The sequence below is a fragment of the Elaeis guineensis genome, chromosome 8 (assembly GCF_000442705.2).
Source record: "Elaeis guineensis isolate ETL-2024a chromosome 8, EG11, whole genome shotgun sequence".
NCBI classification, from domain to species: Eukaryota; Viridiplantae; Streptophyta; class Magnoliopsida; order Arecales; family Arecaceae; genus Elaeis; species Elaeis guineensis.
Genome location: NC_026000.2, coordinates 127,695,589 through 127,767,677, shown reverse-complemented (window position 1 = coordinate 127,767,677; position 72,089 = coordinate 127,695,589). Strand labels below are relative to the sequence as shown.

Below are 72,089 nucleotides of genomic sequence, written 5' to 3'. Positions count from 1 at the left end.
TCCAATTTAATTAAAAAAGTTACTTTGATTTGGAAATGATTTAATTCTGGAGTACATATACTTGTTAAATGGAAATAAACCCATGTTTCGAAGATAATATTTTGAGGGTAAAAGAAGGAGGCTCTGCCTTGTGGTGCAACTATCAACCCTTTAATCCATGTAAAATAAAATTAAAATGTCTCTGTCTTGACCAATGAGCCCGCAATTACCCATAGAAGTATACAGCATGTACGTAATTACTCATGCAAATCAATTTGCATGGTCAAATCCATCATCTTGACTTTTTTTTTTTTTCAAAGGAGGAATATGGATTTGGATCAACTTCTAGCAATCTCAAGCCTACCCATCTTACTTGCATTCCTAATCTAGAAGAAAACATAAATGAGCTAAGACTTAGCTAGCATTTTTTAGCATATTTTAGAATTTATCGTGTAAAAGGTCTAGACCTTAGAGCAGTCATATTTTGACCCTATTAGGGTGCATTAAGACTATTGCCAACATATAAGACCTATCTTGCTAACATTTTCATAGAAACTTTTCAAATTGATACCCAAATAATTATCTACCTCGCTGTTATTGTATTTATCTAGCTTGATCGATAAGCATCTTTTTCCGTTACACCATGCATGGTTGGACCATGTGAATGGAGATCAAACATCCATGTAGAAATTTCCATGCATGCATTAGAAGAGAGCCTCTTTCCATACACATCTCATCTATACGTAATGCTGATTGCTGAATCAAAACCAAAATAGCCTATTGCACTGTCAAAACTTACTCCGAGTCACCATTAGATCTTAATTAAATTGGTCAGATAATCGGAACACCCACCATATTCCATCTAATGTGAATACATCCAGTCATGCCAGAAATAAAATATCTCGAAACCAAGATGACGTCGATAAAGTGGTCTTATCTTTAACCAAAGTCTCATGCATGCATAATCTAATCAACAAACTAGAGGAAGAAAATCAAGATTCCAAGCTAAAGGTCCTTATCAAAGACCACCACCAAAGCCTTCAATAGATTAACTCATGACGCAAGAAAAGATATCATACTTTGTATGAGTTGCATTCATACACTGTATAAAATTCTTCTAATGATGTATGGATCTTAATTATCTTCTACATCATTTGCTTCACAGAATGATGCCAATGGGTACCATACTTTGTGAATGGAGCTCCCATGATGCTAATTGGTAAGATAAATTGGTTCCTTATCACTACCAACCCTTCGATACAACTTGTTTAATCTAACTTCTATCTAGAGTTGTTTTTATTATTTCTAGAGCAATAACTTATGGTTGATTGTTATGGTTTCCATTATATATACTTTTGAATATCCTCTTATTGTATTGGATGAATAATTAATTTTGATACTTGGATGGTTCATCCTTAAAAATCCAGGTCCAAAATAATTATAGTATAGGGCAGCTTTCTCTCCATTTCTCTCAACCTTTTTTATTATGTCCTTTCCAAACAATTGGGTTTACACTTGTCTGTAATTTAGTATTGAGATCTAAATTACATATTTAAGATCCAACAGTTCCTTTCATGCTATGGTTATAGAAATTGGACTTTGTACATTTAAGTGGCCTCTAGCCACATGCCCTTTATTTAGAGTGGTCCAAATGAGATGTTGGTTACCTTTCACTCTATGACCACCTGTTTTTAAATCAACGAAGGACAAGATATACACACCAAGAGCTGGGGAGTTGTTAGGTGGTCCTCTCTCTTTTTAACCAATCCAAATTCCATCCATGTACATCTCCAAGAGCTCACAATCTGTGAAGACCCGCATTCTATCCAATATACATTGCACAACGGTGTCCACCAACATAAGTGTGCACTTTATATCATAAGGTTAAGTTTGCAGCTGATTTGCGGTTCGAATTGAAATTAAAATCAGGACCAGAATAGTGGTATCTTCTGACATAATTAATTTATATCTAAAATTAAAATTAAAATCAAAATAAAATTTAAATATTAAAAAAATAAAGATTGAATTTTTAAAGATTGGAGACATATTTTTATTTCTTCCTATGATCATAACAAAAATGAAATTCTTTTTATCCAAATAGCTGGGACGAGAGTCACACATTCTCATTCCTACTTTAAAATCCAACTCTCACCATGCAAACATGCCCTAAATTCAATTGTCTCAATTCTCTGATTTTTCATTATGACTCCTAAAAAACTTTAGATTAAGAATGATCCCCTTCCCAATTAGTTTTCTTGATTGTTCTTTTGGAATCTATATAATACTAGTAAAATGATATACATGTATTAGGAATGGCATTCTATATCCCCAACACCATGTGTCAAGTTTTTTTTTAATTTTTTATTTTTTTTATCATCCATCATGTGTCTACTTTATATGTAGCACCCTTCTTTCTTCGTTCTTCTAGCAAGAAGAGAAGGAAGCTATATTTGCCGTCCCTTTAGTCCCTATCATCACGTCGGTCTTCCCCTCTATTTTCGCTAGCGCTGCCCCAACCACCATTGCGATCATCGACGGAGTTGGCGCTCCATCTGAATCTGTCAGTGTCATTTTTGGGTGGATCCAGCTTCGAAGTTAAATCCAACGTCGCCTTGAGGCACAAAGCTGAAGCCCTAGTAATAGTCATGCCACCCTCCTCCTCACCACTATCCGACGGTGAATGACACAATACATCAAATCGATGATGGAGGATACTAGCGATGTTCGATTGGATGGTGGCGAAAAGCCCTAACAGCTTGGGAGTGTGCAGTCGGGGTCGGAGAAGAATGGAGTCAGGGAAGAGTGGCGTCAGCGAAGTGGCCTCGGTTAGTCCTCATCTCAACTGCTAAGAGCCAAAGAAAAGGAGGAAAGGGAGGAGATGTCGGTGATGCGACGGTGGGGGCGGCCTTTGGAATCGTGGCACCAACGGTGTGATTCATTTTGAATTTGAATTTATTTGATCTGATAGGATACGATTCCTCATCAGAACGGTTTTGAGACGGCGTCGAATTCTATTAAATTGGAACCTTTCTTTCTCTTCCTCGATCTCCCACCGTGTATCCCACCACCACAAACAATTTCCATCGGAGTTTGATATGGGTGATATTGGAGAGAAGCTCAAAGAGTATACCATCATTAAAGAAGGGGAGGTCGAGATCCTCTTGCCTTCCGACAATAGAGTCTTCTATAACAAAACCCGGGTGCCAGTTTTTCATCCCTCACCTTTTTTTTGATTTTTTTTATATTGGTTTTCTAGCTATTTTTCTGTTGTTTGGGATATTTCTTTGGTTGGTGTTGGTAAAGATCAGTCCTTTTTACTTGGCTTTATCATATTGTTAAAAAAATTATTTCTTTTTTTTGGTAGAATAGTCCTTTTTCATTGATACCATTATAAATCTGTGGTTAGATGTTAAACTAATTCTATTGTTCATAGCTTAGAAAACGATGTTCTTTGAAATTTTCTTATTTGATAACTATTGAAATAATCTTATCAGTATTTTTTCTAATAGTGAGCTCCATGTCAAATGTAAAACAAATGAAAGTGAATTAGTGTTTACACCCAAATTTTAATTTAGGTGGACATCAACTAAGATTTTAGAAACAATAGTGTTTCTCTCCCTCCTCTCTTTATCTCTTTTAGAATAATGCTCAACAAAGCATGGGGCGAGTTCTCCCTTCTTTGACGGCCAAAGAAGATAAACTTGGAGGATGGCTTGGATTTTGTGTTGGATACTTATCATGTGTTTTCCCTCAAATTTTCTATTGTTTTTTCCAATTTTCAGCCCTTTCAATCAGATGGGAGGCTTGGATTTAAATTGTATCCTGTGCATCATGCAGGTTATATACTAGTATATTGAAGTAATCTAATTTTTATCATTTTTTTAAAAATCAAATGTTAAGAAATATGTCTCAAGATTTAGTCCACATTGAGCCCACAATGAGGTCCAGGACGACGAACAGAGTCCAACGAGCCCAAGAACAACCCAAACGGAGAAGATATGTGTGAAAGAAGGTTCGGAGCGGCGACACGGTGCAGGAGACTGCGGTAGTCGGCTGCGGGCTGGCGGTGGCGCGGTCGGGCCCGACGAAGATGCATGCACGCACAGGCGCATGCGGCTCAGCGTGCTTACAGACCCAGTGCACACTGGCCGGCCCAGCACGTGCAGGCATGCTCGCAGGCCGGCCCAGCAGGCGCGGGCGCCCAGGCCCAGTGTCCTTGTGCGGTCCACTATGGACCGTAAGGCGCTGGGCGGTCCATGGGACCGGCGTGGATCGAACACGAGGTCCACATGCGGTTCAGGCTATTTTTTGTGCAATCCGACGGTCCGGATCGCAACCGATCATGATCAGACGGTTGAGGTTGATTCTTGAGTTTAATTAGGTAATCAGTAGCCCTGATCTGCATGATCGGACGGCTTTGGTGCAAGCCGGTTATGATCGGACGGCCACAGGTGATTCCAAGCTTGATTGGGATTCTGTTTCCTAGTGTAACAGTATTTTGGAGTTTTTGAAGTTTATATAACTCCGATTGACGAGCCGTCAGCTGCATTAGGAAGCAGGTGACATCTTGGAGGTGCAAAAAAGCTTTAACAGAGGTTTCAAAGAGCTTTTGTGAGGATTTTGAAACTTTTTCTTGAGAGATTCTTGTACAATGATTGAGTGGTGAGTTCCTCTTGTATTGATTTTATTTTATTCTCTCATAGTAAAGCTTGCATGCCCCATAAAATTAGACTTGAGATTGATTCACGTATTTATATTATATTTTTTATTTTATTTCTTCTTTCTTCTTACTGCACCATGTGGTATCGGATTCTGGTGCAACAATTGATATCAGAGCAAGGTGGTACCAGAGCATAGATTGTAGCGATGGTGATCGAGATAGAAGATGGAAAAGATAAACACAATCAAGGTGGAGATCGACAGATTTGATGGAAAGAACAATTTCTCTTTATGGAAGACGAGGATGAAAAATATGCTCATCCAGCAAAGGTTGATAGATGCTCTCTTGTGCGACGAGAAGCCGACTACCATGGAGGTGCAAAATTAGAAGCGACTCCAGATGCAGGTAGTGAGTATGATCTGCTTGTATCTAATAGATGAGGTAGTGATCTATGTGCTTAGTGAAACTTTTCTAACGATGCTGTGGTCAAAGCTCGAGGAGTTGTACATGGTGAAGTCTCTCACCAACACTCTCTTCCTCTAGAGGTAATTCTACCAGCTGCGGATGACTGAGGGACAGAGTGTGCAGGAGCATCTCAACCACTTTTAGAAGATCCTCACCGACCTCTTTAGCGTTGGCGAGAAAGTTAAGGAGAAGTCTAGGATGTTGGTCTTGCTAGCATCGCTTCTCCCTTCATATGAGTCCTTGGTGACTGCTCTTCTAATGGAGAAGAGTACCATCAAGATGGACGAGGTCACTGCGGTGATTCTCTAGAATGAGATTCTCAAGAGAGAGAATCCAGCTTCGAGCTTAGGTGGTAGCTCAGCTTTGGTGGTTTCTGGAGGAACTGGAGGCGGCAGACAGGACGACAGGAGATCGCAGTGAGGGCGGTCCAAGTCCAGGATGAGAGATCTAAGCAAGATCAGATGTTAACGGTGTGACGAGTTGGGACATTTAGTCAAAGATTGCTCTCAACTCAGAGATCGTATGAGGGTTACTGCAGCGACTCAGAGGGTGATGCCCTAAAGATATCTGACGAGGTATCTACTTCTTTCCAGCAGTGGATTTTAGATTCTGTATGCACCTATCATGTATGTTGCAGATAGGAGCAGTTTGACTTTCTAGAGAGCAGTGAGGGCACTATTTATCTGTCAGATGGATTGAGCTATGCGATCGAGGCATCAGTACGGTCAGTTGGAGAACATATGATAGTACAGTGAGGAGATTAGGAGATGTTCAATACATATCTGATTTCAGATGGAATCTTATCTCACTGAGTAGACTGGATTCGAGAGGCTACAGGATGGTAGCTAGTAGAGGAATCCTGAAGGTGTTGTGCGGCAATAGGATTATTTGGAGGAGAAGAAGAAGATGAGAGGATATTACTACCTGATGGGGAGCCCAGTGCGAGATGGAGCTTCAGGAGCCAGGAGGAATCCAAAGCGAGATGGAGCTCCAGGTGGAGGTGGATCGGACATTAGATAGGAGAATCGGGAGAACAAGAGACGACGTTACAGGGTGCGATTTCTATTACCGCAGAATGATACCTCGAGCAGATTTTTGATCAGAGTGAACACAGCCCATGATGAAGGTGGGATCGAATGGTCTGGCTTGACCTCCATATTTGCCCATCCATAAGATAGCAGGCATGCCCCAGGGCATGGGGGTGAGACGGATCACAGGCTCTTAGAGATAGATGGAGATCAAATATCAAGTCGAGGTGAAGATTGTTAGAAGATACACTTCAAGATTCGATCTATATTAAGCCTACAGCGAGGTCCAGGATGATGAACGAAGTCCAACGAGCCAAAGAACGGTCCAAATGGAGTCCAAACGGAGAAGATATGCGCGAAAAAAGATTCGAAGCGATGGTATGGTGCACGAGGTGGTGGTGGCTAGTGGTGGTGCAGCCGGGCCCAATGGAGGCACATGCGTGCCAGTGCATGGGCTGGCCCAACGCGGGCGTGCACGTGGGCCGGCCTAGTGCATGCGGGCACCCAAACCCAGTGTTCCTGTCCGGTCCACCATGGACTGCGGGGCGCTAGGCGGTCCATGGGACCGGCGTAGACCGAACACGCGGTCCACGCATGGTTCAGACTGTTTTTTACATGATCCGACGGTCCAAATCACAGTCGGTCATGATTGAATGGTTGAGATTGATTTCGAATTTGATCAAATGATCAGTGGCCTTGATGTGCGCGATCGGACGGCTCTGATGCAAGCCGATCATGATCGGACAGCCACGGATAATTCTAGATTTGATTGGGACTCTATTTCCTAGTGAAACAATATTTTAAAGTTTTTGGAGTCTATATAACTCCGATTGACGAGCCGTCAGTTGCGTTGGGAAGCTGGTGACGTTCTGAAGGTGCAGAAAGATGTCAACAGAGATTTTAGAGAGCTTTTGTGAGGGTTTTGAATTTTTTTTTAAAAAATTCTTGTACAAGGGTTGAGTGGTGAGTTCCTCTTGTATTAATTTTATTTTATTCTCTCGTAGTAAAACTTGCATGCTCCATAAAAATAGGCTTGAGGCTGATCCATATATTTATATTATATTATATATTATTTTTTTTTTTCTGCTACACCGTGTGGTGCCACATCTTTGTGCAACACCAAATGCCAATCCAAATAATAGTCTATTCTCAATAGCATTATTTACATGCAATTTCTTAATAAGAGTCTTTGTAAGACTTGAAAGCCAGATGACTGGCAAAACAAAGTGACTGCTTCTCAGATTGAGATTTCGCTCGACTTATTAGATGCTAAGGTATTGCTTGGTTAGGTTTTGTTGGAATATTTTACTTTGTATTTTTTTTTCTCTTGATTAACTAACTAATAGTTTTACTGGTTTTAATTTATTATCTAATCCTTCTAATAGAAAAATAGAGTTAATCTTCTATTAATTAGTTCTGAGTTCAACAAGGTACCTGCATAAAGCTCTCCATCTTGCTTTGTAATACTATTAAAATGTTAGTTCTGGCTATAAGTTTGGATTAGGTCATATGATAGCAAAGATTGATCTAGATCTTATCAAAACTTGACAACCAGTGTAATCTAGGTGTAAATCCTGTAATAGAGACAATTTGCATTGAGATTTTTCTTTAAAAAGGGTCTCAAGATTAATTCACGCCTTACATGAACATCAACACAACTATTTAAAGAACTCATATTTCATTAATGGTTCTTCATATCCTGTGCAAAGAAAAAATTGGTTGCGAGTAAATATAGAAAGATAAGAACTATGAACTACTAGAATTTTTTGTGGTCTCTTGAACGCCATTTGCTTTGTACCTAAAAGAAACATCATTGTGTCTGGGAATCACTCCTTCCTCACGCCAAATGCTGTACATGAGTCGATAAAGTGGCCTCACAACTGGGGCAATGAAAATTTGGAGGGAGTATTTGGTTCGTAATCGAAATCAGAATGAAAATAAAAATTAAAATAGCTTGAAATCGAAATCGGAACGGTCAAATTTTCTGAAGCATTTGATTCATAATCGAAATCAAAATCGGAATCGAAATTGAAATGAAAAATTGAATCTACAGAAGAGAGTAGGGATTGAGTTCTATATAGATTAACCCATTCCTATTCTATCCTGAAATTGAAATCGAAATGGGACTTCTTCCAATCAAATGGTTGGAATAGGAGTCATCCATTCCGATTCTCATTTCAGACTCCTACTCTCTCCAACCAAACACTCTCGAAGTGGCATAAAAAATAAAAAAAATAGATATAAGTGCAAAAGATCCTTTCTCCCTCGAGAAGCGTCTTTTAGATTTAAGTGTTAAAGATAAAATCATAAGGTCCGACAATCGGCTTATCGCTGTGAGGCCGGTCCTTTGACCACAACAGTGATTATGTAACATGAGGTAGTATGTATACGTAAGTAGTTACCAAAATAGTATGCTATAAATATAGAAATATAATTCTCAATGAGAATCTTTTTGTTAAATTAAACATCTATTGTTTACTTTATTTTATTTTTATCTTTAATTTATTATTATTATTATTTTTAATTTCTTATTTTATTTATCTAACTCTACCATAATTTATCTATAGTCATTAATCTAGAACCGTAGCTACAACTGTAACTTACCTTCTCCTCTTTCGAGTAGATGGTGCCGTGGTAAAAATTCTTAAATTTCAAAACATCAAGATCCATACTACCGTTCTTTCCCTGCGGAGCATCCGGTGCCAGCATTAATCCATCCAAGACAGTTGTCGTGCATCTCAAGATACGTCAACATCTTCTTGGTCAATAAAGCCAATTATATGCATCCAAAGCGCCACCTGACTAGAGATCGGCAGTTGGAGTTTTCTACAGTGTTTTATTGTAAATATATAAGAAAGTAGGTACATAAAGTTCTTAAAAAAAATTAAGTTTTTTTAATAAATATCTGGGTTTGGAAAGGAAAAAAGACAGAGCTTGCAAAATAAATTGCCTCACTTTCATATTTGAGATTTGGATCATTATTGCTGGACCTTTTTCCCCTCAAAGAAGGGGCAAAGGAGGTCCAACCTACAATGAGAGGTGGTTAGGAATGCATTACGGCCAGAGACATGGCAAGGCTCAAAAGTTCCAGGTTATAGAAAAGTCGGCAGTCGGTTGAGCATTTCCCTCACTAGGCTACAAGTGTTCAAATAAGCATCCAATGTTTGCACAAAGCATTGAAGTCGATCTTACATGCACCATCACACGGCAAGAACCAGTGTACCCAAATGCATTTCTACAGTGTTGTCGTACTCCTCCATTGCGTCTTTTTTTCAGACAGCACTGAAACACTTTAGGTAAGATGTATTGTGGACTAATACTGAAAAAATTATTACATGGCTTGCATGGCCATATCCGTGCATGCCACCGGTCATTGTGGTGTATTATGGTTAGAGATGAAAATGACATGGATAATATATATTTGGATCTGTATTTAAATATTTAAATTTATCAATAAATTTATATAATTTTAAATTATATTTATTAATTTTTTAAAAAAATATACAATCATATAAATATATTGTTAGTTTAATTTATCATCTATTTAATTATATCTTTAATTTTATAATTCATAAAATTAAATTATCTAATTTATATTTATAATTATATTCATATTTTGGATATTTCAATTGTATACGTATCTATTTAACACAAATATAGATATAAATTTTTATATTTAAATAATATCTATATTCATATTTATATTCATCAGACAAAATAAGTATGAAATGAATATATTGATATCCAATCTATATCTAATTTCAACCTAAATAGCTGTGGGCCATCATTGAGACAAGTGTACGATGCATGCAACCCACACTCATACATCTTAATGATCATTGCTCATGCATGTAATAATTTCTCCAACTACTGGTCCACGACTAATCCTTCCAAAAACTAATTGATTGATGATGTTATTGTTGTCCTCACAAAAAAAAAAAAAAAAAAAAAAGTAAACTTTTAGATTTTTGTTGGATCATCATATTTTTTATCCTTGAATGAATGCACATATAAAAATATTGTCATTAGAGAATATTGGTGTAATAGTTTAGCAAAGTTTAAAATAAACTATTTTTATTAAAAAGTTATAAATACGAGAGTAAAGTAAAAAAAAAAAAATAAAATTTCTAAAACAAAAAAATAACTTTTTTTTTTTTTTTTTAACAGAAAGTGAAGAATCCAAGCTACAGGGATAAATACAGAACTACATGCGATAACCAACGGTGGGGGTAGCCGAGTAGAGTACGCATCGCTGTGGAAAGCAGGGTCAAACATGACCGGCGGCGTCGGTCAATGCTTCTTCTCCTCTTCTTCTCTTCATCGCCTTTCTCTCCCTTTTCGGTTTATTATTATTCCTCTGATCCTCCTCGCCCTTCTCTTTCTTCTCTCCAAGGGTATCTTAGCAGCCCGCTCCGAGACCAAGAATCCCTCATCTTTTCGAGCAATTCCACTTCCCGGATCGGGAAAGGAGGGGCCGGAAGTCGCTTTTGTTGCCCTTTTGAGGAATCTATCCTCTTTTTGGATCTGCAAGCATCCACATGGCGGTGAGTTTTTTGGGCTTCTAATGGGTATCTCTGTATGTGGGATTGTTTCGTTTCGTTGCTAAAATCTGTGCGAAATGAGAAAGGTGCGATCTTTGAGTGTTTTTTTCTGAGAATTAATTGTCTGTTTTGCTATTCTAAGTAAGATGTGGGCTGCTCTTGTTGGTGTTTTCATGTGGATTTTTTAAGAAGTTGGTTAGTTGATGGCTTTTGTATCGTATAGTGATAATTTCTCCAGGATTTTGTGGAGATTTTAGGTCTCTGTGGCGTGAAGTGAAGGTTTTGATGTGGGCTTATGATGTCTCGTTATTTGAAGGTGTGGAAAACAGGAATTTTGAGGGGTCTGACAGCTTCTTTTTGTTCTTTTCTCTTTGTTTTTTTGGTTTGTTTGTTTATAGTAATTTTCTCTAGAGGGCTTTGTGGTGATTTCAGCTTTTGTTTTCATGAACGAAGGTTTTCCTGGTTGAATTGGATACAAGCGATCTTTCTTCATCTTTCCTTTTTTGCACCGGAACAGATGAGGGAATCTGGATTAGTGTGTTCTTGGTTGGTTCGGGGTTTTATTTGGTAAAGGTGGTGTTTTTGGATGGTGAGATAGTTATTATGACCAGTTGGTTCCTGTGCACCTGGTTATATTAGCTTCTCAGTGCTTAGAACTGCTTTTAGCTTTCACTTGTTGGGATGAAGATTGAGGGGAAAAAAAGAAAATTTAGGGTTTTTGGTTTGATCTCAGGGCCGTGTGTTGATAAGTGGGAACAATCTCTAGATGTAAACATTTTGGATTTTGTTTTTGGAAGATGGACATGAGTTTGGGCACATGGTTTTGCTCCTGTTGACAATCTCTGCTTATTTTTGATCTTTCACCTGTCTTGTTTCAGTTTTAGCCTGCATTTAGTGATTTCTTGATTACAAATTTTTGGTTTTCATATATGAGGCACTAGGAATTTGGAGTTTTAACATTTTTGATACCCTGTTCTCCTTTTATCTGGATTTTGCAAGCTCGATTTTGTTCAAAATGCTTTCTTGAAGAGAGGAGAATCGAGATTATTGAGTTTGAGATGGATCACGACTGAGAACTTTGGGAATTATGGATATCTGGAATGCGGCATAATGATCTATCTTGTGTGAGACGAGGAACTTATATTCTGTGATGTAAACACTAAAGATACTTTTTGAAAAGAGAAAAAAAAGGAAGGTCAGCTGCAATATGAAAAAGAATAATAGGGGAAAAAAATTGGTTGCCCAAATCATGTGTAGATATGGCTTCACCCCAGTATGACATTCAGGATAAACGAAGAATTTAGGCTGTTTTTAAGATGAAGATGTGCCAGCGAATGAATCAACTGTTTTCTGGTCTTATCAATTTATGCAATTTAATGTGCAAAGATCATACTCTACATCACAAGTTCACAACCTTCTGAATATCTAGTTCATTTAAGAGCAGTGTAGGAAATTGTAGTGTGCCAACTCTTGGTAGGAGCCCAACTTAAATCATGATTCACTTCCCAACCACTATTGTTGCTTATCACTTTTAATAATTTTGATGTACCCTTAGTATACATCTTTTTTCCTTCATGCCTAGCAATTGCTAGAACTCCTTTTATAAATTAACTGAGCAAGAAAATAACCTTCATCTTTGATTTGTTCATTTGCATATTCAAATATGTTCTCCATCATTGCTGTTATTTTTTTGAAAGATCTCTTTGCTACATAAGGTTTATATCATGTTAGTTAATGCAAGTTTATACATTTCTTCATGAAAGTATTGGTTTTAGTGGGATTTTCTTCTTTTTTTGTGGCATCATCTTAGAGCTTGAGTGTCGACATTTTTAGAAGTTAAATGGTTAGGATTTTAATCATTCTGTCCATGTCATATAAGATCAATCAATCAAAGTGACTTAGCTATGGTTACCCATATGTGACAGTCACCTTTTTATTCAGGTTAGACTTGTTAAACTTCTGCATTAAGGGGTTTCATTCGTTTTAAGCTTTTTCTTTTCTGAACCATGTTTTAAAATACTGTGCATGATGCCACACATGCAGCAGCACATGTGGATGTAGTCCCTTGACTGCACCACATGGTTACGGTATACCGTTACACTGCTAAGGGCCGAAAAGTTGGTCTAATTAGCAATATGGAACTGTATATGTGGTTCAATGAGCATTGTACGTCTGCATATGTTGTCCACTTAGCATTTTGAGGCCAATTATATGGCCTGCTCTTACAGGGGCATGTGCAAATGGAGCATTTTCAAACAGATAGCTAGGTTAGATTGGTTTCAGTTATGTTGTAAATAATTATTATTTGCATTAAGCACTAAGTAATAAACACTAATTATTAGCTATTATTGTTTTACTAATGTTGGTATTTTTTAAAAAAATATTATATTATTTTTTAACTGTGCTTAATGTATTTTATTTATTTTTATACAGTTAAAAAAAAATACTAAACGCATGTGCTTTTGTGTATGCAGCATGCATACCGTATATTCACTATGGGGTCCCTTAGCCTCTTCAATATTGCAACTGTTTTCCAAAACACTATTTTTTAGTGAAGTTTGTCATTCATGAATCATTCATGCAGTAATCTTTGTAACGTCACCTGTAATAAAGACCACTATCACTCTTAGACTGGATCAAAATTGAGCCATTGCCTTCTAAAGTTGAAAGGAGATAGACCGACATTAATTGTGTCAGGATGCACAAGGACATGACCATAGTTGGCTCAGTGAACCATCCATGGCAACAATCTTTCCTAGCTCTTTGGACCAAGTATTTATTGGTCTCAAACAAAAGGGAAGCTTCCCACTCCAAGTGAACCCTTGGCTTGAAATTTCTAATTATGTCCACTTGCTAAACATAATGCTTTCTATTATAAAAAGAAATGGTAAATCATAAAACCAAGTAGCTACGAAGATCTTAAAAGAAACTGAACCTGAATAACCAATCTAAAAATTTGCTGATGAGATATTGTGGGCAATAAAGTAGTGGTGCTCTTGTTTCCCTTTGTTGTTCTTTTTTCTTTAGGGGAGGTGGAGCTCACCAAGTTCATTCTGCTCCACATTCCTTGGCCCTTCCAAGTGTCTGAGATAAATGTAAACTTCAGCATCCCCCAACCCCCGCTATGCTTACTGTCTGTTTTTGCAGTCACCATGAATGTTTCCTTTTAAGCCATCCTACCCCATGCCTATTTCTCTTAAAACCCAGACATCTCACATCTTTTAAATTTCTTTTTTCTTTTTTTTTTGGCTTACATATCTCCTTTTGTTTCGATCATCTTTTCCGAAGTTTTAAGTGTAGGCTGAAATTTATCCATTTCAGCCAATTTTGACTAAGACCAATCCATTTCATCCAAAATGGTTTGGTTTCACCTGGAATCACTCCAAAATTAACTAAAACTTTTGATCGCGGTCATTTTTGGTTAGTTTCAGTAGGTCTCAACTGTAGCAAATTTGATTATTTTGGCTGATTACATAAGTTTTGGCAGTTTGGAGTGAAACAAACTGTTCTTTTTTTCTCCTGGAGAAATAGATATGCTTATGCTTTATTTTATTTTCTTGTTTTTTGAATTTCGTTTCTGCATTTTTTTTGCTAATTAAAAACATATTGGTTTATGTGGTTTTTTTTCTTGGTGCATAGATTTTTCTTTTCCTGAAAATTAAACATTAAAAGAAAATGATAAAATAAAATGTTTCTTACATGGAAGGGTTTTTTTTTTTTGCTTAGATAGGTGCTTAAATAAAATAGAATGGAACATGTTTAGGTGAGTTCTTTCTTGCTTAGATATGTTACCAAAATATTCACTCTTATGGTACTAAATAGGCATGTCTAATTACATTTGTAGACTTATCTTGTTAATTTATGCTTGACTGAGTGATATTTGGTCTTTGCACTTAATAGATTAGTAAACTATTCTAGATACTTAATGTCTTACACTTAATATAGCTAAATTTCAACCTAAAACTACCCAGCCAAGTAATTTATGATCGAGATAATAGAAAATGCAATGAGATGGTGTGAAATAACTTGCCTTGATTTCCTTTTTCTGTTTTTGGAATTTTTTTCTTGACTTTTTTGGCCGAAATTTCAAAACGAGGAGTGAAACTATGGAACCAGGAAAATTGCCGAAATCAGAACTGTACGTGGGGAATCCAAACTGAAACCAAAATTAAGTTTTAAAACTTTGATCATCCAAATCTTTGACTTGCTTGATGTACTATTTTTTTTTTCTCTTGTTGGAATTTGGCAAGATACAAAGGATAGCAAGGTTCGTTGTACTAGTCAGTACCATACCATACCAGGCATACTGTACCATAATGGTACCAAACTGGTATATAGTCTTGTACTGTATGGGGACCGACATTCGATATGCCTCGTTGTTTCGTACCATACCACACAATGATACTGTAATAAGATGGTATCTGTATAGGGTCAGGTATTGAGACGTCGAACATATAAGAATGGCATTTCATTTGGACCTTTTAAATTCCAATGATGACTCTTAAATCATGCAAATTCACTTCTAGAAGCCATAGGATAATAATATTATATTAATTTTTAGTTTTAGATAACAATATTGTATTGAGTTTTATTTAAATCTAATCATATTAGAAGACCTTGACCACCATTAGTTGATGAGATCCACCAAAATTCTCTCCCTCTCTCAGGCATACATATGTGTTGGGTATAAAATACCCCCAGCCGAAGTTCGTAAAAGGCTGACCCTCCCGAGGCTCTTTCGGCTTCCGACCTTGTGCGGCATTTTTCTGAACTCCCTCGACTGTCTGAGCTTCCATAATACATCTGGACTTCTCCAATAATGAGCTCCTCCATTCATCTATGGACTGCTCCAAACGCTTTCTGAGCTTCACTATCAGCCGATTTTCTACAGTGATCGACTATTCTCCGAATCTCTTCCAGACTTCTTCCAGCCACGATCGACTCTACTCCGAACTTCTATTGCAAGTGGACTTCATCCGAGCTCCTACAAGAGTCGGACTCCGTCCGAACTTCTATAGTGGATGGATCCAGACGAACTTCTACAACGGACGGGCTCCACTAGCCGGATCTCTACTCCGAACTTCTTCCGGACTTCGTCAATGACCGAGCTTCTCCAACAGCGGGACTTCTAAAATAAGAAGTCTCCATTCAAGCTTCCACGGTAGTCAGTTTTTGTCCGAGCTTCTACAATAAGAAGTCTCCATCCGAGCTTCCACGACAACTGGTCTTCGTCCGAGCTTCTACAATAAGCGGACTTCATCCAGACTCCTACAAGAGCCGGACTTCGTCCGAACTTCTACAACAGAATTGAATCCCGGACTCCTCCAACGTTCGACCTTCCACAGTGTCCTCAAGACTCCAGCGGACGAACCTCCACAACGCCATCCGAACTTCACTGTCGGTCGACCCTCTGCCGGATTCCTCATGAAATCGGACCTCTCCGGCGGAAAGTCTCCGTCCGAGCTTCTACAGCAGATGACTTCCACCTGCAGCATCAGCGTCCAAGGCATCTGACAACAATGGACTCGTCAGCAACCTCGAAAACATCCGAGCCTCTCTTAGATTGCTGAGACAGAGAGCCAGTCCGCTCCATTAGACATCCCAGCCGAGCTTCAGCCGTCCAGCCCGAACTCTCCGGCAAGTCACGACAACGGACACCACTCCACTCTCTGTAACAGATTCCACGTGGCCTCATCACTCTCTGGCAAGTCGCGACAACGGACACCACTCCACTCTCCATAACAAATTCCACGTGGCCTTGAACGGTCCACTAACGCCACTACTCTCCGTAACAAATCCCGCATGGCCCCGAACGGCCCACTACCAGGCAGTTACGGACATCGCTGTCAATCAGTTACGCTCTTCCGTCTATAAAAGGGACCCCAGATACGTTCTTCTTTAATCTCTAAACTCTATCTCGAAACTCTGCTAAAATTCCATTCGAGTGCTCCATTTCTGTTGAGGCAGAGACTGACTTGAGCGTCGGAGGGTTTTACCGGAGCACCTCCAACTCCGGTTTAGACTTTCTTTGCAGGTCTTAGCGGCGGCCGCGATCCCCTCGACTCCAGCTTTTCCGGTGTCGGCGAAATTCTGCACCAACAGAATTGGCGCTAGAGGAAGGGTTTGTGTCTTCGCAGGACCCTTGTTCTTAAAGGAGTACTCAATGGGACTGTCTCCGGTCATCTTCTTCGACATCTTCCTCCTCTTCTCTTGCCAGATCCCCACCCGATGCCTCTCCGAAAGGCATCCATCAGGCGATCTATGACCTTCGTGGCCAGATCTAAGAGAGATCTGCAAGCTCCGACCTCGTCTCCAGTTTTTCAGGCTCCTCCTCCGACAACGGCAGTCGGCATGGAGCAGTTCGACCTGCTGGTTCAGCAGATCAGGGGCCTCACCGAAGCAGTGCAGGTCATGCAGCAGCAGTCGCAGGCATCTGTGCGTTTAGAAAGAGCATCATCAGAGTTCTAGAATCCGACGATCGAGTGGGCCACTTGGGCCAGTCGCTCTGTCTTTCCCGGAAAAAGGAAGCAGAAGGCGGAGAGCCCTCCGTCTGATCACGATTCCACCCTCAGAGGGTCCCTACCTCCGTTCTATCAGAAGATCCTCGAGACTCGCAGTCGAGAGGATCTCCTGGATCAAAAATTTCAGGAGATGAATCGGCGGATCGAAGAGCTTCGCCATGCTCCCCCTGCTTACGGTGAGGATATCTGTACTGACCCTCCTTTCTCTTAAATGATTATGCAGGAACCGATCCTGTCGAACTTCAAGCTCCCTCAATTCGAGAGCTACGACGGGACCTCCGATTCGATTGATCACCTGGAGGCCTTCCGGACAATGATGCTGCTCCATGGCGCGCCAGACGCCATCCTGTGCTGAGCTTTTTCGTCTACCTTGAAGGAAGCAGCAAGAAATTGGTACTCGGCACTGAAGTCGGGTACTATCTTCTCCTTTGATCAAATGAGCCATCAGTTTGCGGCTCATTTCGTCAGCAGTCGGCGTCCTCGGAGAGGTTCGGAGTCCCTCATCAACATCAAGCAAAAGAGGGAGAATTTATCCGAACTTACGTCAACCGTTTTAACGCCGCCGCATTGGAGGTCCGGAACTTGGATCAATCAGTTGCAATGGCCGTCCTGAAGAGCGGTCTTCAAAAGAATGATCTTCTGTTTTTCCTGGAAAAGAAGTATCCCAGGGACTTCGCTGATTTGCTGGCTCGGGCCGAAGGATATGCCCGAGCAGAGGAAGCCTTCAAGATGAAGGAGGAGGAGGCCACGAAGGAGCGGCAGACAGGTGACTCCAGCAAGTCCGCAGCTGAAAAAGGGCCGAGTGAAGCTCGGCCACGTTTTCGAACTCCCCCCGGACACAAGCGTGTTCGAACTCCTCTCCGAGCTCGTAGGCCGAGGAGCCCGGACCGCAGAGTTCGACGGAGCTCTCCCTTCGGAAGATTCTACAGCTACGCCCCTCTCAATGCTCCAAAAGCCCAAGTACTGATGGAGGTCAGGGAGCAGCTGCCAAGGCCGGAAAGGATGCGCACACACCCCGGAAAGTGCAACCCTAACAAGTTCTGCCTCTATCATCGTGACCACGACCACGACACGGAGGAGTGTATTCAACTCCGAGACGAGATCGAGGAGCTCATCAGACGAGGTCGGTTCGACAGATTCATCCGGCGCCGATCTGAAGGTAGGGAGGATCGGCCGAGGGCCCTACCACAGCCAGAGCCGCCAAGGAGGGAAGAACAGCCTGAAGACCGGCCTCCAATCGGGATCATCAACACCATCTCTGGAGGATCCTGGCGGGGAGCAGTCAGTGGATCGGTTGGACCGCCCAAGCGGCAGAGGACTGAAGAATCCATAACCTTTACTGAAGAAGATGTCTAGGAGATTCAATTCCCCCATAATGATGCGGTTGTAGTTTCTTTAAATATTGCTGACTATGATGTACGCCGCATTCTTGTTGATAGTGGAAGCTCGGTCGATATTTTGTTTTACGATGCATTCTCGAAAATGTCCATTTCGAATGGTCGATTAGGGCCGATAAGCTCTCCGTTGGTAGGATTCACTGGCGATGCTGTGCCAGTGGAAGGGGTAATAATTTTAACCGTAGTTGCAGGCCGGTATCCGAAGCAATCAAGAGCGCAAGTGGATTTTCTGGTAGTAAGGGCGCCGTTTGCCTACAACGCAATACTCGGCTGACCTGGCCTCAACGCCCTCTGAGCTGTGGTATCGACCTACCATTTGAAGTTGAAATTTTCTATTAGCCAAGGGGTCGGAGAGGTCAGAGGAGATCAAGTCCTGGCAAGACACTGCTATAACATAGCCCTACAAAGAAATGGTCAGTCTGACCCCTGTCCGGTTGATGGATTGGACACCCGTGACGACCTTGCTGAAGAACGGGATGAGCCGATTGAAGATCTTGTCTCAATTCCTTTGAACGATGGGAACGAGGAGCATGTGGTGAAGATCGGCTCCAACTTGGGAGGAGAGGTACGGACACGGCTCATCAATTTTCTACAAAAGAATGCGGATATTTTTGCTTGGGTTCCGACGGACATGCCAGGGATTGATGCTGAAGTCATGGAACACTGTCTAGCTGTTGATCCCAAATATCGGCCGACGAAGGAAAAAATCCGAAGTCATGCACCGAAAAGGCAGATGGCAATAGCTGAAGAAGTTGATAAACTCCTGAAAGCCAGGTTCATCAGAGAAGTCAACTACCCGAATTGGATCTCCAATGTGGTTCTCGTCAAGAAGGCAAACGGCAAGTAGAGGATGTGTATAGATTTCAAAAAGCTGAACAAAGCCTGTCCGAAGGACAGTTACCCTCTGTCCAGAATTGACCAATTAGTGGATGCGACCTCGGGCCACGAGCTTCTCACTTTCATGGATGCATTTTCTGACTACAATCAAATCAGGATGGCACCAGAGGACGAAGAAAAAACTGCTTTTATTACTAACCGTGGTCTTTATTGTTACAGGGCCATGCCTTTTGGCCTAAAAAATGCAGGGACGACCTATCAACGGTTGGTGAACAAGATCTTCAAAGAGCAGATCGGCCACAATGAACCACGTCGCCGACCTTGAGGAGACCTTCAGCGCCCTCCGAAAATATAAGATGAAGCTGAACCCGATTAAGTGCGCTTTTGGAGTAACCTTAGGGAAATCTTGAGCTTCATGGTATCGGGGCGCGGGATCGAAGCAAATTCGAAAAAGATTCGTGCCATCCGGAAAATGACCGCCCCGAAGTCAATAAAGGAAGTTCAACGCCTTACTGGGAGAGTAGCAGCTCTGAATCGCTTCGTCTCAAGATCGGCCGAACGATGCCTGCTTTTCTTTCAGACTCTCAAGCAGCTGAAGAACTTCTGTTGGATCATTGAATGTCAGCAAGCATTCGAAGAATTAAAGAGCTACCTCGGCTCACCTCTGCTATTGGCAAAGCCCGAACCCGGAGAGGAGTTGTTCCTGTACCTAGCGGTCTCTCCTGTGGCCTCGCAGCAGTTCTGGTTAAGGAAGAAGCAAAAATTCAACGGCGATCTACTACATTAGCCGAATATTGAGAGACGTTGAAATCAGGTATACTAAGTTAGAGAAACTAACTTACGCCTTGTTGATTGCAGCTCGAAGGCTTCGACCTTACTTTTAAGGGCACACCATAACACCGCTCACCGACCAGCCGATTAAGGCGGTTCTGCATCGAGCGGATGCTTCCGGAAGGATAGCGAAATGGGCAGTCGAACTCACGGAATTCGACATCAACTATTGATCTCGACTGGCGATTAAAGTCCAGATATTAGCAGACTTCATAGTGGAGTGCACTATTCCAGAAGAGGTCGAACTTGAACGAGGTGAAGCTGATAACTCAGGGCTTCAGTCGAACTCCCCTGAAGAAAGAACAGATCTCCCTGATGGTTTTTGGGTCCTCTACGTGGATGGTTCCTCCAACATGTTAGACGCAGGTGCGGGCCTGATCTTAGTCAATCTAGAAGAAATTATTGCGGAGTACGCGCTGCGCTTCGAATTTTCTGCGACAAATAACGGAGCAGAATATGAAGCTCTGATTGCAGGACTGAGGATCGCCAAAGAGTTAGAAGTAGATCGGCTCCAAGTCTACAGTGACTCTCAATTGGTGATGGGACAAGTCAGCGGAAACTATGAAGCTCAGGAGGACAGTATGATCAAGTATCTCGAAAAGGTAAAAGAGATCATCCCTGCCTTCGGCAGCTTTGACATCAAGCAGATTCCAAGAGCAGAAAATACCAGGGCCGACCTTCTCTCCAAGTTGGCTACACTGGCTCCGGCTGAACTGCCCAAGGAAGTCTTCTTCGAAGTTCTGAAGTGCTCAAGTACGGAAGAACCGCAGTTTGTGATGGAGATCAGCCATGAACCCAGCTGGATTGATCCACTGGTTGCATACCTCAAGGACGGGGTTCTTCCTCATATTGCAAAAGAAGCTCGGAAGCTTAGGAACCAGGCCTCTCGATATATTCTTTATAAAGGCAAGCTGTACAAGAGGTCGTACTCTTTGCCCCTCCTAAAATGTCTCCGGCCTTCTGAAGCCGACTTCGCCTTGTGGGAGGTACATGAGAGAGTCTGCGGAAGTCACCTGGGGGCCAGATCTTTATCCCACAAACTACTCCGACAAGGCTATTACTGGCCTATCATGTACCACGACTCCATCGAATATGTCAGAAGGTGTGATCGGTGTCAGAGATATGCAAATATCCAAAGGCAACCCGCCTCCGAACTTACACCCTTGAGTGCCCCATGGCCGTTTGCACAATGGGGGATGGATATCCTCGGACCTTTTTCCATGGAATCCGGGCAGCGGAAGTTCCTCCTGGTGGCAATTGACTACTTCACCAAGTGGGTCGAAGCTGAACCTTTGGCGAAAATCACAGAAGCTAAGGTGCAGGACTTCGTCTGGAAGTCAATTGTCTGTAGGTTCGGTTTATTCAGAACTCTCATTACTGATAATGGGCGACAATTTGCTGGAGCAAGGTTTGCTGAATTTTGTGAGGACTTAAACATCTCCTATAACTTCACGTCAGTAGCCCATCCGCAAGTAAACGGCGAAGCCGAGGTTACTAACAGGACTCTGTTGGAAGGAATCAAGGCGAGACTTGAAAAAGCAAGGGGAACTTGGGCATATGAGTTTTATCATGTATTGTGGGCATACCGAACTACCCAAAGACTGCCCGCAAGGGAGACCCCCTTTGCCTTAGCCTTCGGAACAGAAGTCGTGATCCCGATCGAACTCAAGCTTCCGTCGGTGCGAGTTGTGGCATTCGACGAGCAGCACAACTCACAGGATCTCAAGGCCAATCTCGACTCGTTAGAAGAAAAGCGGGAGACAGCTCAAGTTCGGATGGCCGCCTACAAGTAGAAAGTGGCCCGCTACTACAACTCCCGGATCAAGAGCAAGGCCTTCAGAGCGGGGGACTTAGTACTTTGGCGAGCCGCTGTTTCACAAGCTTAGAATCAAGGGAAATTTGCCCCTAACTGGGAAGGCCCGTATGAAGTCAGGGAGGTGGTTCGGCCCGGAACATACTATCTAAAAGAACTCGGAGGAGCAGACCTTCCGCGACCATGGAATTCAAAAAATCTACGAATGTACTACCGATAACTTTGCCTTAAATAAAAATTTCATATTCGTATATCTTTTCTTTTGGTACGAGCTTATAACGACAGGGAGTAGCTCCTTCAAACAATCGAAATTAAGCATGTCAAGAACAAGAGGAAAACCTCGTCTTGACACAAATGAAGGCCCGGTTATTTAGAGACCGGATGGGGGGAGAGGCTCTTGCAATGACTCTAATGCACCCCTACAGTCATGTTAGGAACAAGAGGAGAACCTCGTCTTAACATTAGCAAAGTCAAAGGCCCGGTTATTTAAAGACCGGATGGGGGGAGAGGTCCTTGCAACGGTCCTAATGCGCCCCCACAGCCATGTTAGGAACAGGAGGAGAACCTCGTCCTAACATGAGCAAAGTCGAAGGTCCGGTTATTTAGAGACCGGATGGAGGGAGAGGCCCTTGTAACGGTCCTAATGTGCCCCCACAGCCATGTTAGGAACAGGAGGAGAACCTCGTCCTAACATGAGCAAAGTCGAAGGTCCGATTATTTAGAGATCAGATGAGGGGAGAGGTCCTTGCAACGGCCCTTATGCGCCCCCACAGCCATGTTAGGAACAGGAGGAGAACCTCGTCCTAACATGAGCAAGGTCGAAGGCTCGGTTATTCAAAAATCGGATGGGGGGAGAGGCCCTTGCAATGGTCTTTATGTGCCCCTGCAGTCCTGTTAGGAACAGGAGGAAGACCTCGTCCTAACATGAGCTGAAATTGATTGTGTCGGAAACAGGAGGAGAACCTCGTCCTGACACAAACGAAAATCTGGCCGTTTGAGATCGGATGAGGGGAAAAGTCCTTCAGCAACTCCTCTACACCCCTACAATCCCGTTAGGAGCAGAAGGAAAACCCTCACCCTAACATAAAGAAAAAAAAAAGAAAAAGCGACGAGCTACACTAGAGATAAGGAAAAAAAAATGAACTACATCCAAGACTCAAGGGACTTCGTCTCAACGAGGAAGAAAATCCTTGTCGAAAATCTTCAATCCCTAAGGGCGAATCAACACAACGATAATCAGGAATCTTCAAACAACGTCGACATCGAATAAGACAGAAGACAAAAGAAGCTCGGTAAACGATAACTTAATGCAAGAATGGACAAGGTAATGAAAAAATTCTTTTTCATTTCATTAGTAAAGTGTGCGTTACAAAGGCCAAAAAAAAAATAATAATACCGACAGGGTTGAGAGGGCTTAGGCCAACGTTAAATAAGAGTTGTTCCTTCAGGAGGTTGGAGAGAAGAGGAGCTGGATAAGCCTCGAGTTTATTGGAGGCTTCAAGATCGTCCCGTCCCAGGCTAGAAGCCTGACAGACGGAATCCCTCAGGGAGCCCCAGGGGGGCAACCCCAGCTCCAAGGTCGGACATCGGACGTAGAAGTACCTCTCCTAGTTGTGGATAGAAGAGGGGGCACCTTTCAGCAATCCCTTTCTACCGAATTGGGGGGAGAAGTATTACCAGTCCTTTGCCGAGGGATGACGCTTGAAGGTATAGAAATTTTTAAACAAAGAAAGGGTTGGCCGAACTTCAGCTGAACTATAGAGGAAAAGAAATCCTATCAGAAATCTAAAGGAGTTCGGTGCTACAGAAACTAAAGAAATATTTAAGAAGCGAAAAAGAGCAATAACAAAAGGTGGAAGCCGAAATCGAAGCCCGGTGCGGAAAGCTTCTTGGTATAAACAGAAGCAGTCGGGGGAAGGGGCGCTAGTCCGGCCAGTCGGCCTGGAAAGCTCCAGCTCGTACTCCGGAGAAACTCCGTACTGAATCTTAATCAGTGAGAGTTCCTCCGGAGTCAGAGAACTGGAGATGGTGTCTGGTACAAAGATCGGACGAGATTCATCTACAGAACTAAGATTTTGGGGAGCTGGAACGGACGAACTCCTAGAATTGCTAGAGGAGGAAGTGTTGGAGGATATTTTGAATCAAGAAAAAACCCAAAAAATCTCAAAAAAATCGAAAAAAATAAGAAACAGGGTGCTCGCGGAAAACCGAACGGGCGGAATGCGAAGGATAAAAAACGGAAGAAGAACAAAAAAAAGAGGGGTACCAAAACTAACCTAAACTGGTCCGAAAGATGCAGAAAGGCAGCAAGAGTGATGGGGATCGATCCGAAGAGCGCCTAAAATTGAGAAGGACACGCTGGAGAAGAACGAAACTCTCGAGAAGGAAGGACTGAAGAAAACCTCAGGCAAAGTGAAACCCTTGAAGGAGGGGAGCGGGTTTAAATATGCGACGGGGTCCGGCGCAATAATGATTGCAGATCTCCTCTGGCCGATCTACAACCGTCGCATATCCCACTCATCATGACAGGCGGCTGAAGGCGGCTGACAACTGACAGAATCATTATTGTGCCGTACCTAGAGCAACGCTCCAGTGAAAATTTTGAAAAAATCTTTTCGGGTCGCTTCGATTTGAAAAGGCTCTAGCACCAGCGCGCCAAACGTCAAAATATCTGGAAACAACCGAGTACGGAAATCGAGGGAGGCAACTTCGATCGTGAAAATTTCTTTGTACTTCCTTCATTCGAAACCCGAACTTGGAAGTAGGGGGACTAGTGTTGGGTATAAAATACCCCCGACCGAAGTTCGTAAAAGGCCGACCCTCCCGGGGCTCTTTCGGCTTCCGATCTTGTGCGGCGTCTTTCTGAACTCCCCCGACTGTCCGAGCTTCCATAATACCATCTGGACTTCTCCAATAATGAGCTCCTCCATTCATCTACCGGACTGCTCCAAACGCTCTCTGAGCTTCACTATCAGTCGATTTTCTACAGTGATCGACTATTCTTCGAATCTCTTCCAGACTTCTTCCAGTCATGATCGACTCTACTCTGAACTTCTATTGCAAGCGGACTTCATCCGAGCTCCTACAAGAGCCGGACTCCGTTCGAACTTCTATAGTGGATGGATTCCAGACGAATTTCTACAACGGACAGGCTCCACCAGCCGGATCTCTACTCCGAACTTCTTTCGGACTTCATCAATGATCGAGCTTCTCCAGCAGCGGGACTTCTACAATAAGAAGTTTCCATCTGAGCTTCCACGGCAGCCGGTCTTTGTCCGAGCTTCTACAATAAGAAGTCTCCATCCAAGCTTCCACGACAACTGGTCTTCGTCCGAGCTTCTACAATAAGCGGACTTCATCCAGACTCCTACAAAAGTTGGACTCCGTCCGAACTTCTACAACAAAATTGAATCCTGGACTCCTCCAACGTTCGACCTTCCACAGTGTCTTCAAGACTCCTCCAGCGGACGAACCTCCACAACGCCATCCGAACTCCACTGTCGGTCAACCCTCTACCGGATTCCTCATGAAACCGGATCTCTCCGACGGAAAATCTCCGTCCGAGCTTCTACAGCAGATGATTTCCGCCTGCAGCATCAGCATCCAAGGCACCCGACAACAGTGGACTCGTCAGCAACCTCGAAAACATCCGAGCCTCTCTTAAATTGCTGAGACAGAGAGCCAGTCCACTCCATCAGACGTCCCAGCCGAGCTTCAGCCGTCCGGCCCGAACTCTCCGGCAAGTCGCGACAACGGACACCACTCCATTCTCTGTAACAGATTCCTTGTGGCTCCACCACTCTCGGACAAGTCGCGACAACAGATACCACTCCACTCTTCATAACAAACTCCACGTGGCCTTGAACGGTCCACTGACGCCACTACTCTCCGTAACAAATCCCGCGTGGCCCCGAACGGCCCACTACCAAGCAGTTACGGACGTCGCTGTCAATCAGTTACGTTCTTCCGTCTATAAAAGGGATCCCCAGATACGTTCTTCTCTAAGCTCTAAACTCTATCTCAAAACTCTGTTAAAATCCCATTCGAGTGCTCCATTTCTGTTAAGGCAGAGTACTGACTTGAGCGTCGGAGGGTCTTGCCGGAGCACCCCCAACTTCGGTTTAGACTTTCCTTGCAGGTTCCAGCGGCGGCCGCGATCCCCTCGACTCCAGCTTCTTCGGTGTCGGCAGAATTCTGTACCAACAATATGCTTGCACAAATTGAGATTTCATGATTGAAAAATCGGTTGTTATTTGATTGAATATGGTTGTCTATCATATTGTTATAGTGGGAACTGTCCCATTTCAACTTCATTCTAGTTTTGAATCCACGATATTTATTTTTCCCAATACATAGGTCCATCACCTGTGCTTTGTTTTACTTCATCGTTTCGGACTCTTTCCAAGTCACATGCATTGCATGTGCACGATGCTAGTTTAAAACATAATGAACTTGTTTACAGGAGACCAAGTCTTTCTGGGAGGCTGGGAGTACCTTCGTTAAGAAGGTAGTGTGGGGAGTTCAGAATTTTGAATGGGTTTACAAAGCAATGATGGGTAGAGGTAGTGTTTAGGTTGGTTGCATAGAATATGTATAAAGAAGGGACTATTGAAAGTTTGCTTAATATAGTAGCCATGAGAGCATTCATGATGTTTGGAGAAGTTATGAGGCACGGTCGATTGCCCAGACAGTAAAACCGTCAGAAATAAATGACTTTATAAAGTAGAGAAAAAATATGGCCTGCCGCTGTTTGAAGTGTGGCAACTTCATTATTATTCCTTTTATCCCTTTTTCATTGGGAGGATGTGGGGAGACATCGGTGCTTGACTGCTTGTTTTACTCAAACTATAAGAGTCTTTGAGCTTTTCCTGAATAGTTATGCCCCTTCATATCAACCCTTAGAATGGTTAATTCACTTTCATTAACTTTCTAAAACTGAAATCTGCATTACTTTTGTCTCCCCTAGTTGGTTTAATTATTCCCAGCAAAATTCTAATTGATCTATAGGGCCTCCATTATATAACACTTCCATTTAGTTCAGCAATTGCCCTCTTGCAGTATGAGAATACTGGTTTTGAAGATGAGAAATTGTGACATCTATTCCCTAATTGATGTACCACAGTCAAGGGTCATTCCAGTTCCTTAGCCAATTAAGACCTTAAAAATTGAGATGAGAATTTAGATTAGATAATGGTTAGAAATTTTAGGAATGAAAAGGAAACAATATTTTACAATTGGATAAACTTAAGAAGTTTCTTTGCCTAGGATCCAAATTTGTGACGGAAGAAATATTCCTGGCATTTTGAGCAGGCGTTCTTCAAGTCAAGCTGTTTAAATTTAGGGAAATCAAGGACATGCAATTCCCTATCTCAGACTCACACTCACATTCAGAAGTATAAATTGGAAATTTTTAACATAGATAGTGTAAGCACAGAGCCGAACAAGTGAAGCCTGTAAGAAGCATTGTGCAAGGTATCTACCAGGATGTGTGAAACATCCAAAATAATACCACTGAATGTCTAGAAGTCCTTCAACTAATAGTCAAGATAAATCGGTGCCAGTATATGATATTAATATCTAAAATTTCCAATTAATTTAGTCCTTGCCATTTGCTTTGGCAACTTTCATCCATATTATTTGAGGCCCTTATTTCTCCAACAGTTAGAACATTCTCAAGCCCATCTTCTCAAAGGTCTAGTGTACCAGTCAGATTGCCATCCCTTTTTTGATGTCTGGGGAAAGAATGGGTGGTGAAAACTAGCCGCCTATGGAGGAAACTAGACATATGAGAAATTAGAATGTGTATTATCATTAAAGTAAAATGAGGTCAAAGATAAAGGAATTTTTAGAGATGTTTTCTCGGTTGAAGAAACCTAAATTATTTTGTCTACTTTAAAGGTAAAATCAGAAAGTGCCTTTCTTTTATATTTGGCCTACTTTAAAGGTTAATTGATAAAAATTCACCGAGAGAAATAAGAAGCTATTTATGTCATTAAGGATTCTCTTTTTGTGGATGATATAGATGGATGATGTATACTTTACTACCTAGGCACTTGATAATCCCAAAGAAATCACAGCATTTTATGCATCAGTAAATTGTCAATCTGAATATATTTCAAGTTCTCAACTCTGCTTTCTGTTCTGCCTTAGATTGTCTATTCTCTTTGTTATCTTTTGTTTCTGTGTGAGTGGTACAAATTGCAATATGGAACCCAATGGCCATTTAAGGATGAAAATTTTAACCCATGTCTTGATGCCAAAGTTTTCTCTTCAGAAGAACAAGAAGGTGTCCATTATGTTTGATTTCTCAGTGGGCATAACAAGCTGCTGTTTGATTTGAATGCAGCAAGGTGCCCATGTTCCAAAATTTGGCAATTGGGAAAATGATGGAAATGCCCCTTACACTAAACATTTTGACAATGCACGCAAGAGCAAAGCTGGAGGGACATTAATCAATCCGAACGATCCTCAAGAAAACCCAGAAGCATTTTCTGAAGAGATTCCTCCGGTTCAGGCCCCACCATTTGGTACTGGGTCTGATTCTGAGGCTCCTAAGCCCAAGGATGAGCAACGCAAGAGCAGAGAAGATGATCGTCGTCGACATACTGACTCTCCTTTACATCATGATGTTGTACCTCAGAAACCCACCACAGGCTCACCATATCACCGTTATGGGGATCGACCGAATTCGGGTGATCCACAAAGGAGGGCAGGCAGAACAAGTGCTGGATCAGATCACAGCCACAGTGTCGAACATTCTCCCCTTCACCCCCATTATCAGGTGAAAGCTACAAATAGAGGTGGAGTATCTTCTCCTACTTGGGAAAGAAAGGGTTCATCAGAAGGTGGCCATGGGCATTCTTCCAACTCTGCAGGAAGATCGAGATTAAAGGCTGGTGGTCGAGGCGATGAAACAGTAAACTTATTTCTCCTTCCAATCGTTAGTTTCAAAATAGCATAACTTTCTGATGTATTCACATAAAAAAAATATGATATTGTTTTCTGAATTGACAGCCTGAAAAAGGGTCAACTGTGCCCAAGTTTGGTGACTGGGATGAAAATAATCCTTCCTCTGCTGATGGTTACACGCACATATTCAACAAAGTAAGGGAGGAAAAGCAGACTGGATCAGCAAAAGTTCCCACCATTTCCAATGATATAATATATCCCAATGGTCACAAGCAAGACAGTAGTTATGAGTCATCAGTGAGTGCTTTCTTCTATCCCTTGTTCACGTAAAAGCAAAGGCAGCAGTAAAATCTTACTAAGAAGAGTCTTTGGTGTTTCTTTGTGATGATTTTTAAATTTTAATGTTTGTTTTTGTTGGGTTTTGCTATTATGTAAGGTTGTACTTGCGTCTAGTCCAAGGTTCAAGTAAAACAGATATAGTCCAGTTGTTCTTGGTACAAATAGGGTTAGCCCGCATTATGTTAGATACGCAAGCAATGCACTAAAAGTTTCTAATATTCATAGGGCACCGTTAAGCTTACAAACAATCTTTTGTGTGCGTGGCCTTAAGTGTTGACATGGCCACATGCAATTGGCAGGAAGCATGAAGGCATTTGTGTGAAAACGGTCTTTTGTTGCCAAGCACTGGCAGGTTGCCTTATTAAGTGTGGCCATATCTGCACGTAAACAGTACATCTAAATGTCCCTTTTGTGGGCATAGACCTTTCCATATTTGTATTTAAGCATCATCCATGTTTGATATGAATATAACTTCCAACCATTTCAAACATAGAAATTGTCAAGTAGTTTCGAGTGTTGGTAAAGTTATTAGGTGGAATGCCTTTTGCCATGTGCAATTGACCTTTTTTTTTTGGTATTTGGGATCTCTATGTTCCAAAAATTGCTGACTCTCCATTAAATATCTTTCCATTGATATTTCTGCTGATGCATGTTTGCTGATTAGTAATTCATTGGCCTGGACCTAATTTTGAAACAGAAAAATTGCTTGTTTCTTATAAACTATCTTATTTAGTTTATTATGAACCTTCTGATGGAAACATTACTTGGTTCACTTCCACCACATCAAACAAAAAAGAGTCCACTTCAACTGCTTCTTGTGGATATTTCACTTGTCTAAGTAGCATCAGAAGGCTTTAATAGAAAAATACATTGCCTTTGGTAGATGCAGCCAGAAAGTATTTTTCTATCAACTAATGAAACTTTTAGCCAGGTAATTTGCTGTTGAGCATATTTGTGTGTCTCTTTGTTCGTAATTGACTCCTTTTCATGTGACCTCCTGTTGAGAAGAAATCCTTTAGTGCTTGGTAGTCCTTTCCAGAATGATCTACTCCTTCTTTGATCACATATTTTTTGTTATTTACTTATTTAATTTTTTTGTTACATACATATTTATTTATTGTTACAGAGCTGTTCATGTTTCGGCTGGTGCAAAAAGTAATCAGTGCTCGTGGAAAATTTTGTGAAGCTCTGGTCCTGTAAATATCTCCAGAAGGCTATTTTATATCATGGTTCTCTCTGCTTGTGTGCCTTGATGATAATAGTTATGAGTATTATTTATAACAAAGCACACTTTAATTTTCATGTCTTGTATTTCCTACCTTCTATTTGTGATGTAAAGGACCATACTGCATATTCTTTTAGTGTGTTCTTATATGCACCAATCTAAGGATTCCAAGTTACTTACTTTAATTTGGGATAATGCTGGTTGTATATAATGGTTAAGTTGTTCATTGTTATGAAAACTGAATGTTAATGGGTCAAGAATTCAAATTGTTTTCGTGTAAGCTGCATTAAACCAAGGTTCTTATGTAGAGCAAATTTCATTGTTTAAAGCAAGTCACAGCTTGAAGCCATTTGTTTGATTCTTCAGATCTAAAGGAATTTGAAGGCTATGATTTGATGTCCTTTCTATTTTCTTTTTTAGATTGGTGATATGAAGGGCATTGTTCAGCATGTAAAATTTAGAAAAAAATTCATAGGAACACCTCCTCAATTTTAGCTCAATTTCATTTACACTCTCTGTATTTTAAAAAGTATCAGACTGATCCTTCTAATTATCGATATATTTTAATGTGATCTAGTTATTTACTTACCGACAAATGGTGTTATCTTTTTCTCTCAATGGACAGAAATGTCTCCACGTATGAGTGGGCTTGGAGGAGGAAGAGAATGGGGAGGAGGAAGAGAGGAGGGGATCAATCAGAGAGAGGGGAGGAAGAGGATGAGAAGGGGGAGGAGGGAGGATGAGGATGAGGAGGGGGGCCATGTGGAAGGAGATGGCTTATGGACGGCTTGGAGGAGGAGGGGGGGCTATATGAAGGGGGATGGCCTATAGACGGCTTGGAGGAGGACGAAGAGGTCAATCAGAGAGGAGGGAGGAGGAGGATGAGGAGGTGGAGGAAGGGGTGCGATGGAAGAATGGGCAGAGGTGAAGGGAGCTCCCATGAAGGAGAAAAAATAGATAAGAAAGAAAGGGAGGAGAAAGGAGGAAGAAAAATAGATGCCAGCGACAGAGGAGGAGGGGATTAATCGGAGAGGGAGGAGGAGGAGGAAAGAGAGGCGGTGGAGCAATGAGTAGAGGTGGAGGGAGCCGCCATGGAAGACAAAACATGGATGAGGGAGAAAGAGTGACACTGACGACGAAGGATGAGGGGATCAATCGAAGAGGAGGGAGGAGGAAGGAGAGGCGGTGGAGGAATGGATGGAGGTGGAGGGAGTCATCATGAAGGAGGAGAAATAGATGAGGAAGGGGAGAAAGGAGAAGGGAGAAAGAGGGTCGTGGATGACGGTGGAGGAGATCAATCGGAAAGGAAGGGGGAGGGAGGAAAGAGATGGAGATAAGGATATTTTTATCATTTTATGAAATAATGGTATTATGTGATAATCACGTAACACCATTTAATTAATAAAGATAGACGGCTGCATCACATTGGAATATATCGATAACTAAAAGGATCAGTTTGATATTTTTTAAAATACAGGGATATGTAAAATTTAACTAAAATTGAGAGGATGTTCCTATAATTTTTTCTAAAATTTAATATTATATATTTTTTTTCTCTTACCAAATCAAGGTTCAGTTGTCATGCGTTGATTCACTGAGTAAATCACTAGGATGTATGTGTAAAATATTTTATGTCATCTCTTGACATCGAATTTTGTAATTTCTCATATAACTCCTCTTTCTTTAGCACAAAAGAAGTGTCCTTTGACCAGAGTTGTTTCACAGTGCAGGTAAACTGAAAGAAATGGGTATGCTCCTGTTTTCCCATGTTCTTAAAGGTTAAATGAATTATTTTGAATATAAACTTTTGGTTGTAGAATATGCTCTCTTTAGGTTATCTACAAAGTGATTTTTCTCCACTAATCTCATTGTCAAATAGTTCACTGCCTATTGGGAAAAAAGAAAAAAACAGTCTTTTTAGCTTCGATTTGCAACCTAATCCTTTCAACCAAGTGGTTGGTTGTCCTTGAGGAACTTGAAATAGCATGTCTTCAACAATGACCAACTTGTGGCTTTATATAAGGTAATCTCATTCTACAAATTGTTTTTGTACACTTGAATATAGTAAAAACATCAGGTGAGGTTGAAACTTGCTGGAAGAATCAAGTCATGCAGTATAAAGTAGCTAGAGGTTTGATATTTATATGAGCATGATTGCCAAATCAAGCTTACTGACCTTTTGGATCTTGGAAAACACTTATTCACCAGACCTTTTGGATCAAGCTGTTTGACTTCTTGATTCAGCCCTAGGTAGAGAAAGGATCAAAAAAATGATGGTAAATACTGCATGGTTATGGAAGGCTCAAAGTAATGGTGTTCCAAAAGGAAACCTCTCCCCAAATAATGTAGTCAGGCAGGCCATTAACCTGTATGCATATTGCTGTAAAATCCACTCTATGTTTCCTTTAGGACACAGACAAGGAACTAGGCTAACCTTCACTTTGTACACCTCTCATGTGTGGATGATATTAGAGTGACTTGGTCACCCCCTCCCCTTGGTGTGCTTAAGGTTAACTTCGATAGGTTGGTTAGTGAAGATGCTATGCGTGCTATTATTAATTTTTTAACTAAAGGTTAAGATGCTTCCTTTAGGCCATTAACTTTTAGCTAATCTATGCTAGTAGGAGAGGGTTGCCTACGTCTACAGTTCCTCATACATAGTTAGCAGCAGCCTAGGAAGGATTAAAGGTCATCATGTTCAAGTTTAGAGAACCATAGGTATGGATGGAAGAGGACTCTGCAATGGTGATGGCTTAGATTAATGGCTCAGCAAGAGCTCTTGTTTTCCACCCTCTGTTGAAGGATATCTTGCAAATGAAAGCTGCTTCGGGTACTTTTAAGTCTACTTACATATAGAGAGAAGCTAATCAGGTAGCCAACTCACCGGCTGCAAGAGAAAGAGAGGAGGATATTTGCTGGGAAGAAGGCTTTATTATTCCTAAGTTGCTGAATCTTTTGGTCATGGATGATGTGTATGGTGCCTCTTAGGTGTTAATTGTACAGGGGTTTTGGGTGTGAAAACAATCCAAGAGGATTCTTGGACTCGATGTAGATTAATTTGGCTATTACAAGTAAAAATGAGATGAGGTCGAAGAGCAAAATCCGGTGCATTGGGAAGCTAAATAGCTTATCAAATTTTAGAAGACCATAACTTCATCGAATGATGTCTAATTGAGAAGATTTTTTTTTTGAAATTGGATATTTTTTCGAGATTTAATACTTTAATCCAGCTCTTTTGGGAATTAAGTTGGACTAAAATTTCACCATTTGAATCTTCAAATGGGCTAGTCAAATCAATTTTTTTTTTTCGAAAAAAATTTTAATTGAAGATTATCTTTCAATTTGTAAAGATTTAAACAGAGCAATAGAAAGCAAAGTTACGTAGAAGTCGGAATTTGTCTCCCATGGGAGTTAGATTTTTTTCATGATTTTTTTTGTATTTATCATTTTTTAGAGAGTTAGTCCTATTCGAACTAGGAAGAGAAATTCAAGCCAAATTGTTGAAGGATAGATATGGAATCTGATCTAAATTATGTAAGGACAGATCTTACTATTATAAATAGGGGTTATATATCTTAATTTTGATGTGGAGAATCAATCAACGAAAAAAAATGGAATTGTGCTACCTTAATAATTTTTTCATCTTCCTTCTATTTTCTTTTGAGAGATTCGAGTGAAGTGGGTTGAAGACAATCTTTTTTTCTTTTCCCCCAAGTGGATCGGACAACCAACTGATCTCTTTTTTGTGCCTAATTTTTAGCCACTATATATGAAAAGGAGAAGAACCAAGTTTCCTATATCAAAGAGATTTAGTAGCATGAAACTAGCTAAAGGACAGCGCCCTGAAACACAAATATTGTAATTCATAACTCACGTTTGTTGATAGTGGAATTTAACCAAGTAATCAAGGATTTTCTTAGGTTCTTCATAGAAAACCATACAGCATAAAGCAAAATACATACTCTCATTTATTTGGCAATTACATTTTAAGATTGATTGAGGATAACTGATGGGTAATCGATCAACATATATAGATACAGAAAAAAAGCACCAACTTTCTTGTAACACCAATCAGCAGTGAGATTTATTTTGTCAATGGTATTACCCTTTTGCTTTGCCTATCTTCTTCCCTTCTTTCATCTAGCTCTCCCCCTAGCCTATGTCCTGACATCACCCAAACCCTACATTTCCTAGCTATCACTTGCCAGCAATACCCATTACCACCCCTACAACACACCTTCCACCAGTTGCTTCATGCCTCTTGCAGCTCTTCTACATTGAGGACTTCCTTCAGTCCATCTTTATGCCTTTCCATTGTTTGTTCCATGCCCTACTACTTTTCATTAGCATGAAAACCTCCCTTGCCCCTATTGATTGCTCCACACTTGTTCCCTCCACACCTCACCATTATGCCATTACCATAAAGCCTTTTGGCCACAATATTTGCTTGTTTACCTACCCACCTAAACTCCACCATTGGCATTGCCATCATCTACTTTAGTTTAATTAATCCACCTCTCCTACTATCTTTGCAAAACCCTATAGCTTTCATTGCTCTCAGCACACCAAGTTAGCTTTCATCCACTGCCTGAATCACTATTAGCCAATGGTGGACTTGAGTCGAGTTGGCTCGTTTTAGAGACTAACCTGAACCAATCCGATTCTCAATTTGGAATTGGAACTGAACCAATTAATGTTGAAACCAATCCGGCCTGACCAGATTAGATTGGATTGGCTTGGGTTATTTCTAGGATTACCTAAACAATCAAAAATAGTTAAGCAAATAAAGAATCTATTATATTTAGGAAAACATATTAGAAATAGAACGTCGACTACATAAAAGCAATAAGGAAAGCATTAAAGGGCACGTTACAATTTCTTTTAAAAAGGAAAATTATGAATCTAGAAGACCATGTATTATGTAAAAGCTACAGAAGTAATAAACGAATATTTTACTCAAAAAAAAGTTCATTCAAAGTCATGAGTGAATAATCTATGAGCATAGTCTATAATACATATGTAGAATAAATCCAATAGGATTATAACTTATTATTTAGCAATGATACGATGACTCATCAAATATGAAAAAAATATCATGCATCATATTTAGCAGCAACAACAATATATAAAACCCAAAACAACAACCAAATAACTTATATTATTAATTGCAAATTATTATAAAATATATTATACATTGTATATGTGGATCAGTTTGGTTCGGACCTAAGTTTTACATAGACTTTTGATTTAATTCCAAGCTGTTCCAATCGTATTTCTGAAAAATTGAAACCAAAGCTGGCCTAATTTTGTTTTGAATCCAAACAAAATAAAAGGTTTATTGGATTCAGTTCTTTGACTAATCCAGAACCTTATGAACCCCTAGTCTTAGCATTGTATCGTTGGTCTTCTTTCTAATGAAGAGTTGGAATTGAATTGCACTAAGTACAAAATATTATCAAATGCATTGTAACAAAGTCATATAATCAATTGTAACCGAATAAACATTGAATTAAAACTTATGCCGTTAATCCATCTTCATTCGATCATGATATTCCAATTCAATTGGAAAGGGAGGGCTCTGGACTTTCCTATTTTTGACCATAGCCTTGTCCATTTGATTCTCTCCTTTGTTTTGATTCCACGTGTCCTTCTTCTGGATGCTAGTGCGATTATCCTAACTCGTGATGTGAGACCACCAATGGCCCATAGCTCTAACCACTGCCTTCCTTCTCCTTTCTAAAGCTTAAGATATGCTATCACTCATATGAACCACTTTCCGATCAGAATAATAGGAAAAAGACTAATCGTACCTAAGCACTTGAAAAGAGCACTGCTCACAACTGTGACTCGCCGTTCTATTGTCTCAATTCTTTATTCTTGCTTTTTCTCTTGATGGAGTCTAATAAGACCAACAAAGCTTTTCTTAGGTTGGGGATCAGTCAATCTCAACCTAGAAAGAGTAGTCGTCGGTCATAGATAAAGCCAATCCAAATGGATCAATGGATGGAGGAAGAACAACAAATGAAGGCAGAACAACTGGATAGCCATTCTAGGGAAGGAAGCCTAGCCCGTTCAAGCAAATTCGCCTCAGCAATTCATTTGCCATGGTCCGGCAAAATTTATTCACTCTTAGTTTTTAGATTATTAATAGTAAGATGAACTTTGAAGTCATGGTTATATATAGAAATGCCCTACATTTTTTTTAGTTCGCTGCTCACCATGATGAGTATTTATTTTTGTGATGATTGAACAAATGAAAAGGCTCTACCATCATGGTGTTCGAGAATATAAATCTAGTGAAAAAGGAACTCATTCACAATTCGATACTAGTACAATAAATCTTAAGTCCTTATTCCATTATAAACTGGCTAATGTAAATCTACTAACAATAAATTTTAAATTCTATATATATGCATGCATGTAAAGTTATCGATCGTCAACTGTTTTAGATAATTGGCAAATCTGATTATTGAGGACGTAGTTTAGCTTTGCTTGATGGGAAGTTCAACTAAATAATCAATTATAACTAAATAACTATGGAGTCTCTATGTTGCTTCGTTGGCCAGCAGTAGTCCACAAATTTAATTCTCTAAATTTCTAGATATCTAGTAATCATATGAGTTTGATGCATGGCCACATATGGTGATGCATGGCTACATATGGTGATGCCGGCATTACTTTTAGTTAAACATTACTTCTAAGTTGGTATTTTCACCTAGATGATTTATAGCATACAAAAAGCTCATTTTAGCATGAAATCTAAAGATAATTTCATTTACAATTTTATACCATTTCAATCTCCTCAAAAAGAAAAAAAAAAAAACTAATATGGCAATTTTAAGTACTTTAAACTCATACACATAGAGTTAACATGTCCATACCTACAAGTTTCTCTAACGATAGACGATTATTGAGAATCAACCGTCAAAAGTGGTTATTTGATTTTTAATAATATAAAGTGGTTTATAAAGTTATTATTTTTATATTTTTTAGATAAATTATAATAGGATGTGCTTCAAAATGAATCTTTGGTATATGGTGGTAAAGCAAAAAAGATATTTTTCTATTGCAACCGATTATTCGCTTCAACATCAACTATAATAATTCAATATATCAACATTCTTCTCCATCATTAGATCAACAACGTATCTACCGCCATATTTATATCCATATATATATATATATATATACCTTTCTATCAACAATCAATTATCATTACCATCATGTTGACAATCTTCTCGGTCATTAGATCAGTGACACCATATATCTTGATATGTATATATCCACACATAGGTTTTCTTGCCAATGACCAATCATTATGATTTTTTTTTTTTTTTTGAGATGTTGTGTTATCTTTGTTGGTAGCCTCAAGTTTTTTCTTTTTTTTTAATGATAAATTATAGCAAGATAAGATTTGAAATAAATCTTCCATGCATAACAACAAAACAAGAGGCAAAAAAAAAAAAAAAAAAGAAAAAGCACCAATCATCAACATAAAGATTGCTATTATCATGGAAAGAGTCCATTGGTCTACCGGTCCACAAAAGTCCACCAAGTGCAGTGGAGCTTTTTGCACCATCTACCAACTGTCCAAGTCACTGTTGCACATGCCTCTCCACACATGCAAGGCGCCAGCGACACGGCGCTCCCTTGCGCCACCGGTTTTGATTTAGAAGTGGTCGGCGAGGGAAAGGAAGGAAGGACGACTCCCTCCCTCTCTCCATCTCTACCTCCAAATCTTCTCCCTTAAAAGGACTCCTCCTCGACCCCAACCTTACCTTAATTAACCCCTCGGCCTTGGGGCCGAGTAAGGAAAGAGGAGCCCTTCTTATACTCCGGGGGGCCCCCCCGGGTCCTTCCCCATCCAAACCCTAATCTGGGTCGCCAAGGTACGCCTTCTCCAGGGATTTTCTCCTCCCCATCGGCGACTTCAGCTTTGCTTTTCTTTTTTTTTTTTTTCGAATTTTTATGATGTTTTCTTCGATTGGTTAGGGTTTCGCCGATCGTGTTCTTCCTCCCCATAGCCTTTTATTACCTTGCAAAGATTGCGACGATTTGTAGAAGTGATATGTTAGCTCGTCTCTTGGGTTTTATCGTTCTTTTTCTGGAGAAATTTCTGTTCTCGATGTTCTCCGCTTGAAACTCGTGTTTATGTGAATCAAAAGAGTTTCTTTTTGTTTAGTTCTAGTTATCGTCTTTTTTTCTTTCTGCGAAATGAAATTTCGTTATTTGAAGCTATTTTTCTTTTTATTTCGGTGTTTTTCTCTTACTTTTATGGGGCAAGGAAGTGGACTTCAAGGGTTTTTTTTTTTTTTGGATGATATATTGTAGTTTTAGGATATCACTGACATGAGCGCGTGGGAGCCGTGGAGGCGATCTTCGAGGAGGCAGGCAAGGAACGGTACCGGTGCAAAGATGGTTCTGAATCTTGATCTCAATGTGCCTCCGGTTGAGAGCTGGTTGCCGGAGGGGGCTTCTGGTTCTGCACATCCTTGTGTCTCGCAGGAAGCTGCTGTTCCTGTCCATCCTCAGCGCAGTACTCCCACCAGAGAGCAGCAAGGGGTGGTGCCCATACCCAATAACCGGTTAATTATTGATGTGGACGCGCTGGATGATGAAGTTGAGGTGCTCTATTCCTCCAGATTATTCATAATTCCTAGCCTTCTTTTTCCCCCTAAAGTGGTTTATGTTCTGTTAGGCTTAGGCATCATTCATCCTCAACTGTGCTTGAATCCATAGGCAGGCTGAAAGAGTTGCTTGTGTGAGGATTTGTGGACTCATGCCTTGTCTCTGGATTCAACGTGTGAAGGATTGTATGATAAAAGTGAGATGCATACATATGCAGTATAATTGATATATGTTATGCAATGTATAATCTGCATGATCAGTAGCTTTTCTGAGTCATATAACTGTTCTAATTTTCCTGTTTTCAGCATTACCTCCTTGGGATTGATTATCCGTTCTCACTCTCTCAAGCTTGATGCTTTATTTACATGAACGCTGTATGTCTTTTTACTTTGTCTAGACATGGAACTGGGTCAGCAGGAACCAATCTGTGATGGTAGTCCTAGATGAAGATCTGGAATCAAATCCAATACAATCAGGTGATCTTAAGATCTAATATTAACTGAATCTCATGCTTCCATTACATGAAGAATGTGTTTTTAGATCTGATTCTTATTGTGGATTTATACCATCCTGGTAGCAGACCAAATTTTTCTATAAGTTTAATACCTGCTATTTTTAACTGTTGATAATGGTCAAGTCTCTTTCTTGCTGAGCCGCTATGTTATTGGTTGGAAATGTTATTTGTAAAAAATTGGATGCTTGTGGTATGGCCGATGCTTAGATATTGTTTGTCATCACCTTTTTCTTTTATTTCTAGAAATATAAAAATAGAACTTTTGTTTCTATTTTATTTCTATATTTTTAAAATGTAAACTTATTTCATATGGTCCATTGCTTTTATAAACATAAATATGATGATGGTGGTTGAGGAGGTGGTAGCGGTGATGGAGACAATGGAGGTGGTAGTGGTTGGTGGCGGTGGCGATAGGGGAGCTAGTGTTGTAGTAATATGGGAGTGGGGGTAGAGCTGAGAGCGACAGTGTGATGGTAGCAATGATGATGGTGGTGGTGGTGTGGCAGAGGCTTTGATAGTGGCGGCAATTTAGCAAGGATGGTGTTGGGGGTGGCTGCAGTAATGGTTGTGGTGGCGAGCAACGATGGCTATGATGGGGATGGTGGAAACAGTGGTGGTGCAAGTGATGGCAATGGTGGTTGAGACATTGATGGTGGCAGCTGTGGGGATGATAGTGGCAGCTATGGTAGCGATGGTGGTGGCAGTGGAGATGGTGTTGATAGTGGTGGTGATAAAAGGATATGATCTTATTGTTTTGAAAATCATGACAAACAGGCCCTTAATTAGTTCCTTTTTGTCTAACTTGTGCAGCACCAAACAAACCGCTGCTTCTTGTGAGACCCAATGATATGAGTTATGGAGGACTGCATTGACAAGAATGAAAATAATTTTTGGAAAATAGAAGATAAAAATAATAGCACCTAACATGTTGTTTTTACCTTGATTTCTGTGATTCTGTTTTTTTTAAAAAATAGAAATAAAAATGATGCCAAATAGGCCCTTAATATATTCCTTTTTGTCAAACTTTTTGTTTCCTGTTTTACGTGTTTATTTCCTGCATGCAAAGTTATCCTTATGAAAAGGAGATTAGTCTTTTTCCATTTCTAGTGCTATTTTCAGAATAATATTTTTATTTAAAACTATAATGATTGCCTCTGCATATATATACATGCATATAGATAGTGTGATGCTCTTGTCGAAAGAGTATAAGCATCATTTTGTGTTATATTGTTACTACATGCACTATGTTTTATTTATCATCTGAATTTCCATTATCTGTGGAATCATAGAACATAAGGAACACGCATGATGGAATCTGTAGTCAACATTTAGCCATACTGGCTACTGAGGGTCAAACAATTGATATGGGTGGGTCCAACAGGACTTCAATCCATCCCCATAACTTGATGCATTTATACCTCAATGATCAACCTACCAAGTCTAGCTATTGGCCTATGCTAGCTATTCATGCAAACTCCATTGTCTTCTTGATTTTATATCAAGTTCTCCATCAGGAGCTCCGTTGTCTCCTTAATCCTAGTTCAAGTCACATATTGCCATTTGCTGGCTCATTGTTGGGGCATCCCTTGTTTGTGGGAGTGGTATGCACATGTAGGGGCCCTGGTGGAGCTGTGCTATCATTGACAAAGATGAAATGGAGGCACGCTATCTTCTCTTTATAGGACTGGTTGCAGACTATAAAACAAGTTTAGTTTGCTCGGGGGAAGAGTCGAACTGCCGGAGATGGAAATGCATCACCGCATTTTGCATTACATATAAATATGCTGTATCATATTGAATGGGGCCTTTCAGGCACTTGGACCTGGTAGTTTATCTCACTATTTGTTTTTAGTTATGGCTTCTATTTCCATATTGTATTTGACATATAAGTTATTGCTCTGAAGGTGAATTAATAGGGTTATATTAGAATATTAATATAAAACTTTAGTTGGTTCGAAGAGGCACATGATATGACATGAGCAAATGCAGATATGTTAGTGCCGAGCTTGCTTTTGGTGGCAATGATGGCCCTTAAACATCAAGGCCCTACCAAAAATGTCTTATACATCAGCACATTCTTAGGTTTGTCAAGTTGGTTTAGCTCTATGTTTGGCACTTTTGGAGCCCTTTGGATTTTAAGAAATGACTTTTAAATGTTGGACCCTTATTTATTATGTGGTAAATAAGTTATAGGTGGCGACAGTAATCTAATGCTCTATCCTTCCAATTCAATCTAGAACAAATTGGTATAACCAAATTAAAACATAGGTTAATTACTAAGATGATACCAATGTTTTAGTAATAGAAGCACGAGTTTAACAGTGAACAAGTACCTTTTTGATGGCTTCTGTCACTTTGTTGCTTACAAGCATGGGCTTAATTTTATTTAGTTATATTTTATTTTTGAGTATTTTTTTAACTTTTTTCCTCAAAAGTGTGGTTTATCTGGCTGATTGATGTTATATCATTTTTTGAATTTGTATATTGTTTTGATATTTTATTTTAATTTCTCATTAGAAGTTTTCTATTCTTCTTGTTATCTTTTGGATCTACAAAGGGATAACAATAACCAAGATTTTAAATCCTGCGGGACGGGGCTGTCCGATTTTTTCACGGAACAGGACGTGTAGCCATCCCGTCTTGTCCTGACATGTGGGACAGAGGATGTTCCAAGATGTTCCGATCTGGATACTGTGGCTTTGTTGTGACACATGGGATGGTACCCCATCTTGGTGTCCCACGGAACGTCCCGCTAGGATCTGAATCCTTGACAATCACTATGAAAAAGTTAAGTGAATGAGTCATTTATATATATATATATTATTTAAATGCCTTATATTCTGTTTATTCTATTTTCTGTTCTGTTTATGTGTCAACTCAATGTTCAACCTGTTTTTGTAGGGTTCACTATTGTGGAACCAGCAACCACACTACCCCTCAACATTCACAACAAGCGTGAAAGGATTCCGATAGACAGGACTATCATTAATTGTGATCTTTATCCCGACTTAGGAGAAGAAAATGATGCCAAGGTAGTTACTATTTGTTATCTTATTTTGCATTGTTTTGTCTGTTCTTCATGTCTATCATATCTATAATTTTAATATGCTTTGTAAGTTTTGTCTTCCATGTTTCTCTATAATTTTATCGTTGAAACATTATCGTGTTGGTTTTTCTATAAAAAAAAAAGTTCGCTTTTTACCCATTTTGTGAAGCTTTTACTTGACAAAAACATTACTAAAAGGCCTGACTGTCTTCTAGTGCTATATGAAGGTTATTTGAGCAAAATCTTTTTATTTGTCTTTTGTTGTACGGCTTGTTTTATCTTAATTATCTTTAGCAATATTTTTACTATTTTCAGCATGGAGTTTGGCCTACGTGATGTAACAAATTCTATGGTATATATTTGTTAAGTTATAGAACTCTAATTAATTGAGGAATTTAATATTGCAGATTATGACATGAAATCATCATATAAGGACATTAGCTGGCAAGAGGCAGCTGTTGTTGGCTTAAAAATATGGAAATTTGGAATGCAATAGTAATATATGATTGGAAATTTTGATTTGTATGGCCGTAGCATGTTATAAATTCTTGAAACAAGAGAAATATACACATATACTATTTGAGAATAAATTGCCTCATGACTTCATAAGATCAGCATGTAAACATTCTAGGGAAATGAATGCTGTATTGTTAAATCCATTTTTTCCCCTCTAAGCTTTTTGACGTCATGAAGCCCAGAGGAAAAATTTTTAATTATCTCATGTTAGTAAAGACATCCCCTATTTGTCGTCCTCTTTAACTGCATTCCAACTTTGTAATCGTGGTGTTTTTCCATAACTAGCTTTGATGGTATTCCATTCCCATCTGTGTGGTTAGGAAGTTCATAACCCTATGGCTTTAAATAAGACAAAAGATGCTTCTCCTTGCTTTTCCTCTGTGTGGCAAATCAATCCCTGAAGACATGATGCACTGATTCCTCAAGATACAATACCTACAACCAAGGTTTTAAATCTCTTGGGACGGGCTGTCCCCATTTTTCCACGGAACAGGACGCATCACTATTTCGTCCCATCCTGACATGTGGGACAGAAGATGTCCCTATTGGTATATTGGGATGCTAGTAGGATGGCCCTGTCCTGACACATGGGTTGGTATCCCATTCCGGTGTCCCGCGGGATGTCCCGCTAGGATTCGAATCCTTGCCTGCAACCTTGAGGAAGATTTCTGGGGTTTGACAATGGTGATTTATGCATCAAACCCAGAACATGTTTATTTTTTTCCTATCTTGTGATGATTTCATCACACTGCATTTTTGTTTTTGGACATCTTCTAATGCTTTCCTTTAACCACTTCAATACCTTTAAAAGTCAGTTTTCAAACCTAGCTGCTACAGCACCTTGCCTTGGAACCTTTTCCCCATTTATGGTCTTCTTCTCAATCTGGTAGTTCAACTCTTACCAAATCTCAGATCTCCTGTAAATTTCAAGGGAACTGATAAAGTTTCTTTGGATTAAACTTTCCATTATAACATTCTAAGATGTATAAAGTCTGCACATCTTGTCCTACTAGCCTGTCGCTATTCGTCTAGGAAACTATTTTTTGTTAGTTATATCATTTAGGTCAAATATTATTCTTAATTTTAGTGAACTACATTTCCAGTCTTTGTCATCGTAGAGACTTTATTCATTTTTGCCCCTTGTTTAATTTCTTCTCTCCAGCACTAATTTTCCAAAACCAAAGGAATTTTAGTTGTAAACAAGAAATCAAAAGATGAGGCTTCAAAGGTAGTCAATGAATGGTTCGAGGGTAGGGACTTACAAGTCTATCTAGAACACCTTCTGTCAAATTATATCACTCGATCTTTCTAAATAAGTCACTTTTAACTAAATTTTAGCTTGGAACTAAGGTTAAATTATCAACAATTCCCATCAATTTTGAAGGTCATTCAGCATATGCAGCTTTTGGTGGATAAGAAAATAAATTGAGGGGTACAAAATGTTTGTTTTGCTCGATAACTTTGTAGGTACTTTCTTGGTGTTAGGTCCAAAGGTCTAGGATATTATGGCATGAGGGTGGAGATAAGTGACTTATGGGAGAAATAATTGGATTTTTATGTGTTTGAAACATTGATAGAAAAACTAATGTATTAGAGAGATTACCAAGATACCATGGAGGCCCTAACTTAAAAACTTACACTTTGGAGGATTAGTGGGATTTTATCCATTATTGTTGCGAAGTGGTAATTGATAACCTCAGTTCGATGGCCGTGGAGAGGAATGCCTCCTCATACAACCCTCATATCTTTTGCATGCATGCCAACTTGGCATGCATGAGTAGAAGGCTGTCTGCTCGCCGATCTCCTTGCTATGAGGCTACTTGAATCCATTTATCACACTCATGCGCATCAAACCTTGTGTCATCACCCATGAAATGGTTCTTTGCATCCATATGTAAGAAGTAATAGAATATTGAATTTAAATCATTTCATTGTAGAGTTTATTGAGATCAAAAGAAACACTTTCTTTCAGTTATTAAATTATTCCAATCCAAGGAAGCTTAGTATTTAAGTCTTGATGAGAAAAATGTTTTAAGCTCCAATTTTTCAAAGTATGTAAGAGGCAGACAAGCAAGCAAAGGGTTGCCTAGTGCCTAGGCATCAAGTCGATGCCTAGGTGGGTGCCTAGAAGTTAGGAGAACCTAAAAATTAAAAAATAATAAATATAACAATAAATTCAAAAATAGTTATACTCTAAATAGCAAAACATAATATATCAACTAAGATTAGTAAGTTGATGGAGAATGCCAACTTGGGAACCACAAATATTAATTCATAAATCAATTGTGGTGTCCATATTGAGACACATTGTCTTAAAGGACTGCAAGCAGCGGTACCGGAGCAGGCATTGAAAGGTCAAGATGGTCCAAAGATTATAAATTATTAAAAAAATAAAAAAAGGCGATATCCAAAAAGTTATAATCTAATGAATGAAACATAACACATCAAATAAGATTGTTTCAAGTCAATGGTAGGTGTCAACCTGCCAGTGTTCAATAATGATTTTTAAATTGATCTCATCCTCATGCTCAAAAATGATGCAAAACTTTTAAGGTTAGGACCTAGGAGGGGTCATCCGGGTGGCCCAGGCACTTGTCTTTTGAATCAATGCTGAAACATTATGGAAAATATGAAGGCACTTTTGCTCCCTCTAGGCGGCCCCATCTTAGCAGGCATCTAAGTGGTGGTCATCAATTTAGAACATTCATAAGCTCTCTCCAAAATTCATCCTAAGCAGGCACCTAAGTAGTCTTATATGAATCTTTTAGCCTGTGAACATCACTATCAAAATTCATCAAGTTACCTGAGATTCACTACAATGATAAAATGTCCAATGAAGTGGGGGCTTGGCTGTATGAGAAGAATTTGAGAGAGGCTTGTGGTGCTGTATTTTTTTTTTTTTTTCTGAAATCAGTTTTGTAGTTAAGAAACTGTAAGATGTTGCTTGACGAGGTGCAAGAGTCAAAAGATTGGTTGCAGTATGGAGGCAGCGGTCATACTACTTTATGGAAACTTGTGTTTTTCATATTTAACTATTATTTGAAAATACATAACATTCTTTTAAAAAATTCATTAGAAACAAAATTATTTAACATTCATTAGAATGAGGAGGAGATGAGGCAGACACAGAGGAAGAGGAAGGGGGAACAGAGAAAAGGGGCAGAGTGAAGGATCTGGTAAGGGATGCAGAGTTGATGGGTGGGAGAAGAGAAATTTTTTCCATTTCTTTTTCTCTCTCTTTCTCTTTGTTCCATGCTTGCATTTCTGCGTGTGTGGATGTGGGTGTGGTCATGTGTGTGGTTGGGAGGGGTGGGGGTGATGTTTTGGTGCTGTTGACTGCTACCAGAGTTTAAATCTAGCCATCTGTTTCCTGCCGCCTATGCGGCAAACTTTGTTCTCCTTCTGATTCCTCTTTCTCGGGCTAAAAACAAAAGATTGGTAAGTCAGCCTTTGAAGCATGCTTCTTGATCCACTCTGATTAAACTGCATTAGGCCCTGTCTTAACTGCACTCACTGCTCAACTCACATATCTCTACATCAATAGCATTCCTTTCAGCTTGCTTCTGTGGGCTGTTTGGGCCTATCTAGTTACCTCAGTGATAACCATGCTGCCGAGCCTAATATTGGGGCCACTGGACCTATGCAGGCAGCCAGGGTGCCAAGCACACCTATGGCTGCATAAAGCACTTTTTTTTTGTTTGCCGTTTCAGTAACTAGTTATTTGAATTTTGGAGATGGAGGAGACAGCTATTGTTTCTATAACTTCTCATTACATTTACTTTTTCAGGCTTCATATCTGACAAGAAAGGATTGGGGAGAATGATTTTTGTGCTCAAGCTAGTTAATATGCAGGGATTTAATTAAATTATAATGTTATAGTGGGTAATTTTTTTGCTTTGCATATGCAATTACAGATATCTATGGATCTCTTGATGTTCTTCATGCTACATTTTTTTTGTAAGAGCAAGTCTATTTTTGTGCTTTTATCTAGTTAGAGTACTGAAATTTTACATAGCTGTTTATGCTGTATGTGCTAAGTTTCTCTTGCAGTTCTTTTTTATTTTAAAATCATGCATTTCCTTGTGAGATACAATTTGTGTTTAACAAGCAGTTGTTTTTGCGTTCCCACTACATGTTTCAAGAGTGATTTTTTCTCCTGAAAAATTCTTTTTACCTTCTAGCTCTAATTCTGAATCGTTAAACACATTGCAGAGGAGGGCTATCATGAAACCTGATCCAGAGCCAGAAAAGGTGGTACCGAAGGAACCCACCTTCACCTGTCCTATCTGCATGAGCCCATTGGTTGAGGCATCCTCAACTATTTGCGGTCATATTTTCTGTCAAAGCTGCATCAAGGCCTCTATTAAGGCCCAGAAGAAGTGCCCGACCTGTCGGAGGAAGCTTACTATGAATAACTTTCATAGGGTGTACCTTCCAACCGCCAACTGAGATGCCTGTGGGTGGGGTACCATTCATTTCTGCTAGGGCTCCTATGATACCCTTTTAACTCTAGCCCTTAGGGCATTCTATAGTCATTCTTCTGGATTTTGGTGACTTTTGAATGATAAATCACAAAAGTTAATATGCAATGTGATTACATATATGGATTCAAATTTATTGTGCATTTAGTTTTGTTTGTGCTGTCGTGAATTGAGGAACCTAAATTCATGGCCTTCTTCTGTGGCATCTGTGGAATGTGTTTTAGTTACAGCACTATTTTAGTTGTGACTAGTTTGCAGAACTATTATTACTTCTTCCAGATGGCTTTTGGAATGATATCGGAATTTTGCTTGTCCAGTTTCTTGATAGAATTTTCCACACCCAAGGCCGAAAAACTTGGACATAGGACTACAGTTAATCTTTCAGATTATTTGTCTTCTAATCTCAGATTCTTCTTGTTGATCTTGATTGGAATTATTTCTTATATGAGGATGTTGTGACGGCATAACTGGACCTGCATCCCAGGTTGGGAGTTATTTTTTGATTCCTTGGTTTTTGGTCAGCTGGATGAGGCTATTGATCCAGACCCTTAGTCACCTTTGACCAAAACCTAAGTATGTTGCCAGAACATCTCGTTCTTCCAATTGCCTCAACTCCACGTCTCTGTCCTCACCACCAACCTCAGTAACTTTCATGGCGGCCATGTTGCCCTTACCGTTGCCATCCCTGATTCCAAGCTTGACTCTTTGTATACCAAATCTGTCCGCTACGTCCCCAACAACCTCTCCATCATAGATCTGCTCCCATCATCTTCCTAAAGCCTCTTCGATGCACCCACCACCACCTCCAACCTTGCCACCTTCCTTCAGAAGGCCGTCTGCAACACCTTCGCCTCCTTCATCATTTCCTCCGGCATCCTTGATCTCTCAGTCCACAGATGCGAGAAGGTGTTATGCATAATATTGATGAAATGCTATGCAAAATATCCTACTTTGGTTTCCAAGATCTTTGTCGATGTCTTCCCAACTATGTTTTGAAGACCTGTACCCTGTTCTTACGTTAACTTGGCCACATGACAGGTAGGGCTGAGACCACCATATTGTCTGGCATACAAACTTCCTTCAGAGCACTCTACCGCTTGCTTCTATTGCAACCTTTCCATTACCTGCTTATTCTGACTCCTCCTGAGTACTCCAGTTTGGTATGGCCTCAGAACATCTCTTGTTCCGCAGGATTGGTCCAATTGCACCAGGTGAAGTCCTTTGATGCCCTCTATTTTGGGCACAGATGAGCTTTCAAAAATTTTATTTCAATTGCTGCACAATCTTCTTCTTCTTCTTCTTCTTTCCTTTTTCTCTTTCTATTCTTCTTTCTTATAACAGTGTTCCAGATTGGATGGACAGACAAGCCCATTGTTTTTGCTGACATTGGTTCTTTAGAACAGAGGCACTAATGCCAGGGAAAACGTTGTCTTCGTGCGAAAGAAAGATTCACCTTCCATCATGCGAATGTATGGTTGCGCAATAGTTACTTCAAGATCTATATAGACAAATGGTTAAAAGAGTTCATAGCACTTTAGGAGCTGTGCAGGGTGCAATTTAATGGTTGACGTCACGAAAAAAGATCATTCATCCTTCTTTCATGCAAAAGATACAATCTGAACCCCCAGTCCCTTTGATCTTGGAATTCTTAATGAAATTAAGCTGAAATTACCTATGGTCAAATCCCATGCTCCGGACTGTGATACAAATGTAGAAACTCTTTCACAATGGAGGAGCGCCAACTATTGAGGTAATTTGCAACAAAAATGCACCTTAAAAGATGGTGATGCCTAATCTACCAATGTCAATGCCCCATGATCCATGTCCACCATCCATCGTCATCTTTTTTTTTTTTTTTGGGTAAAAAAAGAGGGCCGAAGCTGTATTAACTGAAAAGTAACGACTTCTGTTCAATACAGAACCATAAAACCCAAGATGAATTTACAACTATAAAGTAAACCAAAATACTATAAAACAAGATATGACCCAAACCCAGGAGCCTCTGTGAGTGTTATCAGTTCTGTGCACTCTTTCGATTGGTTCTTTGCATTGTTTTATCCAACAGGTGGTAACGCCATTACACTTTGGTCTTCATGCTGGGGGCAGTGTTACTGTTCTTACTCGAAATCAAATTTTTTTTAATAATATTATTTTAATAAAATATTTTTAAAATATCATGGTCCACAAATTATTTTTCAAATTACCGTTCTGAGGTCAGATAGAATAAAATCGTGGGTTCAACCCACGAACTTATATTCTATGTGGGATAAATTCGTTGGTTGAACCCATGAATTTTTAATCCACATAGACGTTAGCATGAATTTTGATATTTAAATTCGTGGGTTGAAGCCACGAATTAATTGTTGAAGACATGAATTAAACAATTAATTCGTAGCTTCAACCTACGAATTCAAGAATTCGTGGTTTGAGCCTATGAATTAATTTTTTAATTCGTGTCCCTAAGTCACGTTTTCTCCCTTAGGACTTCTCCTCCGACCGTCCAGTCGTCCTTCCCCCCATGCCGTCTCGCACTGCTCTCCTCCCCTCCGACAACCATGTCCCTTGTGCCCTACCCCCCCTCCATGGTCCCACCCCTCGGCTGCCTTTGTATCATCACCCTCGGATCATGCCCCCCGAATCGCCCCTCCCCCCGCCCCCCGCTTCTCCCTTCTCCTTCGACAATGGTCGCATCCCCTGGGACCCGTCCCTCTTCTATGGTCCCCCTCTGACTGCCTTTGTGTCGTCACCCTCAGATTGCACCCCCCGGACCCCCTTCTACGGTCCCCACTCTGGTCCCCTTCTCTCGAACCATTGGATCGCAGCCCCACCCCCTTCTCTCCCCTTCTTTCCGACACTCGGAGCGCGGTCCCCGGCCCCCCCACCACCCCCCAACCCCGATCGGTCCCTACGCTGCTCCCCTTCTCTCCTATCATGGGGCCCCCCTCACCCCCTCCTCCACATCCCCGCTTTTCCATCTCTCCGGTCATCTTTCGATCACCGGGCTGCTCCCCATCGTTAGCTGTTCCCTCTATTGGATCCCGAGCCCAACTATCTTTCGTTGGTCCGATTATCGGTGTTCTCATCATCTCTCCTCTGATAAATTTTTTTATATTATTATCTATTTTTTTTGAATTATTACAAGTGTAAAAAAATAAAATTAATAATTGTAAATTTTTTTCTAAAAATATAAAACTTTACAATACTGTAAAAAATTGTTGAGTCGCATAATTTATTCAAGTGAATTATTATTAGAAGATTTTATTTTAATTTCTGACCTTGAGCCATGTAATTTACTCTATTTTGTATTTAATTGGTAATTTTATGTAGAGCATGCTAAAATTAGTGTATTTGTTATATATGTAGTGATGGAAGGAAATATCATGGCTTTATACTACATAAATGGCTCTATAGTTATGGGCCAAATGGCATTGAATACATTGATCATCTTTAAAGGGCACTTAAAATTAAATCTGAAATTAAATTTGAGAAGTTGGAGAATAAATTATACAGTCTTTCATGTAGACAGAAGCAAGAACAGACTCACGACAATATATAGATATCCACAGATTGTGCAGCCGACATTATTAAAGTATGAACCGGTTCTGATTAGTGAAGATGAAGGTATTGAAATAATTTTTTCAACAGTTAGTTTGCACCCATATTTATCGAGTACAGAGTTTTTTCTAGAAGTGCAGTTTATTGAAGTTGAACAGGATGAATATGAAGTAGCCGATAGGGATATAAGAACAACTCAAAGCACTGAACAGATCTGTCCATCTAGAACAACTTAGGGCACTGACGATGTACTAGGGACTCAAAGTTTCAGACATGCAGAGGACCAATTTTCTATAGTGGATCTTAATGTGACAGGTGTCACTATCAAACAATCATCAATTTATACACCTACCGATGATATGGTGCATATAGATAATCAGCTATTTGAGAAAGATAACATATGAAGCGGATATGAGATAGACTTCTATTCTCAGCAAGTTGGTACTTCTACTAATATAGGGTGCCCACCTGTAGAAGAGCATCCAAATTAGAGGCATTTGAAGCTCCTTCTAGAACATTTAGATCAATTGATTGGATAGCAGCTAATGTATCAATATCTTCTAGCTTAGAGGCACGGTGTACCATCTGAAAAAGAGGTGCCGAATTGTCAAAAAGACTTCATTTTGCAGATAAGGTGGAACTGCAGACTACAGTAAAATAGTATCATATTGAGAGGCATCATGAATTTAGAGTTGTCGAGTCGGAGCTAAAGCTTTGAGTGGTAAAATGCAAAAATAGAGAGTCAGGATGTAATTGGATGCTCCGAGCTGTTAAGCAATATGATTACTTTGAAATTACAAAGCATATCGATCTACATACATGTGTTTCGACTATGTTTTCTCAAGATTATTCTGGTCTTGATTCAAACTTTATTGCCAATGAAATTCAGGATGTTGTAAAAAAAATATCCACAATTTTTATTGTCGGCATCAGTGCAATTATTAAAAATAGATTTAACTACATGGCCAGTTATAGAAAATTATGGAAAATGAAGCAAAAAGCAATGGCATTGACATATGGAGGCTGGGATAAATCTTATGACTTATTGTCAAAATAGTTGCGTGCTGTACAGAAATTTAATCCTGGCTCTTGGGTGAAGTTCATCAACACTTCTACTGGTTATCCTCCATTGGCTGTATTTGATCATGCTTTTTGGGCATTTGCACCATCAATTGAAGATTTCAAATACTGTAGATCGATTATCAGTATCGATGCTATATTTATGTATGGAAAATATCGAAAGAAGTTGATGATTGCAACAGCTGTTGATAGAAACAACCAAATATTTTCACTTGCCTTTGCTATAGTAGATGAGGAGTCTATTGATACATGGGGTTAGTTTTTGGCTTGTCTTAGATGTTGTATTACATCACGTTGTGCTATATATGTATCATTTCATATTGGCATTCAAGTATATTGTCAGCTTTGCAGAATGAACATCTTGACTGGCAACCACCAGATGCACATCATGTTTATTGCTTGCATCACATAGTGAGTAACTTCAATACTCAATTTCAGAACTCCAGACTCAAAGATTTGGTGAAAATAATCGGAATGCAAACACAACTTAGAAATTTCAATAAATATATGACGAAGATTGAAAAGGTGAATTCGGAAGCTATTCAATGGTTGAATAAATTTTTCATGGAGAAATGATCTCGTGCACATGATAGTGGTCGAAGATTTGGAATGATGACCACTAATTTATCTAAATATTTTAATAGTGTACTGAAAAATATACGCTTTCTGTCGGTAACTTCATTGGTGCAACTAACATTTTTTTGGCTTGTATCATATTTTGATGCCCGAGTGAGGCTCTGCCTATGGATCATCGAGTGCAACCTGCAAGGAAGAAGCGAAGACCGCCTTGTGGCACATGATGTATATATTTTTATGTTTTTTCATGTTTGTAGGATGTATGGATTTATGGATTTATAGTATCACACATGTTTTGCTTAATGCATTTTGACATGCCAAAGCAGATTATTTAAGCAAAAAAAAAAAAACAAAAAAATTATGGTCCTAATAATTTAACAAAAAAATTAAAAAAAATTACTTGAACTAACCCAGTGATCGACCAACTAGATCTTGCAGTCGACCGTATTGGCACACTTTGCATGCCATAGTGATCGACCGCACAGGCCAAGCTGGCTCGATCGATCGGCTCGATGTACAATGATCGATCGCACGCAATGAAAAATTGCACTCCTGGTCGATCGGCCTGAGCTACCTAGCTCAATCGGTGGGCGACGGTCGATCAAAATTCTCAGGCGATCGACCACAATGGCATGGCTTGCATGCCACAGTGGTCGATCGGCCTGAGGTTTCAGGCTCAACCAGTTGGCTCGATGGGCCTCGATCGATCGATTTCCTCAGGTGGTCGACCAGTCTAACTAATTTTCAATATATTTTTTAAATTATAAAATTTTTTACTCAATTTTTTTATAATTATTGATTGGATACTAATGCATTCTTGGTTTAGGGTATTCTTGGATACTAATTATTGATTAACCACTTTGCTGCCAAAATTATATCTTAAATTTCATATAATTTTGATTAGAATATAAGATTTCTCATCTGAAATGACAGCAACAAAAGAAAGTTACATATGCTTACATCAAAATCAATGTATATTTATCTAAAAATAAATGAAAAAGATGACAGATCTTCGTGTGAAGCCTCACATACCGCCACTAATTGCTGAAGTTTAATCATCTGGAGTAAGGTCCTTGGTGGTGGAGAAAATTGACGATAAAAATATTGTAAAACTGATCAAACATCCAAATTCCTCATCCAGTTGGGTACCCATCTGTGCAAATCCCTCATCCAATCGGGCATCTATATGTGCAAATCTCTCACCAACAGATATCTCCAATATATCTATATGAGTAGATAATGCATGCTGATCGGATGACTATTGATTGGACTGTGTAGCATGTGTAGGCTGCTCTCTATCGGTAAGTTGACCACCTCCTTCACCACCACTCTTCTTTATCTATTGTAGACGTATGCATCCATACCCCATCATAAAATATATATCCCATATGCCTCAGAGATACATGATTGTAAATGTCACTACGTTTAATCTTGATAACTTCATCATCAGTCGTGATATGGACATCAAATGCCTCAAATATAGCAGTCAAAACAGCTCCATATGGCAAGTTGATTTTTGAACTTTAAAAATATTCATTCATATAAAACATCATTAAATAGAAAAAATTAATCCTATCACTTGAAAGAACCATTCTGAGGAGATAAACATCTAAATATGATACATGTTCTCTATGACCTCCTCTGGGTAAAAAATTAAACGTAAAAATATGATGGATTAATCTAGTTTCAAGTGGTAATAAATTTGCATCAGGTTTAGCAGTTGCACTTATATTATCCTCAAAAATAGTTCTAACGCAGAAAGCATAGTCTAATACTGAATGATTCCAAACAGTACTACTACAATCTATCACTATTTGGTAGAATACCCAAAATTTGATCTAAAAGTTTATAGTCAAATTCGATCACTTGTTCTTTAACATACGATGAAATAGAACAACACTTAATATTAAAACTAAAATTATTATAAAAATAATGAACCAGAATAGGATACTTTGACTTATTAAGCGTAATCATAGATAGCCAACCCATCCTTTCAAACAAAAATCTAATACGAAAATCACTAAAATTATTTAAATCGACTATTCTACCTCCTACAATTTTTCTTTCAGAAAATTTTGATTGAAATTTTTCACTACACTTACCATTTAAAAAAAAGGTCTTTGCTTTTCTTTCTTTATTCGAGCCATCTTTTCTTTCGACAAAACTTCATTTTTTTTTGAAGCCATAATTGATTGGGGGATCAGAATTTGTGAACTAAATGCACCAATACAAGAAAATTTTTGAAAAAATCTCAATAGGGAGTAGGAAGGGCTTGGGGTGGATTTAAAAAGAATGAAATCATCGGTTTAACCTATGATTTTCTGAATTCATGGGTTGAATCCACGAATTTCCGCAATAATCACAACGGTAAAAAATTTCAAACAAAAATCGTGAGTTCAACCCCCAAATTCAATAATACATGACTTTAACCCATGAATTTTTCATTCAAATTTGAAAAAAATCATTAATGATTCCATGAGTTGAACCCACGAATTCAAGAATTCATGGGTTGAACTCATGAATCTATTTAGATTAATTTGTGGCTCCGACCTATGATATTAAAATTTGTACAAAAGTCCACATGGACTCAGATTTTGTGGGTTCAATCCACGAATTTATCCACCTGGGCTCAAATTCATGGATTAAACCCACGAATTTATCCAACATGCCTTCACAATGATAGTTTCGAAAATAGTTTGTAAACCATGATATTTTAAAAATATTTTATTAAAAATATATTTTTTGAAAAAAAATTCCCAAATGATGTGCTAACTAATGGAAACTATATTTGCTTTTGATGCTCCTATATAAGTCTCATGTGGGTTTTAGATTGCTATTTTATTTGTCTCCTAAGTGATGTTCATAATGTTTATATTACCGATGGGAGTGGGAGCTGCTGTTAGTCTTTCACAATTACTTTGTTTTGCCCAAAGGATGTAGTAACCGATGGGAACTTTAATTGCCCCATATTCTCCTCTATAAGAACCTTGGGGGTTTCTGGTTGCTATATTACTTACCTCTCAGGTTGTTACGGTGGTATCATAGATGCCTTAAATTTACAGCTCTATGAGCTATCACTATGCTATGAAGAGGCATGCTGTGAAGAGCTACCTTCATATAAGCTGAGTTGATCCTGATATGAGCTCTTTTATGCTTGTACGAGGTATCCTGAGCTTCTATACTAATATGAGCTGAGGTCAAAAGTAATAAATATCTCCACATGGAGAGCACATAAAGGCTAAAATCTCTCCTGATTGACAACCTATACAATTAATAGGTGGGACCCTCATCTGCCATGAGGTGACACCACTCATTCAAAAAAGCCAAAAAATCAGGCATGGACTTTGAGATTATTCAAAAGGAGTATTCAAATTCTCCACTTAGTATAATACCAGCAACGATCTCCTCACATCATGGGAGTGATCGAGAGCTGAATTATCTCGCTCAATTTGACATATCCAATGGTCCGACAATCTCGAGATCATACGATCTCACAACTAATAATCCAGCTGTCCAACATCTTTCTATATAAAACAACCAAAGCTTTGAGGATCCAGGTAAGTTAAATCAAATCCCTCTAAGAGAATCAGTTGTTGCTCCTTTGTTCTCTGCTTTTCTGCTTAAGCGTTGGAGGGTCCTCGCTGAAGTTACAACCTTTGATTTGCGACTTATTTTGCAGGTCACTTCAGCGCCAGCATCCCTGCACTAGGACAGGCATCTGATTTTTGATCTCAAACGTCTGTCTTCCAACCTCTATCGATTTAAGCAGCAATAGATAGAGGAAGGAAAAATATTCGCATTCATGGCTCCAAGATGGACATCTTTCTGGCTTTCCAATACCGTTGTTTTCTGACAAACGGCCAGCCAAGCTGATAATCAAGTTCAGCCACTGGCATCGAAAGTCCTTGCACCAGCTCAACCGATCCTCTCGGCACCAGTCACGGTCGATCGATTTGGTCAGCTCTCTCAGCAAATTCAACATCTGACGATCGCAATTCAGATGATCCAGACCTCTCATGTGCCATTCCAAGCGGAGCCACAGCCTCCCCAGGCTGTCGCTGCACCCCCCACGGTGGTGTGTCACACGGTTCCCTCGGTGGTGCCGCTTATGCCTTCTGCAGCGACACCTCCACAGAACTCTGCTTCCATTGCGGCTTCGCAACCACCACCTCAACTAGAGCTGCAGGTGCCTCCTCGAAGTTCGGAGAAGAGGTTGACTCATTAGAGTCATCCTAGGACCTAGCAGCCGGTCCAACGGTGATCTCCAAGCCCATAATTGGACGATAACTCAACCCCCAGACATCGATCTTCTCTGCTCTCCGAGGTTGGTACTGTCTGTAAGATCGACTTCGAAAGATGATTGTAAAAGCTCGACCAGTAGTTAGGCCAAAAAATAAAAAAAGCTCTCAATAATAATGGCTCCTCGGTGCTACCCTATGAAGAGTATAACAGCCAACCATCCTTCTTCCCTAGGATTGTGCAGGAGCTGCTCCCCCTGCACTTTAAGTTGCCTCAATTGGAGGTCTACAATGGGACCACTGATCCTGTCTACTATGTGGAGACCTTCAAAGTAGCAATACTCCTTCAAGGGGCATCAGACGCAATCTTCTGTCGAGCATTCGCACCAACCCTCAGGGGGCCGCTCGACAGTGGTACTCGAGTCTGAGACTGGTATCAATCTATTTCTTTGAACATCTGTATCGGTCTTTCGTCGGTCATTTTATCAGCAGCCGATAATAGTAGAAGCAGTCTGACTACTTCCACACCATCAAACAAAAAAAGGGCGAGTCGATCCGCTCCTTCATGAACAGATTCAACTTGGCAACGTTGGAGGTCCAAAGCTTGGACCAGTTGACTGCGATGGCCGTAATGATTTGCAGTCTGCTGAAGAATGACTTAAAAAAATTATTAATAAAAATTTATCCTCGAGATCTCTCGGATATGCTTGCCCGTGTAGAGAAGTATATCTGCATGGAAGAGGCCTTTGCCGATGATACTTTTGTCGATTGAGCCACGGCATGACCTAGCAAGGACCGCCATCCGAGATGAATAGAGAAAAGCCACCTGCACTCCCAATCTACACCTTTGAGATGAAATAATGGGGGTCAAGGTCGTCAATCTCGAAATCCCCCGAGAAGGGTTCGGCGACTATCACCGCCTAGGCAGTATGATAGTTACACACCCCTCACTGTCCCTCAAGCGAGGTGTTCTTACAAGTGGGGCCTGAGTTACCTGCACCTTAACTGATGAGAACAAGGCCGGAACATCGTCAGGACCCAACTAAATATTATTTTTATCATCGTGATCATGGCTACAATACTGAAGACTGCCATCAACTTTGCGATGAGATCGAGAGACTCGTTAGGTAGGGATGACTGAATCATTTTGTTCAGAGAACGGCCCCTCAATGCTGAGCTCCGAGAGCTCCACAGCCACCTCCTATACCTCAACAGCCTCTCCCTCTGTCTCAGCCACAGCAAGTGCCAACTCAGCAGGAGCGGCATCAGATCGGAGAGTAGGTGGTAGAAGAAGAGCGATCCGTCCGAGAAGAAATCCATATGATTACTGAGGGCTCGCTTGAGACCCCCGATAGGCCTAGATTTAAAAAAAAGACCTGGTTGATGGGCACCCCCAGCCAGTTAAGGAGGAGAATCCGAGTCAGATGGTGAAATTCGGCTCTTTTCTCTGTGAGGTAACTAAATACCGACTAATTTATTTTTTGTAGGAGAATGTGGATCTTTTCACTTGGACTGCTGCAAACATACTCGGCATCAATACTGAAGTGATATCCCATCACCTAGCCTAATTTTTTAACTGAAAAAGTAGAAGAGGTGGAGTCTCACCCCGAAATGTCAGGAGGCGATAGCTAAGGAAGCTAAAGTAGCTCGACGGAACTTAAATTTAAATTCGGCAAACCTCTATATGTAGTACCAACGATGTAATAACACTTTCAATGGAAATAAAACTTCCAGGCCCATCAGTTTATGATAGGCGTCCGAGTTTTCTAAGAGTCATTTCTTCCTCTTACTTGAGATCTTGAACCACAATAATGATTAACTAATATGAGGGATAACTTATCAGACCCTCAGAAGGCCACCGAGAGTGCATGCCACAGGCACAAGCTCACCGTCGGCACATAATGTCTCTCGCGTGAAGATGAGAAGTGCTAGATGCCGCAGGCACAAGATCGCCACAGGTACACAAAGCCACTCATGAGAAATAACTAATCAGATCTTTAGAAGGCCGTTGAGAGTACATGCCACAGGCATAAGCTTGCGGCTAGCACATAATGCCTCTCGTGTGAAAACGAGAAATGCTAGATGCCACAGGCACAAGATCGCCGTAGGCACACAAAACCACTCGTGAGGGATAACTAATTAGTCTCTCAGAAGACCGTCGAGAGTGCATGACACAGGCATAAGCTCACCGCCGGCACACAATGCCTCTTGCGTAAAGACGAGAAGTGCTAGATGCCACAGACACAAGATCGCCGTAGACACACAATGTCACTCATGAGGGATAACTAATCAGACTCTCAGAATACCGTCAAGAGTGCATGCCACAGGCACAATCTCATCGCCGGCACATAACGCCTCTCGTGCGAAGATGAGAAGTGCTAGATACCGCAGGCACAAGATCACCGCAGGCATACAAAACCACTCGTGAAGGCTCTTATCAAACCCTCAAAAAGGCTTCGATGACTCCAAGGCGGGGCTAACTTACAAGACCCCTGCAAAGCCCAAATCATTCGAGAAGCGGAGGGAGACCTTTAGAGAACCTCCGGAGGGATGACTAATCAGACTCTCAGAAGGCTGCCAAAAGTCCAAGATCGCCACTGGCACACACTGCCTCTCATTTAAAGATGAGAAGAGCTAGATGCCGTAAGCACGAGATCGCCATAAGCACACAATGCCACTCATAAGAGATAACTAATCGGATGTTAGAGGAAGAATAAAAAAGACAGTGTATGGATCGAGACATCATATCAATAATACTCCTTTCATCTGATTCTCAAACTCAGGAGTAGGGAGGTATGTTATGATGGTATCATGAATGCCTCTGATTTACAGCTCCATGAGCTATGACTATGCTGTAAAGAGACATGCTGTGAAAAGCTATCTTCATATGAGCTGAGCTGACCCTGATATGAGCTCCTCTATACTGATACGAAGTATTGTAAATATCTATACTGATATGAGCTGAGGCTAAAAACAATAAATGTCCCTACGTAGAGAGCACATGAAGACTAAAATATCTCCTGATTGATAACCTATGCAATTAATAGATGAGACCCTCATCTGCCATGAGGTGACACCACTCAGCCAACAAGGCTAAAAAATCAAACACAGACTTCGAGGTTATTCAAAAGGGGTATTCAAATTTTTCACTTAGTATGCTACCAGCAACGATCTCCTCACTTCACGGGAGTGATCGAAGGTTGAATTATCTCGCCCAATTTGGTATGTCCGATAGTCCAGCAATCTCAGAATCGTGAGATCTCACAGCCAACAATCCAGCTGTCCGACATCTTTCTATATAAAACAATCAGAGCTCCAAAGACCAAGGTAAGTCAAATTAAATCCCTCTCAGAGAACCAGCTGCTGCTCCTTTGTTCTCTACTTTTCTAATTGGAGCGTCGGAGGATCATCGCCGAAGCCACAACCTCCGATTTGAGATTTATTTTGCAAGTCACTCCAGCGCCAGTATCCTTGCACTAGGACCAGGCATTTTCGACCTCAAGCATCCGTCTTCCAACCTCGACCAATTTAAGCAACAACACAGTGATGCAGCACGAGTGCTTCGAATGAATACTGTCGCTGTTACTGGTATCTCTTCACATGGTTACTGTTGCTATTGTTCTTTGAGCCTAAATGATGTGTTTTTTCACTTAGATACTGATGGGCAGTTACACCCAAATGATGAATTCTGCTAGATGAAAACTGATGGGGAGGTGCACTGTTATAAGTCTTATTTCCCGCATGATGTTTCTCAGCATTTAATAACTGATGGGAAGAATATCCTACAGTCTTACTTTTTTGTTTTGAAGCCTGATTTCATCACTTCTACTGTTTCAAGTTTCATTCATATTGAGTTATACTTTAAGTTGGCTTCATCCATATGTATTACCTTGCTGCACTTCAGGATACATTTGCAATGTATATTTCCTTATATTTCAAGCTGTCAGAGAGTTGTATTTTTCATTACTTTCAATCTTGGCAGGATCTTAATCCTCCATTATACTGCACTTGACTTCCTTTTGAAGAACTTTCTAATGAATGTCTCAGTGCATCTTCTACATACTTGCCTTGTACAACTTCATATATATTTCATCTTATGTAATTTCAAAGTGTTTTCACTACTTTTGTATATTTTAATGTTGAACATGTCGTCTTGCTGTTTTGGATCTAAACCTTTTGGAGGGACTGTTGCTAGCTGGACGGCATCCTTTTGGTACTGTATTTTTGATATAACATAAAACAGTTCATTACTTACCAAAAAAAAAAAAAAAGGAATCCATAACAGTTTGGAAAAAGGCATGAGAAAGTAATATACAAACTGAGGACCAAGCTTGCATAATTTGTATAGAAAACCTTTTATCATGAAATATGGATGATCCAAGATATGGAAATCCTTAGCCCGTTGACTGTAAACCTGAACAATGCCTCAACCATTTATATTCTGATCTGAGAATGCTAACCAAGAGCTGTATATCCATAACCTACATAGAGGCAATGATTGTGCAGTTAGATGTGATGTGGAGTACAGTATGATCATGTGATAAGATAATGTTATAGAACTGAAAAGAGCTCCAGAACCATAATAAAGACTGGATTCTTGTATGAAGCATAACTGTTATGATATTTGAATAGTATGCATATGAGTCAACAGTAAGATTATACATCACAAAGGAAGATAACAGCAGCACATATTGGAAATCTGCAAGCAATATCATCGCTTTAAAAATAAGTGCCAAAGCTGCTATGTGCCAGAGCAGCTGGGTAATGCTAGACAAGTGAAACAAATAAATATTTGACAAATATGCAGCAAGCGTTTTGATTAGAAAAAATGAGCCTAGAACCTGCAAATTAAAACAGAAAACAAAGGTTAGATAAAACGGTCACTCTTCTCCTTGCCCTCCTTTTTCTTTTTCTTCTTTTGTGTATTCTCTTTTCTTTTGCTTCCTTTTTTTGTTTCTTTCTTTTTTCTTTTTCTATTTTTCTATTTACAATTTTTTTCCCTTGCCTACAGTGAAATGAAACGTGATGATGCTCCAAGGAATAAAAGCTAGAGTTGATGCATCTAATGATCTGAATACCAAACCGCTGCTGCAGAAACCAGATCCTTCTCATGAGATAAAAATATATCAGCAACATGGAAATGGACATGTAGCAATTATACTTCAGACAATGAGATCTCTTGAAAGATGGTAAATGAACAGCAACAACAAAATCCTTCCATGTATAAGATGTATGGCAATAGAATCCCAAGTAACTTGAATTCTGTAGAATGATGACATTGAAGTTATGGTTATAATAGGTAACAAAACAGAACTGTGGCCAAATAGAGTAGAAGTTGCTGCTGGAAGTGTTGCCCTCAACTTAGAAACATAGTGGCCAACCAGAGATTTGTTGAGATAAATAAACATCAACTTGTTGAAAAAGATAATATTTTAACATCACCGCAACTCCAAGAATAGACATGGATGCGAAAGTAGACAATAAGAAGTGATATAAACTCCAAAAACAAAGGATGCTGGAGTTGTACTTTAAATAACCAACAAAGCCGAGATGCCTCCAAAAGATGATAAGAGGATAAAATCATGAAGTTTCACTGCAGACCAACAATCTGAATTTCATCTATATCGCTCTTTTTCTTTTCCATGCAAATCCTCCTTTGCCTCTTTAACATTTTATAGTAACTCAGTGATCTTTGCAGCAAACATAAAAATGTTGATATGGAAGAGTAGAAGAGAATGAAAATGATAGGAAGTGAGTCGATGGAGGAGAAATTGGTGTAACCATACGACGAGGGTGACAGAACCGGTAGAAGAATGAATGAATTACTGGAAAAAGTATGAGGTATTGAGGAAACAGATAGCAAGATAACAACAGCAAGGGAGACATAAGAAAGCAATGTTAACTCCAGCAAAATAAAGGATCTTCCATTGCAATAGCAGCCGTAAATATTGTTGACTTACCATTTCGTTAAAAACTAACACCATAAGCATCTGCATAAAGAAAATAAAGATAATTAGCATCAATCCTATCCTCATTAGTCCAATAGAAGTTTCCATACAGTGCTCTATTAGCCAGATAATCCGCCACTTAGTTAGCTTATCTATAGGTATGGACTACTTTAAAGGAGGAACAAGAGACTTTCCATTATCAGATATCCTGCAAAAAAGCATTATGTTTAAACTTAGATTGATTACAAGTGTTAAGCAAAGATACCACCATTGTTGAGTCACCTTCTAGAATTATATGGGTGGCTTTAAAAATAGTTATAGCAACCTTTACACCTAACCAAGCTGCAATCAGCTCTATGAATGGCATCGAATCTGGAGATAAAATTTTGCCACCAGCCAACAGCAGATGAGCTTTATGATCCCCAATCACGTAAGCAGCAGTAGCTTTAGGAGAGAGAACCGAACCATAAAAGTTAATCTTGAAAACCCCAAAAGGAGGAGGTAGCCAAGACACCAAGTTAGGTCTGTTTTAGAAATAGAACATTGAGTGAGACTACCCCAGTGCCTGGATGGGGCCAAGGGTTTGGAATTCGAAAACATAAATACTTTTCGGCAAACTTGAGCTGGATGTGCAATAAACTGATTGAAGATTCTATCATTACGAGACCGCCAAATCATCCATGTAAGACAAGCCACAAAAGCTTTATGTTTACCATCTACCAAAAGATTGGTCATGTATGCAAATATATCCAGCAAATTGGTAAACATAGTAATAATTCCATGAGTATTAGAAAGCTCATGCCAACACGTATGAGCAAAAGAGCAAGATAAAAGAACATGAATGGTATCTTCAACAAACATCGGACAAATATCACAATTTAAGGTATAAAACGGGATAATATTGCAACGAACAAGAAGATTTTTTGTTGGCAAACGATCCCATCCAAGTTGCCATCAAAATGTGCGAACACGAAGAGGAATTTTCAGTGTCCAAATTTCCAAAAAAAGGTGCTGATTGGCAGGGGAATAATGAGGAGTGATATAAGTCATATCCTTCAGAAAAACATAAGCGAGTTTTGTGTTACCCCAGACTAATTGGTCAGAATGATTGAACTGGGGATCGGGATATTAAGGATTTGGTGAATTAAATCTTCAGAAAACAATTGAGTCAATCACTGAATATTCTAATCTCGAGATTCATCGATCAATTTAGCTATCTTAAGATCAGGAGACAGATCCTGTATATTAAGGAAAGTAGGCCAAGAGTTTAAATGATAAGTAGAGATCCATGGGTCATTAAAACATTTATAGGTCTCCTGAACCTATCATCCATTGATAATGGAATTCAACCTCATGTCCAAAATTGTAAATCTTGGACCAGATTATGGAAGAATGACATGATTTCGTATAATGAATCCAAGATCCAGTAAAGTGATACCTTTGGCCCATAAAGGCTGAGGTTCCAAAAGAAGCTGAGCAGCCGTCTTACAAAGACAATGATGCTTTCTATGATATAAAGAAGTGATTCCCAGACCTCCCTCAGCCTTAGGGAACAAATCCTTTCCCACACGATATGGTGAAATCTGCAGCTATCTGAAGTATGCCCCCATGGAAAGGAACGAAATTCTCTCTCCATATGAGCAATGATAGAAAGGAGAACATGCAAGCAGACAGTATATAAAGGCAATGAAGTAAGAACAGATTGTACATGAGTACTCCTACCAGCAAAAGATAAAGTTCTCCATTTCCATGCATCAATTTTAAGGGAGATTTTGGTAAGAAGAGATTGACATTGAACCATGTTTAGAGAGTGACCAGATAGCGGCACACCAAGATATAACCATGGCATCTGTTGTTCAAATATATGGAGGATGTTCAAGATAGATGATTGAATTGTAGGAGAGGTCGAAGGACTAAAACAAATGACAGATTTAGTATAATTAACCTACTGACCAAAATGACAACAGCAAGCATCAATAATCACAGCTAAACATACAGTATCTCTGGTAGAAGCACGAGCAATTAACAAACAATTATCAGCATAAAATATGTGAGAGACACGAGGACCTTGTCTAGGATAATAACTGATTATAAATAACGGCATTTAAAAGATTCGAAAAGATTTGAGCAGCTAATATAAACAGATATGGTGAAAGTGGGCCGCCCCGTCTAAGACCCCGAGTGCCAGCAAACCACTCCGTAGGAGAGCCGTTGATAAGCAATGAAAATTATGGATTATAAATACAAGCTTGGATCCAATCAATTAACTTATGATGAAAACCATATTGATTCATAATATGGAAAAGAAACTACCAATGGACTCCATCATAAGCTTTCTCCATGTCAAGTTTGATCATCATGAGACTACGAGATTGAGAGGCTCTAGAAAGAGAGTGCATAATTTTCTTAGCAAGAAGTACATTTGAGGTTATATGACGATTGAGCATGAATGCTCCCCATTCCTCCAAAATGGGATAAGATAAAATACCCTGAAGCCGATTAACTAAAATCTTGGCCACTAATTTGTAAAGAGTGTTACATAAACTGATGGGCCTATAGCCTTGCGGAGAATGAGGGTTGAACTTTTTAGGCAGTAGAACAATGAAGATTTTTTTTCCAACAATTAGGGATGAAATTGGTCTTAAAAAATATTTAATAGCTTCAATGATGTCATTTTTGAACAAAAACCAGAAATACTAGAAAAAAAAATAGAAAAACCATCAGGTCCTGGAGCTTTATCAGAATGGAGGCTACGAAGAGCCCCTTCAATCTCCTCATCAGTCACCCTTGGAATAAGATCCTCATTCTGGTTTAAAGTAAGCATGGAATGGCTTAATGGGTGATCTAGATTACCTATACGATCATCAGCTAACCACCGGTGTTTAAAGTGATGAATAAAAATCTGAGATATAGCATGAGGATATGATATACAAACATTATCTTCGTAGATGCAGGATGTCTGATTTTTTCGACGATGCAAAACCATTGATAAGTGGAAAAATGAGTATTCACATCACTCTCCTGCATCCAAGTATTGTGGGATTTTTGTCTCCACATGATCTCTTGCCGATGTCAATTTTCATAATATTGAGATAGTAAATTAAGCATTAAGTGATGTAAATTCGGAGGAAGACCACTAAAATTAGCTTCTTAGGTTTGTAAATCAAGCAGCTGATTAAATAAATATTTACCTTGCAAGCACAAATTGCCCAATCGATGCTTCCAACGATTAATCGCATGATGAATATTATAGAGAAATAAAGTTAAATGAATCCCAGGTGAATGGCTGCCATCACAAATCCAAGCATTGCGAACAACATCCTTAATATCCCTATAAGATAACCAGAATTTCTCAAATCTAAAAGAAATGGGACCTCTAGACTTTTGGTTAGAGATAGAAATTAATAAGGGATAATGGTCAGATGCAAAATGGGTCAGATGAATGACAGTTGATTCTGGATAAATATCTAACCAACTAGAAGAAACAAAGATCCTATCAATTCTTTTCCAAACTCTGGTCTGCCCAAGACAATTGTTGCACCAGATGAATTTTGGATCTTGAAAACCTAAATCAATGAGGCCAGAAGTACAAAGGAATGATCTGAATTCGTGAATCTCTTTATTAACTCTAGACGGCTTACCTCCACTCTTGTCCTCCGAATGTAAAATACAATTACAATCACCAACAATTACCATACAAATTTCTAAAGCCATCACCAACTATACTTGAGACCAAACATAATGACGTTCAAACACAATAGTACTAGTATAAATAACCCCAAAAATCTAGGTAGGTTCATGAGGAGTAGAAATAACACCAAAAGCTATTTGCCTATCCATATGCATAAAGTGAACAGTGCCGAGGTTTTTAGTCCAGGCAACAACAATACCCTCTAAAAGCCCCTCCACAGAGATGATATAAACCTCCCACCTAGGATCTAAAAATCATTGGATCTGAGACAATGCCATATTAGATAATCTAGTCTCAAGAAAACAGACAATATCAGGCCTATTTTGATGCAACAAATTTTAGTATAATTTGCAAAAGAGGGCTTGGCAGCACCCCTATAGTTCCACACATAGACCTTCATTTAGATGAATTAGGCAATAAATTTGGATCCGGGTCTATACTAGATGATTCATTTCCACATCCAAACCTCGGATCCACATAAGAATTGGATGGAACTGGACAATCATTTAAAGTAGCATGCAACTAATGGACAATTACCTCATGCGATTGCTTATCTAATTGAGGTTGTCCTATTTGGCTGATTTGTCTCTTTTTTTTGCTTAGGTGGAACCTCATTCTTCTTATCTATGTCTATAGATTGAGACCCAGAATTATCAACTTTTTTCCAAATTTTAACCTCTCCTTTTTGCCAGTATGAAGTCTCTTTATTACTACTCCTATCATGATGTCCAGTCAAAGACTCCCTAGGTTCTAATACTAACTTTGCTTGAGGAGGAGAGTTAGCTCTAGGAGAAGATCTATTAGTTTGATTCTTGTTAGGAGATCACTTCCTTTACCTTTATTCCAAGTAACATCAAAAGACTGAGCCGAAAAGATCAAAGATTCAATTACCCCCATAGCTTGAAGGTCCTCACTCTCCTCAGAATTCATATTCATCAAGAGAGAGAAAACTGATTTAGTTACAGTCAAATCAGAAGCCACCTTTGCTTGATCTCTTGGAGGAGATCACCTGGCGGTCTTCTTGAGCAATGACCAAGTCGGGGTCTGCTGTTCACCAATTGGGGCAGCCTTAGAGTCAGATTTAGCAACAGTTAGGGTAATCGGAACCTTGGTTGCTCGAATCCATAGGCCAAAAATCACATTCTTAGCATCTACCTAAGTTGAGCATCCACAGGACTCCACTGTTACTCCAATTCGACAGCAGGCATAACAGATTTCAGGTAAGTCCTCATAGACAAATTGCTACCATAAATAGGCATTTTGAATCCTAATCCTTGCCTTAGGGCATATAGGTTTTGATAGATCAATTAACACACACACATGACAAAATCCATCCTGGAAGAAGAAAGAGCACTGATCAAGAAACAAAGGAACACCCACTTGTGCTGCTATCTTGCAGATTTTTTTCGGGATCCCACAATTCCATAGGTAATTCAGGGAGTCTCATCTAGATCTTGGCTTTAGAGGTAACATCATGACCAGGTCAGAATCCTGACTTCCAAGGTTCTAAAGCCAAGATCTGGCTAGCTAAGGACCAAGGACCTTGTTCCAAAATTTGGGTCTACTCCTTAGTCGAAGAATGCACAAATAAAAAAAAACCCTCGGGTAATGCAGAGACATGAAACTCTCCTTCAATTTTCCATCTGACTAGCATTTCCTTTTCAATAAAATCTAAGTAAAAATCCTTGCCTAAAAACTTACCGACTAGTGCATGATGCCACCGATCAAGTCAACCTTGAATGTCATCCTCTGTGAAGATGACCACCTATTGAAATCTCCTCTCCAGCATAGCCACTACTGACTCCGTAGCTTTGGATGTCTCCCATCTAAATCTCCTAGGACCTTGAACCACCTGTGTCCATGATCTCGAGATTGTCCCTGTTGGAAATTATGTCCTAAAGTTAGTCGTTTGACGATTGTACTAATTATAAATATATATGAATTGATCAATAATAAAAGTTATTTGATCTTTTTCATCACAAGATTATATCTTCTAACGAACTCCTGTATTGTGATGAAGTCCTTAGGATTACTTTGACTGATAAAGGAGGATTTATCATATAGTCCTTAAACTGGTTCGTGACCAAATGATATGCTATTACTAGGATGATAGTGATATCAAGTGTAGGTCGTTGTGTGCCATATGCATTGATTGTCTTCGTAACCAAATGGTATGGAGACATTAATATGACATGCAGGTGAGATATAGGAGTATATCATCACTGAATATGACCAACTGCGTAGCACTCTGTTGTCAAGAGTAGCTCGTAAAGATTATGGATATAAGTATCCCTCCGACCTGAGATCACTATGATGACTTACAAGCAACTCACTGTACTTTGATACCAGACTTTTTAAATTTTTAATTCAATAATGGAAGGTTTCTGGGTGCAGTCAAGTACTTGTCAAGTCGGTGCATGAGTCAAGATGAAATTGATCCCTCCAAATAAATAGGAGTTAATGTATCAATGTATTTCAATTTAGTAAAACCTAGATCTGGATAATTCAAGTGATGGATTTGAAAGATTGAAATACAATGTGGATGACTTATCAAGGGTTGATAGTTAAACCCTAGGTCTTCTTGAGCATTAGGGTCAAAGGGATGAATTATACGATAACCATACACCTGTAGATTCTTGAATGTTGCTTCTCCATTATTCGATCTATCCGAATGTCGGGTTTCATTGCTAGATGGTTACATCGGTTGGTTCAAAAATTTATTTCTATGCTACCGACTTAGATTTGAACCTACAGGATTACACTCAAAAAATATTTCTGACTGATCATGTGACTGATCAACAATTGAGAATCGTTCAAAGATTTAATCATCAATTTGATTGATGATTAACCTTATGCAAAAGTTACAATAAATTTATTCGTCAAGTGTTAATAAAATAATAAAAAATTAATTAATAATTAGATTGCTGATTAGCTTAATTTGATTGAGCAAAAAGAATTATATCAAATCTAATTAAATTTGATTCAATTAGGTTTGATCCGATTAGGTTATGAGATGACCTAATCGCTAAGGAAGAATTATCCCTGATTTGATCAGAATTTTGGTTCAATCAATTTCTAATTGGATTAGAATTTGATAAAGAATTTATAAACCTAATTAGATTGGATTTCATCTATTTGGGCTTAACCAAATATGATTTGGTTTGGAGTCAAATAAGGAAACCAAGAGTCCATAAAAGATTGGACTCTTTTTCCATGCGCCACAAAATTTTGGATGCCACCTTCTCATCATGCTAAAAGGTTTTTCCATGAGATTTCTCTATGACAAAAAGGCCTTCTGTCCTCCCTTTCTCATGTCCAAAAATATATATGATTTGGTGTTTTATGGTAGGTTCAAATTTAATTTGAATTGGTTACCATATATGGATAATGTTTGACCTTATCTATAAACCTTGCCACCCACTTCCCTTGAATTTTCTTTCTTTTGTGTGACAAAAGAGAAGAATTGATCGTGGAAAATTAGATGAGGATCTGATTTATCATGAAAAATATTTGGTTGGGGTGTCCAATATTTTTGGATGTTGGTTTTGTGAGAGGGGGTGAGAATTCATGAAGAGTCCTACTTCTTTTGGACTCTTCCAATCTTAAACTTTTTGACGCCCAAAATAAAAGGTGCTTATTTTTTGTGCATGTAAGAAAGAAACCAAAAAGTGGCTTTCACGATGAGAAGGCTTTTGGGCATGATTTCATGGCGTGAAAAATAAAGGAGAGTCCTCTCCTCTTTGGGTGAGCGAAAAACCTAGAAATCCTAGGATTTGGACCAAGGATTTGAGAAGAAAGAAAAGGAAGAGAGGAGAGTGTCTCATCTCCATAATTTCTTCACATCCTTTTATTTTTCTTGTTGCCTAGATATGGAGCCTAAGAGGAAGGGTGAATTGAGTATTTTTAAATTTTTTTAAGATTAGTGCACTTAAGTAATGTGCTAAAGTATTGAGTGGAGTGAGTTGATTTGTAATGAAAATAAAATCAAACACAAATGATAGGTAAGCAAGTATAAAGCACAAAGAACAAGTAAAAAGATGCAAGCACAACAAACATAAAGAATTTATAGTAATTCGGTGCCAACTTTGTACCTACATCTACTCTCCAAGTTTCTATTTGAAAATTCAATCCACTAAAAGGATTTTAAAAATACAACACGTCGGACAACCCCAACCCTTGCTATCCAAGCAAGAATACTTATTTTTCGGATACAAGCCAACCCTCAACAATCTGATTTCAGGTTTGGATCAATCCAACCAAATTTTGGAACCTTCCAAAACTCAAAAATCTAAAATATAATGTGAGAAAAATAGGGTATAGAAATTTCAGCATAAAATTTTCTTAAATGAACATAATAAATATAATAGAAATATAATACTTAAAGGAAAGAAGCTTTTTCTGAACACCCTCAATGAATTACATATTTGATTGCAGTTGGAGAGTGGTTGGTGAGCTGATTGATGCTTCTTTTCCTCTCTTTTAGGGATTTTTGAACTTTTCACGGATATGAGCTTGAATGCTCGTAAACTTATGATTTTTCACTTCAAAAGAGTATTTATAATTATCGTTTGCTCTTGAGAATATCTTAGTGTCGGTTTAGAGCCATTGGAGAGGATTTAATACGCATTAAATACATTAAAAATAGATTGAAAACTAGTCGTTATGTGTGGTCATCAGAATGAGACGTCCCTTGGGACGCCCCACTGGCAATGGGACATCTCATGAGATGCCCCAATTGGCTAGACAGAAAATTTAGCTTTTTATTTTGATCTCAGGATCTTAGAGATTGTCCCACATGGGTCGCCCCACTACATGGGTCATCCCATATGAGTCGTCCCACTGCGTATCATGAGTCAAAACAATACGTTCCAGCTATCCAATGAAAGGGGATGATCCAGATAGGTCGCCTCATTTTGTACCAACCCAATTTTTTATATATTTAAGATTCAAAATTTATCAGAATACTTTCAAATACTCTCAAATAGATTCAAATTAATTCGACACTCTCAAGAGGCTTCGAAAACTTCTTCAAATTATAAAAACTTCAACTTTGACATACTTGACGAGGCTTTTCAGATCCAATCTTTTAGACTATCTGAAACATCAAAAAAATATTTTTCAAAGATAAAAGACTCATTAGTAGTCTCCTCAAATGGTTTGCAATCATCAAAATTAATTTTTGAAGCAACAATCTCTCCCTTTTTGATGATGACAAAATATTTGAGTGTTCACAAAATAAGTCCATAAAGCTCAAAGAATTTGGGTTTGTGG

At 39.5% G+C, this 72,089-nt stretch overlaps 2 protein-coding genes across 2 annotated transcripts; both read left to right on the top strand.

Moving 5' to 3' along the window:
* The first annotated feature begins 10,436 nt into the window (after positions 1-10,436).
* On the top strand, positions 10,437-30,730 carry LOC105049662 (RPM1-interacting protein 4). Its single transcript, XM_010929393.4, has 4 exons — positions 10,437-10,676; positions 28,419-28,988; positions 29,087-29,278; positions 30,447-30,730. The coding sequence occupies exons 1-4, from the start codon at positions 10,671-10,673 to the stop codon at positions 30,477-30,479; spliced, it is 801 nt and encodes a 266-aa protein (XP_010927695.3). The 5' UTR covers positions 10,437-10,670; the 3' UTR covers positions 30,480-30,730.
* Positions 30,731-38,130: 7,400 nt separating this feature from the next.
* On the top strand, positions 38,131-47,873 carry LOC105049663 (E3 ubiquitin-protein ligase complex slx8-rfp subunit slx8). Its single transcript, XM_010929394.3, has 5 exons — positions 38,131-38,434; positions 38,877-39,170; positions 39,571-39,649; positions 42,589-42,719; positions 47,462-47,873. Exons 2-5 carry the CDS (start codon positions 38,895-38,897, stop codon positions 47,696-47,698), a joined length of 723 nt encoding a protein of 240 aa, XP_010927696.1. The 5' UTR covers positions 38,131-38,434; positions 38,877-38,894; the 3' UTR covers positions 47,699-47,873.
* Positions 47,874-72,089: the final 24,216 nt, after the last annotated feature.

Excerpts from the sequence above, each read along its gene's own strand:
- LOC105049662 (XM_010929393.4), top strand. Across the intron at positions 28,989-29,086 it reads GTGGTCGAGGCGATGAAACA|CCTGAAAAAGGGTCAACTGT; the intron begins GTAAACTTATTT and ends CTGAATTGACAG. Across the intron at positions 29,279-30,446 it reads ACAGTAGTTATGAGTCATCA|AGCTGTTCATGTTTCGGCTG; the intron begins GTGAGTGCTTTC and ends TTATTGTTACAG.
- LOC105049663 (XM_010929394.3), top strand. The coding sequence starts at position 38,895 with ATGAGCGCGTGGGAGCCGTGGAGGCGATCTTCGAGGAGGCAGGCAAGG. Across the intron at positions 39,171-39,570 it reads CGCTGGATGATGAAGTTGAG|ACATGGAACTGGGTCAGCAG; the intron begins GTGCTCTATTCC and ends TACTTTGTCTAG. Across the intron at positions 42,720-47,461 it reads GAGAAGAAAATGATGCCAAG|AGGAGGGCTATCATGAAACC; the intron begins GTAGTTACTATT and ends AACACATTGCAG.